Raw genomic sequence first — 72,089 nt, 5'->3', positions numbered from 1 at the left:
TTTAACCAAGCTTTAGACCAGAAAGGATTCATAGGAGGGGAGGGGGAGAGGATACAATACATCGAAGATATAGTAAAGGTACCTTTGGGGTTATATCTCCAGATCAGGGAATCCTCTTCCTTATTCAGCCAGATAGCAGACAGTTGGGTTTTGAGCTTGGAGAGACTGGGATGAATACTATCAATGTTCTGCCAATTGTTCCCATCCCAGTAATCTGCCACTAAGGTACCAAAAGAGTCAATACAAGAGGGGGCATGGGAAGCCCACTCATAGAAATCCATTAGGGGTTTTTCAAAAAGCCAGGGATCCTCCCAGAATCTCACTTTTCTACCATTTCAAGGTTTCCATGTCACACCTTTAGCAAACACCTCTTTACATTTAGAAACATGGTTCTAGATATGAGATCCATTTATACTAAGATCCGAATTAAGAAAAGAAGATAGAGAAGAGGACAAAAGAGAATACTTACTTCTCCAAATTTTGCACCATTCAGAATTAGAGTTAAACCATCTCCAAACTTGTTTTGACAAGAGAGCTTCATTTAAAGTGTGAATCCTCCTAAGCCCCAGACCACCTTTGCTTTTTGGCTTGCAGACCTGATCCCATGCCACCAAGGACATTCTTTGCTTTTCCTCCACCCCAGACCATAGGAATCTTCTTTGAATTTTCTCAATAGCTTCAGCATACTTGACTGGAATTTTGAATAAGCTAAGAGCATAAATGGGGATACTTTGAAGAGTAGCCTTAAGAAGGAGCTTGCCATCTTGACTTAAGAGAGCCCCTTTCCAACCTGCAAGTTTTTTATGAAATTTATCAACCAGCGAACTCCAATAGGAGTCAAGAGGGGAAATCCCCATGGGGAGACCAAGGTAGGTAGCAGGAAGGTCAGCAATCTTACACTCTAGAATTATGTTGATCCTTTGTTGTCTTCTCTCCGGAGTGTTAATGAAAAAGACATCACTTTTGGCCTAGTTAATAAGCTGCCCCGTTGTAGAAGCATATTTACACAAGGTATTCTTCATAACTTTAGCTTCTGAGATACTTGAATCCCCCATAATTATTGTATCATCAACAAACTACTGGTGTGAACAAATAAGGTCAGCAAAAGAAGGTTGGAGACCCTTAAAGGATCCTATCTGCACTTGCGAATATTTTGTTATTTATGGAAAAATATATATTTTATTGGAGATTTCATGAACTCATTGTCATTAATACACAAGGCACATCACATCACATCAGTATATCACATTGAGTCCAAACTCTGTACAACGTATCAATAAGTGTGGCCTCTTTGACACATGAAGGGTGACACATACCTAAAATCCATCAATGATTTTAAACCGTTTGATGATCATAGATCAATGGCTGAAGTTTTATTTTGGCCCAATTTTTTGAAGAGAGCATAGTTCATTAGAAAATGCCTAGAATGGAATTGGATTCAATAGACACGTATCAAATGTCACGAATCACGATCAATAATTTCAGTCATTTAATATATATCTATTCACTTACTGCAATCCACTATGTCCCCAAGACTTCCAATGTGGTACTTGCCAACTTGGTACTGGTTTATAGTTGTTTCCAATTTCGTACACTTGTGCATTTATGGGAAAGGTTTGCAGAGATATGAAAGATTTAAAAAAATTTAAAGTAATTAATACGGTTAGAGAAATAATTATTACAATCAAGAGCTTCAATTATTTATATACGATCTCTGCTTCTTTTATCTTCAATTAGCCTTTGCCATTTGGTAGATAAATCATCGGAGCTCACGGTATTTAAATTCTTCCTCTGGTTTAGGTTTATAGGCTCGGGTTGTTTAATTTGCTAATCTATTTTCTCAAGATGGACACTCCCATCCACTTGAGAAGCATTTTTACATAGAACCAGAGGGCCTTTCTGGGCTCCATTAGAGACCCAACCCTCCAATCAGTCTACAAGGAGGTTGGTTTGTTCACCAATGAGGTTGTGCGGATGGTCCTGGGTAGAGAGTTTCTACGAAACAAAAATAGATACTATGTTAACACAGACATTACATCTTAGTTCTTAGCGTCTCTTCTAGACCTCGGAGGAGACAAGGTGGATATGTTGATGTTGTTGAGGAAGGTTTTTAAGAAAGACTTCCTTGGAGATGACATTACTATTGTCATCCTTGTAGAAGTAGGGGTGGGGATCCCTTGGGTGAGTGAATTATCCAAGCTTCTCCTCCCTGACCAAATAGTGCTAGTGGCCAGGCAACCGTTTCTCTTGAACCTGAATGTAGAGCACTTGACGTGTCATAGGAAATGGGCGTGGATTGGCAGGTACTTCCTTCAAAAATGTCTGCTCCTGGATGACTTTCCAAACTACATGTGGCTTGAAGAATTCTCTCACCTTATGTTGTCTGAAGAATTCTACATGGAAGGAGGGCCAGATTCTTAGGGAAAAGTTGTTAACCATCCACTACTTGTGCCCTAGCCCCTCCCCCCTAGGCCCCTAGTAGTTTTTTTTTCCTATGTCCTTCAAACCTAACAAGCTCAGTGGCTCACTCATTTTGCCTTTTAAGTTTTTGAGCGACTCAAGTCTCAAACGTAAAAATTGTAAATTTCCAAAGCATAAATATTAATGATAATTTTTCAAATTCCAGTTTGTTTCAGTTTGCCTCTTAGAGTCTTATGGATATAAAAATGCTTTCTATAATTCTATTTCATTTTTATTAATTAAATTTTTTCAAATGCTTTTTGTATATGAGCTACATTATTTCAATAATTTGTTAAACAATGGAAATAAATTTAATATTGTGATCTTTTTTATGTAATGCTTCTTCCTCTATATTTAATATATATAAAAAAAAAATTAGTTCGTTCCATTAATTATTTGTACATTGATTATGGTTGATTATAATTTTATAAATATATAGTTAAGATTTGAACTAAAACTCCAACTTACTTGTTGTTGAACTTGAAGTTTTGAACTAGTGCATGCGTGGGTTGGTATTGGGTACATGCTATGATTTATAGTTAAGATTTTGTCAGATTTTGTCATAATGAAGAAATTTGAGACATTTATGAAGGGTACCCAGTAGATGGGATCTCTTTCATGGAAGAGAACAAAGGACAAGGATGTCCCAACTTCACACAAAATTGATCTGAAGTAGGATTTAGGAATGATAGCAAAAATGACATCTAAGCACTTAGTACCAACCTTAACGGGAACTGGAAGAGTAATAGAACCTATAGTAGGACAAGAGAAACCATATAAGATCTTAACCACTAAATAAAATTTATCATATCAATATGTTACTTCATGCAATTGTATAGTATAAAGATATTCTTAACTTATTACATTCACCATACATGTTGGATCAATCATCAATGAGAACCCCTCGTGAGAGTATGTCTTTGATCTTTGCAGGTGATATATAGACTTATACTGGGCCATTAGGTGTTTCAAATTTCAATTTCCAATAGTCTCACTAGGATCAAAGGTAATGCATATTGCATAGGTCCTTAGGAGGTGTAGGTTTATCAATAAGATTCACCACATTATTTATCAATAAAATTATATTAATTAAAATTTGTATTAAACTAAATTTATGTTGAACTTTTATATATATATTTAGTCAATAAATTAAAATTTATATTACACTAAATTTATGTTGAACTTTTATATATATTTTTAAACTATTTTTTAAAATTAAATATCGTAAACATATTTTTAAAGAATTTTGTTAAACTTTAAATTAAAATTTTAGATTTAATATTGAATGTTTTCTTTTTTATATTAAACTTTTACCTTTCAAATTGTATATCAACATTTATATTTTTATTTAGTTATTTGTTTTATTCTAGAAACTAAGTTTCATGTTTTATACTATTTTTGAATTTCATATTTTTACAAATAATATTAACATTATATTTAATAGTTATCTCAAACTATTGCACATCTTTAAATCTTTCTTATTATGGGACCGACGACATCTGACAACAGGTATCATCATTCGTTGGATGAACAAAGATCAACGACTTAGGGTGGATTTCGGCCCAAATGTGGGAAGTGAACACATTTGTGAGAACTTCACTCGGAATTGAACATTTTAAATTTAATTAAATATAATTAAGTCTATAAAGCTCTTTTTCGAGTGGAAGTTTAAAATGATTAAACAGACCCAAAAAGTGACATGAGTATGGTGGCATGCCCGAAAAATGGCAGAAGTCATGGGACCCACGACATCTGACAACAGGTACCATCATCTGTTGGATGAGCAAAGATCAATGGCTCAGGGTGGATTTCGATTTGAATGTGTGAAGTGAACACATTTGTGAGAAATTCACCCAAAATTGAACGTTTTAAATTTAACTAAATATAATTAAGTCTATAAAGCTCTTTTTCGAGTGAAAGTTTAAAATGATTAAACAGACCTGAAAAGTGACACGAGTATGGTGACATGCCCAAAAAATGGCATAAGTCATGGGATCCATGACATCTGACAATAGGTACCATCGTCCATTGGATGAGAAAAGATCAACGACTTAGGGTGGATTTCGGCCCAAATGTGGGAAGTGAACACATTTGTGAGAACTTTGCCCAGAATTGAACATTTTAAATTTAATTAAATATAATTAAGTCTATAAAGCTCTTTTTCGAGTGAAAGTTTAAAATGATTAAATAGACTTAAAAAATAGACTCGAAAAGTCACACGAGTATGGTGATGTGCCCAAAAAATGACAGAAATCATGGGACCCACGACATCTAACAACAGGTACCATCATCAGTTGGATGAGCAAAGATCAACAGCTTAGGGATTTCGGCCTGAATGTGGGAAGTGAACACATTTGTGAGAACTTCACCCAGAATTGAATGTTTTAAATTTAATTAAATATAATTAAGTCTATAAAGCTCTTTTTCGGGCAGAAGTTTAAAATGATTAAACAAACTTAAAAAATAGACCCGTAAAGTCACATGAGTATGGTGACATGCCCAAAAAATGGTAGAAGTCATGAGACCCATGACATCTGACAATAGGTACCATCATCCGTTGGATGAGAAAAGATCAATGGCTTAGGGTGGATTTCGGCCTGAATGTGGGAAGTGAACACATTTGTGAGAACTTCACCCGGAATTGAACGTTTTACATTTAATGTCCTCAAAATTTATATTGAAGTAATGAATGTTTTGTCCCTCGACATCGAATAGTTATTAATAATAATTAATAAAATTACAACATGATTCTAGATATTTTCCCTTTAGGTATTACTTTTGTACTTTTCAGAGTTTCAAAATAAGAGACTCAAAAATCATAATCCTATTTCATTTCATGGACAAACCAGTAAATTGAGGGAGATTCAGAAACAACTACTAGATTGAGGAATGCAAGTTGCAACAGAGATTGTCTGCACCAATCTACTGAAATAGAAATTCCGGGTAAAATCTAGAATACCTACATCCTGCCTTTTTTACTTTTTTTAATCTCGTGGTTCAATTTGAGGGTTAGCATTTTTAGGTTTTTATCAAACATTATTTTGAATTATTAACAATAAAAGTGATGGGGAAAACAAGAAGCAGTAGTTCAACAGGAAGCCAAGTGAAAAAAAAATGTACCTAATCGAATTGGTTAAAACACCAAGTTTCACTGATGAATACCATGATATTTATGACCCTTCTATCCATGGTGAAAAGAATATCATAGATATTAGATATGCATTGTCTAGTAAGGTGGCAGATGCATCCAAGGCAAAATTTACTATTTTCAACCCAATGTTAAAACAAAGAACAAATAAAATCACATCTTGGTATGCTGGATTGGACAGCATGGTGTTACCTAAAGTATTCCCTTGCCCTAATTTTGTCATGGTCTGTGCCGAAAATTATGATGAAGATAAAAAAGTAATTATCAATAAAAATACAAAAGAGGAAATTATATCAATAAACGAAAGAGAATTTGCTCGTTTGTTGAACCTAGGATTTGAAGCTCAAAACTCAAACATCCAAATTGACCTTGGAAAGATGGCATGGAATTATGAGAGTCTCGATCCAAGTCACATAGATTCATTTATCAAAGCTCTAATAAAGAGTGGTATTAGTATTCAGTTGGATCAGAATCATAAGCCTCCTTATGATTCTAACATTTTTGTTCCATGGGTTGGGGATACTATTTCCTTGTTGTCATTTTACCTGCGATTGGAAAATGATAGGGAAGTGGGTGCAAGCCTTCTTGAAATGATTTATAATATCCATTATGTAGGTCAGCCCGTAAGATATAATTTTATTGAACACATTGTTCAATCCATGCAAAAACAATTACTAATGATAAAAAAAGGTTCCTGTAAGACATTTAGGTTCTCATCCTACTTGTGTTATATCCTTCTATCCAAGTATCGGGCAATATTCAAGACCAGCAAGCTTCAAATTGTGAACTATAAGATTGACGAGAACACTCAGAATAGAACAGAGTGTCCAATATATGAATGGACACCAAAGATAAGGATGCATGATAACAGAAAGAACTACAACCATTTTGTAGACTTTTTTTTGGCACCAATGTATAATGAAATTACAAGCGCTCCAATGCCTAGGCTGCCTGTATCTTGTAGAGATTGCATTCAACTCGGAAGTCAAATAGAATTGGCTGACTGGTTCTTCATGGAAGAATTCAATGTGTTAAGGTTTTACGGATCGACAGTAAAACCATATAGACTTCCAATACATGTGACAGAGAGGGTATTTGCATTGGAGTATGTACGACAATTAGAGATCACAGATAGGCACTTCCATGGTCAGCAAAAGAAGAGCATATTTCCTTCCTTGTCTTTCTCAAGTGGAGGGTTCAAATTTGAGAGAAAAGATTTCAATGTGGCACATAATTTTTTGATAGTTTTTAACTTTGGTGATGAGGGTCTCGAGCAATATGATCCAATCGGTGCAGTTCAAGCAAGGCTTAAGAAAAATGGGAACTCTTCAGCATTATGTCAATATGAAAGTAAACCATTGCTAGAAAATCTTAGAAACATGGACTCTTGGGATGAGGTTAAAATAGAGATGGATAAAATTGCAGCTGACAATAACATTTCAATAGAAGAAATTTCATCACATATTATGGCATTGCACACACAGAGGACAACAGAGGAGGGCCAGGGCATCCAAAATAGGAGGTCCTACAATTTCTACCAAAAATTTGCTAATCCATCTAACAAATCTATTCCCAAATCAATTCTGCAAGAATGTAAAGAGATTTTTTCGACTCAAACTACAATAAATGATTTTTGGACTATGAGGAAGAATCTCGGTGAACCAAAGACCAGTGCAGAATTTGAGACCATTGACGAGGATGGAGAGTTTAGAAAAATGTGGAATATGGAGTATCCCACAACAACATATGATAAGAGTGAAGATGATGATGAGTATGAGGTTGAGCCCACTCCAACATCTACTATATTCCCTAAAATATTAGGTGGAGTCAATGAGTCCATGAAAGAAAAATATAGCAAAGGGGCAAGCATTGTGGAAAAAATGGGTTTTGAAGGTGGTGGTCTAGGTCCCAGAGGAGAGGGCATTTGATTTCCACTTCAGGTACAACTTCCATCAAAGTCAAAATCAAAAGCTCCTATTAAACTAATCATTGGACTTGATTCTTCAGATTCATCATGGATAGGTACTACTCATTACCCTCAGGGTCCACCTACATTTGTTTTAGGTTCAAATCCACAACCACCACCACATCATGGTATTCCCATTGGTGGTGAATCAAGTGCCACTGCCATAGGTGGGTAATCTATGGATAGTATTCCCATTATTGTGCAGTCAAGTGTTAGTGTGATTGGTGGGGTTGGCATGGGTACTACTACTGATACTAGTTGTCTTGGTGTTGGACCAAGGCTATAACAAAATATCTCTCGCAAGAGGCCACTAGTGGTAGATACTCATACTATTCAAAATCCTATATCAAGTGCCACTGACACTACAAAACAATCATTTGCAGCTTCAGATCACACACCTAAAAATATTATGAAAACTACACATGAAAGTGTCAATGTGAGTGGGACGAGATCAGGAATTGTTGTTGGTAATCCTAGTCAAGTATTAGTTAAAACCACAGGAATAAGTGGAACTGGAGCCTTTGTTATTCCTATGTCACCTTTCAAACATTCAATTGCTTCAGCAAGCCCAAATTTTCAATTTCGTGATTACTATAAAAAATATGAACACACAACAAAACAAATAAAGAAAAAAAGAAAGCATTTCATAGGGTTGCCTTGGCTGAAGTTTTAGACGAATAGCCTGCAAGGAACAGGGTATTTCCAACATATGACCCATAGAAAGATATGATGGGGTTCATGGTTGTTATGCCCCTGACCCCGACTAAAGATAAAAATCCACTACACAGTCAGATAGATCCCTCTGAATTTCAAGTTTGCACCCTCGACATGGATTTTTCCAAAGTACATAATGTGGACAAAATTAGTGTGTCAAAAAGGACTAACGAAGTGGTCTACACTTCACTACTAAAGGTGGAGAGAGGAAAAAATAAATTGGAGAAACAAATAGAACAGTTATAGGAAGACCTAGCAAATGAAAAATCAAGGAGGAAAGCAATAGATAACAAGTGCAATGATTTACAAAAAAGGATAAAAAAATATATAGTAGAAATTGTAGAGTAGGAGAAGATGGATGCAGAATTGAAGGACCTGAGAGAAAAATTGGCTAAAAGCAGTAAAAAAATTGATGAGGAAAGAACTAGTTTTCAAAAATTATACAAAAGTTATGAGTCTGTTGCTGCTGAAATAAGAAAAATACAGGACCTATTGGATCGTGGGAAGGAAAAAGAAAAAAATTTGCAAGAGGAATTAGAGGAAGAAAGAAAAAAAAGTGCACAAATGAAAGAATACCTACACAATGCAAATGATAAAATAAAAACTTTGGAGGATAGATTGAAAGATAATATGAAAAATACAACGAAGTATATACAAGAAAACGTTTCGCAGAAAATAATGTAGAGAAGTGACAAGTTGTGTGAATGGTTTGAATTGAATGAAAATCTGAGAGTAATTTATATGAAAATCAAAGGGCACTTTGAGAAGAGCATACATGTTTATTCAAAAGAGGATATGGCAAAAAAGATTCTACAAGTAGTCTACAGTACCTATGACAACTACATGGCATCCAAGGGAATTAAGAGCCGCATTGATGCCACAGTTAAGACATCACGTATCATTCAAAAATGCCAGAAACTAAGGGAAACATTAGAAGTTATGGAAAAATATGGAAAAAAGATATTGAAGCTGCAAGAAAAGAAAAATAATTTGATTAAACTTGGTTTGCCTAAGACCGTTGACCCATCAAATAAATTCATTGGAAAATAAGCTTACAAAAAAAAGCATGGAGATAAAAATGAAGTTGTATTTAGACTTGCTTCCTAATGACACAACTCCCCAAAGCTTTTTGGATTCAGTATTGGATGAAACAATGATGTCAAGTCAATCTTCTAAATATGGAATGTTGACAAAGTTGCAATTGACTTTTCATAGTTTACAGAATATTGAGCTTCCATTAGATGAAGAGTGGAGAACCCTACAAAAAATGGCACATAAATCTTAAGAATCATAGTATGTATTGCACAATTTTCTTCTTTTACTCTTAATTTCAAGGTTTTATGTTTTTTCTGTTTGGAATTTGGCATCGCTTGAAATAACTCTATTTTGTGAATAGGAAAAAACCAGCACTCGCTATTGTTAATTTGCTAATCCATCCTATGAATCTATGATGCACAGTGTAAAACTTCAGCCAATAAATTTGTATTCTCAAATTCTCCCTTGCTTTAACATTTATGCATTTCTTTATTTTTGATTACTAGGTTTTAGGCACTGCTATTATCTATATTTAATTTGTCATGGCATGAATTAATATTTAATTTTGAACTCTGTTTTTTGAACATGAGACATTAGACATGTAGCAGATGTTTAATTGCTAATACGGTCTATGATGGCCATATAAATCTATGTTGAGTTTGTGATTTTGATGTTGAGTCTTCACATGTTGCAATCTTGCAATTCGACCTGAAGCTATTGTTGCTCCCTTGTTTCTATAAAAGGGAATTTAGGGTCATTTGCAAAGGGTTCTGAAACTTTGTATTCACTTTTGCATGGACATTGGAAAATCACACAAGAGCTATTGCTGCTCTCTTGTTTCTATAAAATGGAATTCAGGGTCATTTGCAAAGGGTTCTGAAACTTTGTATTCACTTTTGCAATTTGCATGGAGAATCACACAGATTGGTGTATTACTATTGAATGAATTGTATCATATGGCTATATTTTGAAAGAATTAATGAAAATCTAAGTCCTTGACATGTGTATTACTATTGAATGAATTGTATCATATGGTTCTGAAATGTATCACACATATTTGAGACTCAAACATGTCTAAATAAACAATAAACATCTCTGTATCAATAAACACACTATGGTCTTTTATTATGCTATTTTAATTCTAGAAATAGAAAGTTGAAAAATACAATTACAAATCAATATTAAATTCTAATTGCAAAAAGTAATATGCTTTTGTAATATGAATGATGAGATATAGTAATAAGATTAATAAATACCAATCTCTTACAGTTGGCATTCGTCCTCATCAAATTCAGAGCTTTCTTGATTCTTGTCTGTGGTTTCTTCACTCTGAGTCTACATACCTTCATTGAACTGCATCTCAATGCTACCAATAGGTTCAGTACATGAGTCAATAGTCCCACTGGCACTTTGGTTTGAAGTGTTGCCCAAACCTCTTCTTTCACATTTGGACCTCTAGATTTGCAGTGCCCTATCGTAAGGAAAAGTGTGGACATCATACCTAGATATATAGAGCCTCAAGCAATTTTCCAAATTTTTGTTTAGTTTGTTTCTTAGATTTGATTTTAGGAACCCCAAAGCACTGAAAACTCTCTCATCTTCCACCGAACCTAATATCATGGTAAGATATAAATTAGCAAGCTTCAAATATTCTAGCAATGAATCACGCAACGCTGCATTATCAACTATAATTTTCCAAAGCCTTGTTAGTGATCCCTCTTCGTGGGGGTTCTCCATTTTTCCATATTGTTCTCTCATAGTGTATGCAAAATGAGATGATTTCTCTTGAAGATGAGTTTCATCTAATATTCCATTTATAGTTACTCCATTCAATTCTCTGGATATGCAAAATTGTTTTATCAAAATCAGTAGCTTACTTTGAAAATCAGATGCAATGTTGAGGCTCCAATGATGAGGAAACACAGTAGAAATGGCTTCAAGTAGGTTGTCAGGAGGGAATCTACTTCTAATTTGTGAGGAAAGATCATATGCAATTTTATTCACAGAAGTAGTTACAGTTTCAACAATCTTGTCAAAATATTCCCTTGTAACTCTTGCTAGTTGCTTCCTGGGGTGCTTTCCTGGTTCCTTGGGGTCTACTGTGGCATAGAAGTGCATTGGTATCTCAAATCCCCATACATTGACACATACCTCCCCATCTGCACTGATTTGTAAAAAGTTATTCGGATTGTTCAAATCTATGAGTGTCCGCCACTTAACAAATTTTTCATCAGATAGCGTTGGTTGATTTCGATATAGATTGTCAAAGGTCATGCATGTCATCTTGTTGGCATATGGACACTCCAAAGAGACATTGTGTGTGATTGAAGGTTTTGTCATTGATGGCAACCTTGCAATCTTATGGCACTGGCAAGACATTATACCGGCAAAGCATTACACAGGCAACCTTGAAATCCTATGGCACCAGCAAGACATTATACCGGCAAAGCATTATTCAAACAAGACAGTGCACCGACATCAGCAAGATCACTCTACATCAGCACCAACACAGATGATGTATACCAGCACAAAAAAGAACATGTATACTGGCACAGAGGCCGATGGGATTTTTGATATGTAATATTTTGTTTATTATTGTAAACCGACTTGGCAAATTGTAAAATGACTCTTGTATATAAAAGATATCATTGTAGACATTTGTAGGATATGGATAGGAAGCATAAATAAATTATAAGGCAGACCTAATGTGCGAATTGTAGGTCAAGGGTATATGTAAAGAACAGAGCAAGAACCGGTACTGAATCTGGCATCAAAGATGCTATTGTAAAGCAGTACAGAACATTGGATTTGCATAATCCTCATTGTAAGTCAGTGTGACTTCTTATTGAGCAGTGCGCTCTAGGCAATTGGCCTTCCTGCATGTGCAGACCCCTATTGTAAGTAATATTCTCTTATTGGCCAGTAAGTGAATATTGTGGGTCACAAATCCCACTAAGGTTTTTCCCACACTGGGTTTCCTCGTTAAACATCTTGTGTTATGGTGTTCTTTTCATGTGGATGTTTTTGATTCAGTTATTTACATTAATTCTTGCATACCGGTATAATGTTACTTTATGTATTGCATATTCAGTTTTAAGAAAATTACATTACTGGTCAGATATTGATTCACCCCCCCCCTTTTAGTATCTGTGAGAACCCTAACAATTGGTATCAGAGCCTGGTCCTCTATTTTCAGAAGCCTAACAGCTTGAGGAAGATCTTGACACCGATAAAGATGGAAAATCTGATGAAGCAACTTGAAGGAGCTCTTACTGAATATGATGCAGAAAAGTTGAAAAATATCAAATTAGAAGATGATTTAAAAGCAACTCAGGACATTATTCAAGCACTTCAAGAAAATCTTACTATTACAAGAAATAAGAGAAGAGAACTTTGTGAAAAATTGCAAAATGAGAATGATGAAAAGGAATCACTAAATGATATGATAAGCAAATTGAAACAAGAGATCATGAAAACAAAAAATGAAATGCAGGATATGACTATGAGATTTTGCAAAGAGATTGAGGACAAAAAGAGGAATAAAGAAGAGTTGACCAGAAGACTAAGTGATGCAGCAAATGAAAACACAAGACTTAGCTATGAAAATGACATGTTGAAAATAGATCTGATGCATACTCAGAATGACACAAATGAACTAATGAGACAAAAAGAAATCTTGGAAAGGGAATTGGAAACTGCAAATCAACACAAAGAAAAATTCAAGAAAAGCTCAAAAGAACTTGGTACCTTATTGAAGAATCAAAAACCCAAAGGTGACACTTCTAGAATTGGATTTGAAGTTGGAGAAAGCTCCAGTACTGCAAATACCCAGGATCACAGCAAACCGGTAAGACCTTCTAATACTTACAAATTCAATGGAAAATGCTTTAACTACAATAAATTTGGTTATAGGGCAAATGAATGTAGATCTAGGAATTATCAGAACATCAATCCTCCCACCGACCAATGCACCAAATGCAACAAAATTGGTCATAACTCTGAAAATTGCAGAATGAATGTAAGATGTTATGTTTGTGGAAAATTTGGTCATTTATCAAATAAATATAGAACACAAACCGGCATAGGTTATGGGAAAGCTATTTAGAAAAATAATGTAACTTGTTATGCATGTAACAAGATTGGTCATATTGCTAAATTTTGTAGAAGTAAAGGTACACCGGTAGATAACAAAAGCACTAGTTTGAAAGGTAAAGAAAAGGTTGAAGAAGTTAAGCAAGAATTCTCAAAGAAATGGATTAGAAAAGGTGATCTAAATATTGGGGATACTCCTCCACTGGTAGAACCAACAAATGCTCCACCGGCAGGACAATATGACGCTCCACCGGCAGGACAGAGCAATGCTCCACCGGTAGGATGTTCTTCATCAAATTGAAGAAAATTATCTTGAGGGTTTGGCAATATAATGACACATGTACTATTATTCCCTCGGTTAGAGAAAAGAAGTTGAAAATCATTCACTACTGGCAAATAAAGTTAAGCTAATACATCACCGACAAGCTAATACATCACCGACAAGCAATTAATAAGCAAAGAGGCAAAGCACTTCAGCAATCAATCCATCCAAAGGCAGAAAAAGGTAAATATCATCATGGCATCCTCCTCTACACCTGAATTCATAGCAAACCCTACAGTAGTTGAGGTTATAAAACAACCTAGGCCCATGTTTCAGCTAGTTCCTGAGGTAGCTAAGAAAGATGACAACACAGGTGCTTTTTCAAAAATTCCAAAAGGTGTTGTTTATGCAGAAGACCCTAGAATGTATATTCATTGCAACATAGAGGAATTAGGTGATGAAGAAATCAAAAACATGTATAAGTCTATTATATGTGACAACTCCGGGAATGTGTAACCTGAACATAAAATTGTTGAAACCCTAGGATTCACTGAAATCCTCTACATTCCTAAATTTCCCAAGGAAGTGGTTAGGATAGTTTTAAGCAGGGTACATGGTTCATTCTTTTGGCTTGACTCAGTGCATAAAATTACAAAGGAAGCTGTGAAAGCAGTAACAGGGTTACCTTCCACCGGTAGCAGACCCGACAAAACCAAGAAGGTTTCCAATGACTTAGTAACAAACTTAACTGGTGCAACATCTGACAAGAGATCATTGAGGGTTAATGATGTGACCGATACAAATGTTAGATTTGTTAGCATGATTTTAGGTTACAAAGTAACTCATGCTAATAGGCTTAACTTAGATTACAGTTTATGCATAAAGAGTGCTTATGACATGGTTAAGGACAATGTGAAAATTGATATCTGTGAATGGTTAAAGGACGAGTTAATTGACAATTTAGCAAAAATCAAGAAGGATAAGAAAGGAACCTTTAGATTTGGAAATTTACTTGTATGCTTAATGCTACATATAACCAAACAGGCTCCTGGTATAGGCAACAAGGATTTTGGATTTGACCTACCGGTAGGAAAATAATTGTCTGACTTATTCAACAACATGGGTGAAAACAAAGAAAAGAATATCAATGAGTATTTTCAAGCACTAAAGGTCAGAATGAATAAAAGAATCAGACTATCACAAGAAATTGTCAACAAATACAAGGATGATATATGTTTTGTAATAAAAAAGGATGAGATCTAGATGGAAGCAGACATCCCAAGAACAATCTGGGTTACAGAGATGGGGTATGAAACAGATGACCACATAGTGGAAACTTATGGCAAAGCACTTCTGGAAGCCCCCAATGAACCAAAGGAAGAATTATTTGGTAGTGTTGAGACTATTGAAAGTCAAATTCAATCTAAAAAGAGAGTGAAAAAGGTTGAGGCATTTGTGAGAAAAGGAACCAGACAAGCAAAAGCCATAAAGGAAGATGTATTAAAGAAAACCGGCATAACTGAAGATGAGTTGGCAGCCCAACAACCTAAAACTCATCTATCACCAGTAGATACTTACTCAAAAGGAGATATGCCAGCAACTTTCAAAAGAGTTGTCAGGAAAAGAGAGCCCTCACCGGTAACCACTCCTTCACCTAGAAGGACAAGACAGAAGCAACAAGCCATGAGATCTTCAGTCAAGAAAGCCACACCTAAGAAGAAGCCGACCCCCAAAAAGAAGAAGAAGACAAACATTGACTTGGCCCCTCTTGACATATTACTGAATGAGATCACAGAGGAAGGTAAATTGAAAAACATAGGGAAAATCTATGACACCCTATCAGATGATGAGAAAGGACAAGTTGAAGAGAGTGTCATATTACACATGGACATGTATAAAAAGTTTTTGTTGCAAGTCTTAAATGAAATTCCTGATGAACTATATAAAAGACTTGAGGCTAGAAGGCAAGGAATAATTGAGTTGGATAAGAAAATTAAAATAGAAAAATTACCTGTAGTATACCCGGTCAACTCACCTAAGAAAATTGATGATCTGATAGCTCAGGCCAACCGAATAGTTTTTTCCACTGCACACCGACAAATTTCACTAATGGCAGGTAGAGTTACTGAAGTTTCAAAGGAAACAAAAAATGGTTGGGATACATTCTTGGTTGAAAAAGAAAAACAAGAAGAATATAGGAATCCCAAGCCCATTCTGGTATATCAGAAGGACAAGGATAAAGGGAAAGGTAAAGTTGGTGGACCACCAAGTATCAAGATTAGAGACAACTTACCCCCACCTCCTTTAAATACTCCACCGGTAAAAACAACAACTGCAGAAGATCAACCGTCAGTTAAGAGTATGGACACGAAGGATAATAATCCTAATCCTTAAGTCCTATATACTGTGAATGTTGATACTCAGAAAATCAACATAGTGGTAGATAAGGATACAATAGATAAATCAGGAAACAAAGAGCAACTGACAACAGATTCAGAGAAAAAGATGGAATCTAGAACACAAACAGACAAACCAATAGAGCTAAAGGCTCCAGAATAGATGCCATCGGTAAGAAATGATGCAGGAAAACCAATGCTTAAAGAGATGGAGACACAAACAGACCTACCAGAGGTCAATACTAGCATGGTCACTTCCACTGACACTCAGTTTGTTGGATCACCATCAAATGTAACAGAGGTATTGCTTGAATCTATCAAGAAAATAACTGATTATAGCTCACAAGCTTATAAAGCAATAGATGATTAAATTCCAGTTTTGAAATCAATAGCTCCCAATTGTAATATAGAGAACAAAGATTCTTAAGGCCAGTTGGATACACTTTGTAAATATATTTCTGGAAATTTTGAGCAAACAAAGGTAGAATCTGTAAAGGAAAGTGTAGAAAAAGAGAAACAAAAATTCCTTGAGGAAGGAATAAAGAAGTGTAACAGGGAATTTGACACACTTCTACCGGAACTGTGCAATTTATTGAAAGAGCACAAAACTCTGTACAAAGACACCTGTAAGATAAACTTTTTGACCATAGATGTAGACAAAAAGATGAGCAAGGTATAGGAAGAGATAAATAAACTTGCAGATAATTTTGTTAACTCACCTGATGCATTATCAGTTTTTGAGGAAAAGATAACAAATTTTGAGGAAGAATTGCTCAAATTAGAAAGAGAAAAAGAGAAAATAATAAATAAGGCAAAATTCTTGAGATCTAAACTAAGTCCAAGATTGGACTATTGAGCATCTTTGCGGAAGGAAATCTCAGAGGCACTAACTCAGGGAAGTGAAACACTAGCAGAGCACTTGCAGCATCTCACCTGTACAATATACAGAACTGAGACAGCAATAAAAGATAGCAAGAAGTTTATGGATGGTATAAACTTAATTTTGGGAGATATTCTTCAGATAATAACCACCCAACTACAAGGTTGAGGTTATGGATTGGTACAACTACAAAATATACTAACCTTTGTCATTGATGCCAAAGGGGGAGTAGTAGGATGAGAAAATTCAAAGCACAGGGATCACATGCTCAGGGGGAGCTCTCACATTTTTTTTGGGTAACATTTTTTGGTCTACACTTTTTGGATATCTTTTGAAATTTCTCATGAGTGTTGCCATCAATGCCAAAGGGGGAGATTGTTGGCATATGGACACTCCAATGAGACATTGTGTGTGATTGAAGGTTTTATCATTGATGGCAACCTTGCAATCTTATGGCACTGGCAAGACATTATACCGGCAAAGCATTACACAGGCAACCTTGAAATCCTATGGCAGCAGCAAGACATTATATCGACAAAGCATTATTCAAACAAGATAGTGCACCGGCATCAGCAAGATCACTCTACACCAGCACCAACACAAATGATGTATACCGACACAGAAGCCGACATGATTTTTGATATGTAATATTTTGTTTATTATTGTAAGCTGACTTGGCAAATTGTAAAATGACTCTTGTATATAAAAGAGATCATTGTAGACATTTGTAGGATATGGATAGGAAGCACAAATAAATTATAAGGTAGACCTAATGTGTGAATTGTAGGTCAAGGGTATATGTAAAGAACAAAGCAAGAACTGGTACTGAATCTGGCATTAAAGATGCTATTGTAAAGCAGTACAAATCATTGGATTTGCATAATCCTCATTGTAAGTTAGTGTGACTTCTTATTGAGCAGTGTGCTCTAGGCAGTTGGCCTTCCTGCATGTGCAGGCCCCTATTGTAAGTAATATTCTCTTATTGGCCAGTAAGTGAATATTGTGGGTCACAAATCCCACCGAGGTTTTTCCCACACCGGGTTTCCTCGTTAAACATCTTGTGTTATGGTGTTCTTTTCATGTGGATGTTTTTGATTCTATTATTTACATTAATTCTTGCATACCAGTATACTATTACTTTATGTTCTGCATATTCAGTTTTAAGAAAATTACATTACCGGTGAGATACTGATTCAGCCCCCCCCCTCTCAGTATCTATGAGAACCCTAACACATCTTACGCAGCATAGCATATTCTGCAATATACAGAGCTCTTTTTTGGGCAGCCTTCATAATATTCCTCATTTCCTCTAGCATGGGTAGAAGAGCTGCTAAAGTTGAGTGTCTCTAAATTACTTAACGTGCGAAGAAGGTCAGGAAATTCAGTTGATTTGATTCATTGCAAGTTGTGTGAAATAGTCCAATCAAGGATGGATAATCTGAAAACACTTGATGCGTTGGACCATCCAAAGAGATCCATCTGGTATCATTATCCTTGAGAAGCTTGTTCCCATCAATTATTCCATCAGTAAAGTGTTGACACTCCATAAATCGCTTGGGACTTTGATAGAAGTGTGAGTAGAGCTCTTTGATTAAAATTTCAATTTTTTTAACCGAAGCAAACTTGCTCACAATTCCAAAAGCTAGATTCATTCTGTGAGCCATGCAGTGAATTACAGTAATATACGGTGCAAATGAAGTTTCAATCTTTATACAAAGACCGTTCTTGTGACCTTGCATTACTGAAGCTCCATCTTCTCCAACACAAATCAATTTTTTGGCTATAGTCATGTCATCCATACCTCCATATTCATTAAACTTCTCTTTACTAGTTGAAATAAACTTTCCGCTGTCACACACTCCTTCATTTTAGCAATAGATAGTAGATGAGGTTGGCGGGTATGATTCTCTACAATATAAACATGCATGCATACCCATGAAGTATTGTCTACTGCCATAACTTCATCTAAAGAAAATGCAATAAAGTTTGACTCTCTTATTTTTTCCTTTAAATCTTCTTTTTCAACCTCAACAAGACAACTTGCCCATTCCCATCCACTGTTTACTGACCAGTGTCTATTAGGATAGTTAGGAACTTTCAAAAAGTGTAATAAACCACTAATTGATGGGAAATCTATCATAGCACGCCCTCTGCTAAAAACATAAAAAAACAACGCTTAACTAGACAGTTTTTCCCAGTTGTTCTATTTGCATTGCTTTTCCAAAACTAGCTTCAATAGAACCTTTAACTTTAGAAGGCTTTGTCTGTATTTTCTCATAAAAATAATACTCTTCGGCATTCCTCACATGCTTCCATTCCTTCTTTGTTTTCCATCTTATCACTGATTTTTTAACCCCATCTATCATTTGTTTTTCATAAACTTTACCCATATGCTTTTTTATGGTGTCAAATTTTAGCTGCAACCTAATTTCCTTGTTATGTTTCCAAGTGCAAAACTTACACCTGCATTCTATTGGAGGCTCACCTTCAATTGGATTCTCCACTAGTTCAATGAATGGATATTTTGATGCCCAGTTAATTTGAAAATTCCTCACCGACATATCCCACTCTCGATCCTTTTTTGATTGTGGTTCACCCTTTTTGATATGGCTTTTCTTTTCCCCTTCCATGCATTATCATCAATGGCATTATCACCCAAGTCAATTATATCATTTCGGCTAACTTGGGCATCTACCAGATAATATTCTTCAAGATCATCATGATCTGAGATATTAGGTTCGTCGTCATCTTCAACATGCGATGTAGGTGGCAAATATTGTACTTGTACTTGTGATGATGTACCTTCCTGATTTTCACCATAATATTTTCCAATGCCAATGTATGAAGACAACGTTCTTCTTTTTGTTGGCCTCTCATGGCCTTCCCCACATTTAGGTTTCCTACCCCTCTTCCTGTTTGACATCTCCAATGAAATAAAGGCTGCCAAAAAAATATCAATTTGTTGAAGAAGCAATAATAGACTATAATGTATAATATATGTTTCATTGGCCCTACGACCTACAATCTAGATGTTTGAGGTCTGAATGTCCCCCTGAGTCCTGACTACTTGGCACTGATGGGTCGCCACTGAATAAAAATGGACTCAACAATGCAAACAAATATAGATAAATTTAGAAAAATATTATAGCACTTCAAAAATATGATCGCTCACCTTTAGGTCACTAGCAGTCGCCAATGCAGTAAACAACAATGATTTTCCTTGGTTTGAAACTTTGCTATTGATTAGAATTCAGAGCCTAGAACCCACTTGATTGTGTTGATATAGATTTGATCTTTGCAGGTATTTATACCAATCATTATATGGCGAATTCTGTGAGAATTTTATATGGTATAAAAATATTTGGCGAATCCTGCGTAACTATAACATGACTTATGTAATTTTTGAGGTGATTATAGGTCGTCCAAATATGACTTATGTAATTTTTGAGGCAATTATAGGTCATCCAAATAATTGGCAAATAAAATATAGCTGGTGAAAGTTGGGGTGAATGGAGACAAGCGTCGGCAAAATATCGAGCGAATTGGGTCCTCCTAGCTGACAAATCTTCACATGCCTATACGCAAATTATGGTCTTCTATTAAGGCAACTTCAGAGAGTGTAGGAGAAAAAATTAAATTTACTGTGTATCCACCGTATATTGTATTGGCGAAATCATCGCATAGAAACATTTAATTGCATAAAACATATGGCGATCGGGCCATGACTTTGATAGAAATTGATAATGTTCTGGTGACATGGCCACCCCCAGTTGGTACAAAATATTTGCCATTTCTGACATGGACGACATGAAAAATTCACCATTGGCAAATATTGGCCACTAAAGTAATCTCTAATTGTTGTAGATTGGGTGGGAAGTATTGATGATAAAAAAAGTAAAAGTGGTGGAGTATTTTTCCTTGGCTCCTAGTTAGTGGCATGCCTAAGTAAGAAGTGAGATTTTGTATCTTTATCAACTGCAAAAGCTGAGTACATTATAATTGCTTCATGCTACACTCAGATACTTTGGATGAAACAAATATTGAAGGATATTGGTGTGTTATTTAATGAACCTATCTCAATCATATGTGATAATACAAGTGCAATCAATATCTCTAAGAACCCAGTTTTGCATTCTAGAATTAAGATTATTTCTATTTGTTATCATTTCTTGAGAGAGAAAAGTAGTGGATAATGAAGTAAAAATTGAATATGATCCTACCAAAGAGCAAGTTGCAGATATTTTCACAAATACATTGTGCAAGTATACTTTTGAGTATCTTCGACTATTGTTAGGGGTTATTCCCCTTCCTAGTTTAAACTAAGTGCATTTGGAAATGCATTAATCGAGGATAATTCATGAATATTTCTATCTAGGCTCATGTTTGGGGCTTCCTCTTAAGGGGAGAAGAGTGGTTTCTAAGTTGTGTTTCTCCCTACATTTGTCCTTGATGTCAAAGGGAGAGAATTTTGAGAAGTTTGTTCTTGAGAAGTTTGGAAGTATACAGTTTTTCTTTCAAAGGGAGAGAAATATTTGTTAGAGAAATTGTTTGTCATTGATGAATGTTGCCATCAATGATAAAGGGGGAGATTGTTAGAATTACTTGTCTATGTTGTCATTGATGTCAATCTGGTGGTCCAGATTGATCTAGGTTGATATGGAAGATAGGTATTTAATTTGTGTTGTAGGCTATGGAAGATAGATATGTATGATGCAAAAGTTACATATTTTTGTTCTTTTGATATGCCTATTGCTCCAAAATTATGTATTGGCAGTATAATAGTTTTGGTGCTTAGGAAGTCTCTGCAATAATCAAAATATTCAAGATTTTCAAAGGTCCGGATTGCTCCACATTTCATGTTCACTTATTGTGAATTTGGGATTATAACATTCATGCATGTATCTATGTTATTTTGTCTTGGCACATGTTGTTGTGCTCTGGAAATGTATTTTTGGTTATGATGTTTCTTGATCCAAATTGTCCCAAGATGTTCTATCTTTTGGTCTAATGATTGTGAAATTTGATAGCATGTTGTTGCATTGTGGTGTGGTCTAGTTTTCATTCCTTTCCACTGTGGGAATTCTTAGTAGAGACCTATTTTTAATTATGTTTCTTCATCTCCTTGGCCAACTAGAATAATATATTTTGGAGATCAATATAAATAAAGATCACTTGTAATGAAAAATTATCAAGAAGGTTTAGTAGAAGGAAGTTGATTGTAAAATGAAGATCTATCTCTAGAAATGTGAAGTGGTTGATCAGTGTGGTTGTTTGTTAATGTTGTTTGGTATTGGTGGTAGTGAGCCTAAGTTTTTTTCCAACATTCCAGCAAAGTGGCAGTTGTGTCTCTTGTGTTGGATTCTTTCTTTCTACCACTAGGAAGTGAGCCCTCCTTTTATTCTAGTGGTTTTAGATGGGTAGTGAGCCCACCTACAGTGAGCAATTCTGGTAGTGAGCCATCTTGTAAAAATCACCTTAATCAGTGTCAACCTAACAAGTGTTTTTATTTTGAGAACTAATATTTTTTTTGGTTTTTCCCTTCTTTGGTTTTCCACATCATATCTAGTGTCTCATGTGTGTGCTCTTTTCATGATATCATTTGTTCATTGTTATGCAATCTAAAATCTATATTTACCGGATTTGTTTCTATGAAAAATTTAGTAAGTTTTAATGGATAACTAATTCACCCCTCTCTCAATTATCCAAAACATTCAACACTTTTTAGGAAACAATTGTTCATAAGTCCAGTCTAAAGAGGCAATACTCTTATAAGCACTAGATAACATAGATGAAAAAGGGATACCTTGCAACAAGTTTAAAAGGAATCCTTGGAGGAGAAGAGATCTTTTCTCAAAAGACATCAACCTCTAGGAGGAGTTCTTGAACAAACATAACATCTTCTACAAAAATAAAGGAAGGAGAATGAGAATACCTACCTTCCTCCTATTGCTAGGTAAAAGGATTCTTGATGAAGGATGATATACTTTTGACCCAAAGCGAAGGGACTATTTATAATAGATATAAATTACCAAGTGAAGAAGAGGTTGTAATCAAGGATACATACCTCTTGCATAAGAGATAATCCTTTAGAAAATAACATCTTCAGACAAGGAATGACATCAATTCCCCTTAATAAAAGGGACAAAGAGAAGGATTACACAACTTCCAAAGAGAGATTATTCATAGAAGATGTATTGTTTCAAGAAAAGAATAGGTCCTAAGCAAAAAACACACATGTACTCACATGAAAGATAATTCTATGCAAGAAAGGACATTATGTTATGAAAAATACAACACAAAAGAAAAGGATAGAGGAGGAAAATGTCATCTTTTCCCCCCAAGAAAGAGGACAAGGAAAAAAATAGGATGAAGGATCACACATTCCCTAAGAAGAGATTGTTCATAGGAGACATACCATTTCAAGAAAGGAATAGGTCCTAACCAAGGTACACACATGTACTCGCATGAAGGATAATTCCATGCAAGAAAAGAAATCAAGTTTTGAAAAATGCAATCCATAAAGGAAATAGTGAAACCTTAAAAAGAGAAAAGATAAAATTCTTTCCCCCCAAGCATAGAGACAATAATAAATAGACTATTATGTTGCTCACTAAGTAAGATTTCACCTAAAATTATACCACCATGAGTGGCAATGAGCCCCCAATAGGTAAGTTAACAATACATCACATATTGAGGAGAAATATAATAGGATCTTGAATGTTATTTGAAATGATTATAAGAAATATGTAATTCATTGTCACCTATTACTTTTATGAGACCTAAATCAATATATTGTTGTATTTTAATTTGTAAGGCTTGATACTCATTAATAGAATGTCCATGAATTTTATGATACTTTCAAGATGATTTCTATGTTTGTTTGTTCATTTAGGCCAAAGAGAGAAAGAAGAGAAACTAAGTTGGCATGAAGAAGATTAGACAAAACATTATCTTGTTGTGATATCATATTGAAATGAGAAGACATGGACTTACTAAATAATGGAGGAGGGGATGTTGTCAAAGGAAGAGGTTGAAAACCTAGCTTTTCATTAGAGAAGTGTTATTTCTCATGAATTTCAAGACTTTGTTGCAAACATCGTAAAACTTGTCCATTGTATCCATGTGTAAGATCAAGAGACGGTTTCTCCTAGGTGGAATTGGATTCAAGTTTAAAGAGGCCCAATAAATTTCTAGACATGTGTTAGGATAAATATTTTTAGGCATCTTAAATTTTCTACAAAAATAAGGTGTGAAATCTAATGACCCCGAATCATCCTCTGATAGTTCTTCTTTATGAACATCTTTAGTAGAATATTGTGTATTTGTCCAAATTGGAGAGAGTATTGTTGGAAATAAGAAATTATATTATGTTTCAATTTGTATGTTCTTGTCAGCTTCTAAAGTAAACACTTCATTATCATATGTGTAAGGAACTACATGATAATCAGGTTGATAGTTCACTCCATCTGGAACAATAAGTTTTGGTTTTTGGTGAGGCTGAGAGACATCTTGATGAAGGTGGACAACAACCTTAGACTTCTCAACAATATGAATGGTATTGATTTGATCTTGGTTAGGTTCTTCATCTTGAGGAGAAAGAGTATTGGAAATGGTATTATCCTCTTTCCCTAAAGTATCTTCATGACAAACCTTAGAAAAGGGACAATTATATTGTTAGCAGCAACCAAGAAGGAAAACCGAGAGGGGGGTGAATCAATTTTCACCGGATTAAAACAATTAAAGTACAATCTTAGATTCAAGAAATAGTAGCAGGCATAAAGATAAGAATAATGAAACCACAACACATAACACCAATATTTTGACATGTAAAACCCGGTTAAGGGAAAAACCATGGTGGGAACCTACCCACAATAAGATGATACTCTGCAATAGTATGTGAAAATATTACAATGGGGAATGCACATGCATTAAGGCACACTGCCTAAAGCTCACTAATCAAAATAAGATGACCTAGAAGGCTCCAACCCTTAGGGAAGGTTCACTACCTTACAATAAGATTTGGACTACAATCTGGATTACATGAACTGCAAAATTAGCATCTCCTTATGCCTAATGACAGTTCTGGTTAAGTACATTTGTCTACCCTGCAACAATATCTTATCAATACACCTCACCAAAGGATAAATTTTCTTAAGCACCACATACACCACTCTCTGCTAATGTAGACATAAAACTGATATCCAATTTACATGACTATACCACCTATTTATACAAATCATCAACCTTCAGTACAAGGTTGGCAAAACCCTCAGCTTACAATTACAAAATTACATCACACGATACATAAATAAACCACTGGACCAATATAATGATATAAATGACATAACATGGACCTAAATCAAATCTCCAAACATGCATCACCACCGAAAATCTCACCAAGATCAACCGCAACACGCTACACCACCAAGAATACCGCATAACATGAAGAATATCGTCGGATCAGCAAAGTCACCAAGAACACGCACAAGAATCAATGCAGACCATCAAGACAAATAGGACATGACTAGGAAACACCAACAAGAACATTATAACCATCTGCAATAGCTTCACCAACACCACTTATTCAAATCTTCATCGATCAAGACACTGACTCACAGGAACAGTCAACAACATCAATTCGGACTAGAAAGATAGCTTGCGAAGAAGAAAATCACCAACAATATAAACTAAAGATATATGTGAGCATCCAAAACATTCTCCCAAAACCACAGCCAAAAATATGATCATACAAGAGCTCACCGAAGCAAATACCAAACTCTACCAGCCACTGCATAGAAAGAATGAACTACAAACCGGACCAAATAATATGATTAAGAAAACTTCTAGATCACTGAAATAAATAAGGAATAAAGTATTTCATCATCCTAAATAGATAAACCATCCCTATCAACTCAATGCAATCATCGGAACACCAAACAACTCTCAATAACATTGAAATATGTTGACATTAATGACAACAACATATCCTAGAAGTTTGCAAACCCACCACATTAGTCATCTCTGAATTAGTCAAGGCACTCAACAATTCTTCCTTAGCTCTTATGTTATGTTCAACATAATTGATCTCAGTAGCAGTAACCGGTCCATTCTAAGGAACATTATAAACATTCTTTGTGATCTTCCAATACTCCTCTCCAAGGCATTTAAAGTAAACTTTCATCTGGTCCTTCCAAACAATATAATTGCTTCCATCAAATCTAGGACTCTCCTTCTTGAACACATAAGTTTCTATCTCACATCTCCTTAAGCGGTCAAGCTTCTTTCAGATGATCTAGCTTTGATACCAATTGTTAGTAGAAACCAAGAAGGAAAACTGAGAGGGGGGGGGTGAATCAATTTTCACCAAATTAAAACAATTAAAGCATAATCTTAGATCCAAGCAAGAACAACAAGAATAAAGATAAGAACAATTAAACCACAACACATAACACCAAGATTTTGACATGGAAAACCTGGTTAAGGGAAAACCATGGTGGGAACCTACCCATAATAAGATGATACTTTGCAGTAGTATGCACAAAAATATTATAATGGGGAATGCACATGCATTTAGGCACACTACATAGAACTAATTCCACAAAATAAGAGGACCTAGAAGGCTCCAACTCTCAGGGAAGGTTCACTACCTTGCAATAAGATTCAGACTACAATTTGGATTACATGAACTGCAAAATTAGCATCTCTTTATGCTTGATGACACTTCTGGTTAAGCACATTTGTCTGTCCTGCAACAATCTATGATCAATACACCTCATAGAAGGATAAATTCTCTTAAGAACCACATACACCACTCTCTAATAATGCAAACATAACACCAATGTCCAATTTATATGACTATACCACCTATTTATACAAATCATCAACCTTGACTACAAGTTTGGCCAAACCCTCAACTCACAATTACAAAATTACATCACACAGTACATAAATAAACCACTGGACCAATATAATGATATACATGACATAAAATGGACCTAAATCAAATCTCCAAACACGCATCACCACCAAAAATCTCACCAAGATCAACCGCAGCATGCTACACCACCAAGAATACTACATAACACAAAGAATATCATCAGATCAGCAAAGTCAACAAGAACACACACAAGAATCAATGTAAATCATCAAGAAAAATAGGATACGACCAGGAAACACCAACAAGCACATTAGAACCATTTGCAATAGCTACACCAACACCACTTATTTAAATCTTCATCGATCAACACGCTGACTCACGAGAACAGTCAACAAAAACAATTTGGACTAGAAAGATAGCATGTGAAGCACCAAATCACGAACCATCTAAACCAAATATACACATGAATATCCAAAACATTCTCCCAAAACCAAATCCAAAAATATGATCATACCGGAGTTCACAAGAGAAAATACCAAACTCTATCAACCACTGCACAGAAAGACTGAACTACAAATCAGACCAAATAATATGATCAAGAAAATTTTTGGATCACTGAAACAAATAAGGAATAAAGTATTGCAACATCACAAATAGATAAACCATCCATATAAGCTCAATGCAATCACCGGAACACCAAATAGCTCTCAACAACACCGAAATATGTTGACATGAATGACAACAATGTATCCTAGCAGCAGCAATATCCAACACGTCTCATTAATACTTCATCTCTAGGGGAAAGGTTATTGAAATGAATAGAAGGTGACATGTTATTAAGAGAACTATCAATCATATCACCCTCTTTTACCATAATATCATCTTCTTTCACCAAGGTATTGTCATTGGGGAGGGATATATTAAGAGTATAATCTACATCATTCTCCAATGGTTCATCCCAAAGAGGGAGATCATTGAGAGAAGTGTTAATAGTATTTTCTTGTATCAATATGTCCTCTTTAGGGAGAGAAACTATGGGAGATGAATCATCAAAAGGCTCATAAAGGGTATTTTCATATATCTTAAATCCTTGCAACTTAAGACCATCCTCTTGCACCAAAGTGTATTTATATGAGAGATTAGTGATAGTATTCTCTTGTATTAGCATATCAAGTTCATAAGTACTAAATGGCCCATCAAAGTAGTAAATTATTGCAAAAAGAAATTTGGCTTTTTTCTAATTTAATAAAAAGGGAACTTGCAATGAAAGAAGAAAATGTAATGAAATAAAGCATAAAGGGACTAATCTAAACACACAAAAATGCATAAAAAAACTCTTTATTTTTGTATTTTTACTATTTTAAAACATGCAAATTAGAACATGCAATAAAATAATGAACTAGATTTAAAAATACAATTGAACAATTATGTGACCCACAAGTTAATTTTAGGAAAATAAATTAGGGTTTTATATGAATTTAAGCTCTAAATTCATGTTTTTAATTGAAAATATGATATCTCAGTGCAAATTTGAAATCCAAAATACATACAAATCATATTTGAGAACATAAATCATAAATTAGCATGAAAGAAGCCGAGTTCACCAAAATGTAGCTCGGTGTAATTTGGAACTAGGGTTTCACCAAGTAGGATAAGACCACTAATTAACCAAATTAGCCAATACATTGAAAGAGGGGAAGACCTAATAGATATAGCTTCAATCCAATTAAGGAAAGGGTTGAGATTTCTTATTAGATTCACTGGTTTAGGGTTTGACTCACTCTTTATAAGTTGAATTGGAAAAATTGTGAAATTAGGGCAAAATAGGTGATTATGGAGGTATTTTAACAAAAACAGTAAGTTACAAATGTCCCATAGAGCCACCAACCTATATTTGAGAAAAAAAAATATGTTTTGGATCTATTCCCAAAAATTCGAGATGATTTTTTAAGACTAGGTAGTATCAATTCGCCATGGTCCTCCAAATTTATCATCGTCAAAACCTAAACCTATTGGTCTCTGCAAATCCAATTGATCCTCTTGAATGCATCTTTGTACATGTTCATGTACACAGTGAAAAGGGGAAAGATGTCATGAATAGGGGTTTTCCTTAGGTCAAACCTCGGTTTTAGAATTAATAATGAAATTAAATTGAAAATATAAATGAAAGACTGGAGTAAAATACTTTCCTTTTGAGGGAAAGGTTGAGAATTAATGAAACATTAATGATATAAATTTTATGAAGTTTTTTTTTGTCTCCATAAAGGAATTAGGGTTTCATGTAGGTTGTCTTCATAAAACGTAGAACATGAATGTCATCTTCAATGCTTGAATCTTGACTTCACTTTTACTCCAATGCTTGATAGAAGACTGGCTACTTACTCACTTGAATTCGCTAGTATAATTGAGCTATTGAATTTTTGGATTAGGTCTTTAATTTTATAGGGTTCAAATGAGAGGGATAGACCTCCTTTTACACTTTCTTGTTGAAAATCTGATTAAATTTCCACGACAGGCTGACACGTGGCTATATTTCCCACTAGTCAACATTGACCATTAGAGGGGGGAAATTTGGGCAAGATTAGGAGGCCCAAGGCATATACGCCTTAGCCTTGATTTAGGTCCAAGGCATGGTATGTCTTGGTCTGATTTGGGACCAAGGTGTGGTACATTCTGGTCCTGTAAATTAGGACTCCAAACTAGTGAACAAGCTGGCAATTTGGTGAAAATGTGAGGTAGATGACTGGTGTGAGTAGAACCAGTGTTGCAATCAAGCCTTGGAGGACAAAATGCCAAAGTGAGGCTAAGTGAGGACAAAATTGTAGGCAAGTACAATTTGGGACACTACACTCTCTCCCCTCTCTCTACCTCTCTCTATCTAACTCTCTCCTCTCCACCCCAAGATCCATATCTCTCTCTCTCTAGGCCTTGTTGGAATGCACTGATACTGACAGTAAACTGAGAGGGGGGCTAAATCGGTTTACTAACAATAATAGTGCTTAATTCAATTATAAACCTTATACCAGAGAACAACACAACGAAAGATATATCATGAAAGCACAATACACATAAAACCAATATTTTGATGTGGAAAACCTAGAAAGGGAAAAACCACGGTGGGAAACCCTACCCACAATCAGATGAATACTCTGCAGTAGTATTATGAATAATTACAATGGGGTCTACACATGCAGAAAGGCCAATAGCCTAGAGCTTACTGCTCATCACAAAGGGAAGTCTCACTGACTTACAAAATCATCAAAGTACAATCCGGTAAACAATGAACTGTGAAAGTAGCATCTACTAATGCCTGATATAGTTTCGATTAAGCAGTGATATGAATTTATTCACACATAATCCTTTCTCTGATAATGCATACTTAACCAACCATAACCATCGATCTATCCATATCTGAATTACATGAATAAGTCACCTATAAATACAGATCATCAACCTTATTGACAAGGTCGGCTAAACCCTAAACCCATAAACCCATAATTACAAAAATTACATCACATGATACCACTAGACCAATATTATGATTTACATTACATAGCATGGACCTAAATCAAGTAACCAAACAATTATATCCATCGGCGATTCCGCTAAGACCAAAATCCAACATGCTTCACTTGACGGTAGAAACCCTTAGTGAAAGTTTAACTGGATCCAAATAGGACCACCATAATAGCACACCATCTAATGCAAAGTCACCAAATTCTCTAGATATGATCAAGAAACACCAATAGTATGAAAGAAACTGATTCCATAAGCCGGACCCAAAATCCACTAACCAAGTCACCAAAACAGCATACCGGTACAGCTAACCAGGAACGCGAGAAGCCGGTAAAGCCAAAAGCTATCTAGTAAAGGCATAAACCAACTGGTAACTGGAAATACCAAAAGTGATAACCAAATCATGAAACCACCAACAAGCATATAACCATCCGAATAAGAATCCAAAACCAATTCCAAAGGTTTGATCATACCAGATCAGAATCATAGCCAAAACCAAAATGATCACCAAGACTAACTGGGATAGATCCAACTGGGATAGTCTCGAATCAGGATATAGTGTTAACATCAATGACAACACTTAATCAAATCTAGCATATTTCCAACAATCTCCCCCTTTAGCATTGATGACAAAACTGAATGTGAAAAATATCAAAGTGACAAGGAATGCCAGCAAACACCATCAAAAGATCTCATAGTTTTCACATGAATACCTTCTCCCCCTTTGACATCAATTATAAAGGACAGATACTAAACCAAGAGTACTGAACCAAAAAGCTGACTATTCCCCTTGAGTAGTAGCACCATCTTCATCAACCCGGATCAAAAAAGCATGTATGATAAGCTCACTAGATTGATGCATCTCTGCATCTCTAAGTCTCTTCTGGAGGGTTGGTAACCCATAACTGATCTCTGAGATATTCAAAAGTGTCTTTAGGCAATGGTTTCATTAGAATATATGTAATCTATTCCTTAGTAGGCACATAAACCAATCTGACTTCCTTTGCTTCAACCTTTCCTTCAAGAAATTATACCTTATAGAAATGTGTTTTGATTTGGAATGAAATACCGAATTCTTTGACATATCAATAGCAGCAGTATTATCATAGTGAATAACAATAAGCTCATCATAACTTACCCTTATATCTTTTAACATTTGTTTCATCCAGAAAATCTGAGTATAGTTGGTAGCACCTGCAACATATTCTGCTTTAGCTGTAGACAATGAAGTGCATGATTATTTCTTACTAAGCCATGAAACAAACTTCTTCCCAAGAAAGAATGCATACCATATCACAAAACCAAGCACTGTGGTGCACAACACAAGGAAACCAAGGGCACAAACCCCAAAGATCTGATCTAATTCATCTTCCATTGCTTTTATCTAATTTTCATCCTTACTTTCTTCAATAAAATATTTCAGTTCAATTTGAGAAATTAAACATACCTCTTCAAAAGCTAACCTTCTCCTAGTCATCACACCTTTCCTTTTATCTCCAATAATTTGATCTTCAAAATGATTTATCTTAACATACCTAGGAGTCTTTGAATTTTCTTGATTCGCTGACTCATTTTGTTGTTCCACTATAACTATTGAATTTTTGGATGTTGTCGGTGTCACTAGTTCACTGTTCTGAACTGATTCTTGCATTACCAGTTTAGGTTTGATAAATTCATCTTCTAGTCCATAATCATATGCTCTGATCTGATTACTACCATGCTCATCCACCTTGACATTTATGCTTTCCGTTATCCTATTCAATCTTTTATTATAACATCTATATGCTTTTCTCTTAGTAGAATAACCCAAAAATATTCCTTCATCACTTCTAGGATCAAACTTTCCTAATGCATCATCTCTTCTAATGTAATATTTTCTTCCAAAAAGTATGAAATATCTAACAGTAGGAGTGTAACCAAACCATAATTCATAAGGAGTCTTACCGGTATCACCTTTTATGTGTACTATGTTGAAAGTGTATGCATCAGTATTGACAACCTCTCTCCAGTAGATATTAGGTAATTTAGCTTCAGTCATCATAGTCCTTGCAGCATCCAAAATTGTTTTGTTCTTTCTTTCCACCAATCTGTTTTGTTGTGGGGTACTAGGTGCAGAAATTCATCTCTTGATACCATTCCTTTCACAAAAGTTGTTGAACTCACTGGATGTAAACTCACCTCCATGATCTAATCTTAAGCACTTTATCTTCAGTCATGTCTCAGTCTCAACCATAGCCTTAAAGATTTTGAATTTCTCAAAAGCTTCAAATTTCTCTTTCAAAAATGCTACCCACAACATTCTAGAATAGTCATCAATAAGTAACATAAAATATCTATCACCTTGAAAGATTTTAGTCCTTTCCAGTCCACACAAATCAGTATGAATAAGATCAAGAATTTCATTAGATTTATCATGTATACTTCTGAAAGAAGATCTAACTTGCTTACCCATTTGACATTCTCTACATACCGTATTATGAGGTTTAACAATCTTAGGCAAATCTCTAACAACCGGTATTGACCTGATCTTTACTATGCAATCAAAATTTACATGACACATCATCTTATACCATAACCAAATTTCATCAATATGAGAAATCAAGCAAGCTTTCTCATCGGAGTTCAAATGAAAAATATCTCCATTAGTCTGAGTTTCGAAAGCAATCTCCAATCCAGATTTAGTAATGATCTTACATTTTCCATCCTTGAATTGCAAATGAAATCCTCGATCCACCATCTAACCTACACTTAAAAGATTATGCTTTAAGCCTTCAACATAATAAACATTATCAGTGTTAGTCTTACCATCCAATGATATTGTTCCTTTGCCTTTGATCCTACATGCCTTGTTGTCTCCAAATCTGACCAATCCACCATCAAATTCTTGCAATGATAAGAACTTTCTTTTGTCACCAGTCATGTGATGCGAGCATCCACTGTCTATAACTCATTCATCCTTTTCTTTAGTATGTGTTGGTTCAATGACAGATTCTGGAGAATCATCCTTGATAGCAATAAAGACCCAATCTTTGCTGGATGAGGCACCATTACCGGATCCACTCATAGGTTCATCATCATCATCATTAGAAATACCATCATTGTCACCAACATAATAACATGATTTATCCTTATTCCTTATGAATCTAGGTTTTCTTTGATATTCAGGATTAGGCTTATAATTCCTCACAAATCTTTCATGATTCCTAGCAGCTCTTTCAGGACATCTAGATGCAAAATGACCAATCTTATTGCATGAAAAACATTTAAAAAGGAATTTTCCTTCATACTTACTTCCAGCTAGTCCTTTAGGAATTCTTCTAGCAATCAGTGTTAGGATTAATGATAGTCCCAAAGATACTAAGAGGGGGGGGGGGTGTGAATCAGTATCTAACGGTTAAGAGAATATTTGATCTTATTAAGTATTTTACATTTCAAAACAGTGTACCGATAAACAAGAATTAATGCAGTAAATAGGAACAGTAAAGACACAATATATTTAATGAGGAAACTCAGTGTGGGAAAAACCTCGGTGGGATTTGTGACCCACAATATTCACTCACTGGCCAATGAATAAATATTACTTACAATGAGGGGCCTGCACATGCAAGAAGGCCAACTGCTTAGAGCTCACTGCTCAATCTACAAAATGGAAGTCTCACTTACTTACAAAATGGATTGTGAGAATCCAATATAATGTACTGCTACAATTCAGCATCTGCTATGCTAGGTTCAGTATTGGTTTAAGCTCATACTATAACCATAAACTTTATACAAAATCTACCTTAATATTCTCTCATCACTTCTACCATATCCATCATATGTTCATTATTGTAGAATGATTTACAAGATCTTATACATATATGAGTCTATTACAATATGCCATGTCGGCTTTACACAAAGATATTTACAATTAAGTACAATAAATAAAAGTTTATTCCTATTGGTTGGGGTGCCGGTATACATTGTTGTCGCTACCGGTGAAGTGTCTATCGGTGTCAATTCCTACCAGTGCTGGTGCCTGAAGGTATCCACAAGGTTTCCAGTAGGTTTCCATCAATGACAACACAATCATTTCTTACTAGAGTGTAGAATGCCAACAATCTCCCCCTTTTGCATTGATGGCAACACTCATGAGAAAAATCCAAAAGTTGTTTCCAAAAATGAAGTCCAAAAAGTTACCAAAAAAAATGTGCTCCCCCTGAGCAGATGATCTCCTCTGATTAGCCATTTTTCTCTATCCACTACTCCCCCTTTGACATCAATGACAAAGGTTGTCAAAAATTGTCAAATGAGTGCAAAATTTCACCTTGAAGTTTGTAACCGGTTTTTACAATTTGAAATATGTCGGCCAAAACCAAGTTTAAACTATGTATGAATCTATTGTTGTCCTTGATGGTTGCCTCAATTCTTTGGATTCTACCAATGAGATTATGCATATGCTCCTCCGGTGACTTTTCCCTTGAATTAATGCCTTAGAGATCTCTTTCCTTAGAGAGATAAGGTTGTCTAATTTAGAACTTAGTTTGTGCTTAAGCTTTCTAGCATTCGCCTTGATCCTTTCTTTCTCTTTCTCTAATTTCTCCATCTCCTCCTCAAATCCTTCTATCTCTTGCTCAATAAATGATATAGGTTCACATGAACCAATGATATTATCAGCTATATCATCTATCTCTTTTTGTACTGTGCTTATTTTCTTTTTAATATCATGTGTTAACAAATGTGGCTTGCATGTGTCCTTGTACAGTTCCTTGTACTCCAAAGTTGTTTTATTTAGTGCCGGTAAAAGTGTGTTAATATGTTCTGTGCACTTCTTTATTGTTTCCTCAAAGAATTTTTCTTTTTCCTTTTCCATTTTCTCTTTGGATGTTTCCTCATTTATTTGATCAACTGTTAAAATATTTTTAGCAATGAATTTAGACAATGTGTCTAACTGACTTAAAGAATCTCTTACTTGATCTAAGTTGCATTTTGGTGAAATCATCTTAAGAATAGGAATAGTTTCATCAATTGCCTTATAGGTCAATGCATTACAATATGTTATCTTCTTTATTGAGTCCATAAGTACCTCTGTCACATTTGTAGGTTTGAATTCGCTCAGTGAAGTACTAGATGTCTGACCAACTACCTTTACTATCTCAGTGTTTGCAGTACTAGTAACCAATTTTCTTGAATCAACCTCCATTGGATCAGTTTGAGTTTGCATTTCAACTAGCAATGGTTTGGGTTTCTCAGTGATTACCATTTGTACTGTCTCAATGTGTACCTATGTATTTGTCAGTTTCTCTATTGGTTTCTTTGTATTATCTACTTTTGGTATCTCTATGTTATCCACTGCCAGTATCTCTGTCTCTGTCGATTTTACTATGCCAGCATCTACACTACTAGTATTTATTCCATTGTCCAAAGGTTTCTTTGTATGCACTATTTGCTCTATTTTCTCTGCTTGTATTCCAACCTCGATATTTTTTGCTAGTTTCTCTGCAATGTTTTTAGTGTTAGCAATATTATTTTTCACCTTAGTGCTATCCTTGTCCACTATAATGTTCACTTCCCAGGTATCAATGTTCATGGTAAATAAAATTTCTGACTCAGGGTTAGTGTCCTCATGTGGTGTGTCAACATTTTCAATAGCCGGTATGTCCTTAGTATTTGTCGGTGTAGTAACCAAAGGTGGTGGTAGGTTGTCAGTTAATTTTATGTTTGGTAATCCACCAAATTTACCTTTTCCTTTGTCTCTATCCTTTTGATAAACCTTGATATTTTACTTAGGTCTGTTCAACTCTTCTTGTTTTTCCTTCTCTACAATAAAGATGTCCCACTTGTCTATTGTTTCCTCTACAATTTCATTGACTCTACCAGCCATTAGGTTCACATGTTAGTGTCCACTTGCAAAAAATGATCTGTTAGCTTCACTAATAAGTTCATCAATCTCCTCTACAGAGTTAACCGGATGTACCGCTAAAAGTTTTTCAATCTTGAGTTTCTTATCTAGCTCCATAACTGCAATCCTCTTAGCATCCAACATTCTGTATAATTCATTAGGTAAATCATCTACAACTTCTATTAACACTTTCTTTTAAATGTCAAGATGTAGAATAATGTTATTCTCACTACTTTCCTTTTCTCCATCAGTGAATGTATTATACAGTTTTCTCACATTTGCCAAGTTGCCTTCGTCAGTGATTTCACTCAATAAGTTATCCAGAGGTGGTATAACTTCTTGTTGTTTCTTCTTAGGTGTCAACTTCCTTGTCGGTGGTCTTACTTCCTATTGCTTCTGCCTTGTTGTCCTTGTTTTCTTCGGTGGAGGAGAGGGTACCGATGAAGGTTTTCTCTTCCTATCAACTCTCTTAAACTCAACAGGTATCTCACTACCAGATGATGTACCAACTAGTGAGATGTGTGCCTTCAAGTGTAATCCTTCTAGGTCACTTTCTTTTATTCCAGTTGTGTTCATGATGTTTTCTTTTATTTCCTTGCTTTGTTGCACTCCTTATGTACTTTTCTCTTATCTTTCTTTGTTTCAATGTTTGTACACCACTTTCAATTGATTTTGCATTACCAAAAACCTTTTATGTGGGTTCTCTAGGTGCTTCTAATAGGGCTTTAGCATAAGTTTTAATAATGTTTACATCTGCCTCATACCCCATTTCGGTTACCCATATACTTCTAGGAAGAACTGCTTCCATCCATATTTCATCCTTTTTAATCACAAAACATATTTCTTTGTTGTACTTGTCTACTACACTCTATGGTAGTCTCACCCTGGTTTTCTTTTTTCCTTGGAAGGTTTTAAAATACTAAGTTATTTTGTTTTCTTTATCAGTGCCCATGCTGGTGAAGATTTCTAGCAATTGTTTGCCAACCAGTATATCATATCCAAAATCTTTCTTTCCAATAACGGTAACTTCTTTTGTGAAATATAACATAAGACATACCAAAAGATTGCCAAAATGAAATGTTCCTTTCTTATCTCCTTTTATCTTTTTCAGGTTGTCTATTAATTCATCCTTTAGCCACTCACATACATCTATTTTTGCATCATTATTCACCATGTCATAAGCACTTTTAATGCAAAGACTAGAAACTGAGTTGAGTCAGTTTGCATGTGTGGTCTTGTAGCCTAAGATCATGCTTATGAATCTGACATTTACATATGCTGCTCCTGTTAAGGTCATGACTATGTTATTAGGTACCTTCTTAGTCTTATCTGGCCTGCTACTGATGGAGGGTAAACCTGTCACTGCCCTAATTGCTTCCTTAGTTATTTTGCAAACTGAATCTAGCCAAAGAAATTATCCATGAACTCTACTAAGGCAATTCTCACTACCTCCTTAGGAAATTCAGGGATGTCCAAGATTTCCACAAAACCTAAAGTTTCAATTACCTTGTGTTTGGGTTTGACATTTCCATTTTCATCATAGATAACAGTTTTAAACATCTTCAACACTTCCTCAAAACCTAATTCCTCAACATTGAAGTGAATATAAATTCTAGGGTCTTTAGCATAAGAAACACCTTTAGGAATTTTTGAAAATGCGCCAATAGAATCATCTTGCTTGGCTATTTTGGGGATAATCTTAAAAACGGGCCTAGGGCATTTCACAACTTCCACAATAGTAGGGTTTGCAATAAATTTTGGAGCAGAGGAGGAAACCATTAAAAAATACCTTAAGCTGCCTGATAATGGTTGAGTGCTTGAGAGAAATTGTTTCATTTCTTTGCCTTGGATGCCTTCCCTTGGATTTCACTCTCTCTAATAGTTTGAATGCTTGGTGAATTGAAAAAGAGGGAAAACCGATGATTTATAATGTCTTTTCTTCCAACAACTGCATTAAATGCTCGTCGGTTAAGTGAAACTTAACACATCTGCTGGTAGAGAAGAAATTCATCTTCACACCATTAACCGAGGGTAAACTACACGATATTCAACTTGTTGCAATACCCCCAAAGGTTTACTTCTCAGTTGGATGAAGAATCTCCTACTGGTGGAGTAATACTCTATTCTGCTGGTGAAGGAATAGTCTCATCAACATTCTAATATGTCTTTCTAATCCATTGTCGTGAAAATTCTTGCTTTACTTCATCAACCTTTTCTTTGCCTTTCAAACTGGGCCCTTTATTATTTACCGGTGAAGTCTTGCTTCTACAAAATTTTGCAATATGTCCAATCTTGTTACAAGCATAACAAGTGACATTATTCTTTTGAATAGCCTTTCCATATCCTATGTCAGTTTGTGTTATGCATTGATTAGATAAGTGCCCAAATCTTCCACAAACATAACATCTTACATTCATTCTGTAGTTTTCTGAATTGTGGCCAATTTTGTTGCATTTGGAACATTAATCGGTGGGTGCATTAATGTTCTGATTGTTTCTAGATCTACACTAATTTTCTCTATGACCATACTAGTTATAGATAAAGCATTTCCCATTAAATTTGTAAGCATTAAGTTGTCTTACTGGTTTACTATGATCATGACTGTTTGCAGTACCGAAACTTTCTCCAACTTCAAATCCAAGTCAATTAGTATCTCCATTAGGTTTCTGACTTTTTAGCATATCATCAAGTTCTTCTAAACTTTTCTTGAATTTCTCTTTATGTTGATTTGCAGTAGCCAACTCATTTTCCAGAATTCTCTTTTGTCTCATAAGTTCAGTTTTATCATGTTGCATGTGAATCAAATTTGTCTTCAACATATAATTTTTCATGACCGAGTCTTAGATTTTCATTTCTAGCATCATTGAGTCTCCTAGTCAAGTCATCTTCATTCTTCTTTCTATCTTCAATGTCTTTACAAAATCTCATAGTCATATCTTGAATTTCATTCCTCATAGTCATGTTTTCTTGCCTCATCTTGTTTACAAGCTCATTAAGAGTTTCCTTTTCATCATCATCACTTTGAATCTTCTCATGAAGTTCTTTTATTTTATTTCTAGAAATAGTAAGATTCTCCTGAAGTCCTTGAATGAATTCCTATGCAGTCTTCAGATCATCTTCAAGTTTGATATTCTTCAACTTCTCTGAATCATAGTCCACAAGAGCTCCTTCTAATTGCTTTCTTAAGTTCTCCATTTGTACCAGTGTCAGAATATTCCTTAGGTTGTTATACTTTTGAAAATAGAGGACCAAGCTCTAATACCAATTGTTATGATTAATGGTAGTCCCAAAGATACTGAGAGGAGGGGGTGAATCAGTATCTAACCGGTTAAGAGAATATTTGATCTTATTAAGTATTTTGCATTCCAAAACAGTGTACTGGTAAACAAGAATTAATGCAGTAAATAGGAACACTAAAGACAACATATAAAACACACCATAACACAAGATGTTTAACGATGAAACCCGGTGTGGGAAAAAACTCGGTGGGATTTGTGACCCACAATATTCAATCACTGGCCAATGGATAAATATTACTTACAATGAGTAAATATTACTTACAATGAGGGGCCTGCACATGCAGGAAGGCCAACTTCCTAGAACTCATTATTCAATCTAAAAAATGGAAGTCTCACTGATTTACAAAATGGATTGTGAGAATCCAATATAATGTACTACTACAACAACATTTGTTATGCAAGGTTCAATACTGGTTTAAGCTCATACTATAACCATAAACCTTATACAAAATCTGCCTTAATAGTCACTCATCACTTCTACCATATCCATCATATATTCATTATTGCAAGATGATTTACAAGATCTCATACATATATAAGTCTATTACAATATGCCATTTCATCTTTACAAAAAATTATTTACAATTAAGTACAATAAACAAAATTTTATTCCTGTCGGTTGGGGTGCTGGTATACATTGTTGTTGTTGTCAGTGAAGTGTCTGTCGGTGCCAATGCCTATCAGTGTCGGTGCCTGATGGTATCCACAAGGTTGCTGGTAGGTTGCCATCAACAACAACACCATCATTTCTCACTAGAGTGTAGAATGCCAACAATCAAGCTTTCAGCTCTTCAAGCTCTCTTTCTTCTTTCTCAATTTCTTCTGTATCCTTAGCATACATATCTTTCCAATCTATCTTCTATTTAGCGGATGCAGATGCTCTAAATGCATTCTTAGTTCTAGTAGCACTCTGTTCTCGAAGTTCTACAAGTTCAAAAATAGACAATTTCCCAAGTAGTGTATCTCTAGTCATAGGGGTACTTGACATTGTCCGGAGTTCATTGATAGCAATAGCATTCATTTTGTAAGCCAAAGGTAGAACTCTTATAACTTTTGACACTATCTCATCCTCACTAACAGATCCACCACAACATTTGATACCCATGACAATCTCATTGACTCTATCCATGAAAGAACTTATCTCCTCATCTTCTTCCATCTTTAAAGTTTCATATCTTACCCGAAAACCTTCGAGTTTAGCAATCTTCACAGCCTGGTCACCTTCATAAAGAGTTTCAAGCTTTGTCCAGATCAACTTAGCATTCTCCAACTCTATGAAATTTAATAGCTTTTCATCAGATAGGGTGCTCAACAATGCTTCTTTTGCTCTTACATTATTTTCAACTCTCTTTTGTTCATTAGTAGGTGTCGGTGTTCCAGAATTAGGATCATGAGGTATATAACCTTTCTCCACTATCTCCCAAACTTCAGCTCCAAGACATCTAAGATGAATCTTCATTCACTCCTTTCATATCTTGTAATTTGTACCATCAAATATGGGACTCTCCTTCTAGTAAGGATTGAATGTGGAACTAGATGTAGTTGCCATCAGATCTCCTCAAACAGATAAGCTTCTACGGAGAGGGCCTTTCTCTGATGGAAATTGTTGGAATGCACTAATACCGGCAGTAACTGAGAAGTTGGGGGGGGGGGGGGGTGAATCAGTTTACTAATAATAACAATGATTAATTTAATTATAAACCTTATACCAGAGCACAACACAATGAAAGATATATCATGAAATCACAACACACATAACACCAATATTTTGATGTGAAAAACCTGAAAAGGGAAAAACCACGATGGGATGCCCTATCCATAATCAGATGAATACTCTACAGTAGTATTATGAATAATTACAATGGGGTCTGCACATGGAGAAAGGCCAACAACCTAGAGTGCACAGCTCATCATAAAGACAAGACTCACTAACTTACAAAATCATCAGACTACAATCCAGAAAACAATGAACTATGAAAGTAGCATCTACTAATTCTTGATACAATTCTGGTTAAGCATTGATGTCTGCTCTGTAATACAAAACCTTTCCAACCTTCACCTGGATAATATGACTTTATTCACACATAATCCTTTCTCTGATAATGTAGACTTAACCAACCATAACCATCGAGTTATCCATATCCAAATTACATGAATAAGTCACCTATAAATACACATCATCAACCTTATTGACAAGGTCGGCTAAACCCTAAACCCATAAACCCATAATTACAAAAATTACATCACATGATACCACCGAACCAATATTATGATTTACATTACATAGCATGGACCTAAATCAAGTAACCAAACAATTATATCCATCAGGGATTCCGCTAAGACCAAAATCCAACATGCTTCACTTGCCGGTAGAAACCCTCAGTGAAAGTTTAACCAGATCCAAATAGGACCACCATAATAGCACACCATCCAATGGAAAGTCACCAAATGATTGGGATATGATCAAGAAGCACCAACAGTATGAAAGAAACTGATTCCATAAGCTAGACCCAAAATCCACTGACCAAGTCACCAAAACAGCATATTGGTAAAGCTAACGAGGAACGCGAGAAGCCGGTAAAGCCAAAAGATAGATGGTAAAGGCATAAACCAACTGATAACCAAAAATACCAAAAGTGATAACCAAATCATGAAACCACTAGAATATAGCAAGCATATAACCATCAAAATAAGCATCCAAAACTGATTCCAAAGGTTTGATCATACCAGATCAAAATCATGGGCAAAACCAAAATGATCACCAAGACTAACCAGGATAGATCCATTCAGGATAGTCTCCAACCGGGATACAATGTTGACATCAATGACAACACTTAGCCAAATCCAGTATATTGCCAACAACCCTCTCATCACTCTATCCTCTTCTAGGTCTCTCACCTCTCTACCTCTCTCCCTCCATACCTATCTATCGATGTTCCCATTTCCCCTTCCTCTCTTCTCTCTCTCACATCTTTATCTATCCCCTCTCCATTTCTCTCACTCCCTCTCTCTTTACCTCTCTTCTCCCCCTATCTTAATACACACATTTCTCACTCCCCTCTAAAGAAATCACATTACTCTCTCTACCATTGGGTCTCTCAACTCTCTACCTCTCTCCCTCTCTCCCTCTTTATCGGTAAAAGGAGAGTGAAGGGGAGAGAGAGGTAATGTAGAAAGAGAGAAATAGAGACTTGAATAAATATGGAAGCATGGAAGGAGAGGTATGTGGATAAATAAAGTATAGGGGGGGTGCAAGAGAGGTGGATACATATACATAAGTAGAGAGAAAAGGAAAGAGAGATAGGTAGAGAGGGAGAGATATGTAGGTTGAGAAAGAAGTAATAGTGAGAGAGAGTGGTGAGAGAGGTGAGATTAGTATAACTAGCAAGGGAAGGTTTAAAAGGTAGAGGGAGATATATATAAATAGAGGAGAGGGGAGATAGTGATAAGTTGAGAGGGGGTAATAAAATAGAGATAGGTGGGGAGGGTGAGAGAGAGATAGAGAGAGGTGAGATAAATAGAAGTGGAGGGGAGAGCCAAAGTGAGGGAGGGAAGGAGAGGTACTTGTTGATCCCCAAAAGGCTTGCGCATTTTAAGGGTAGTCTAGAAGTTTCATAATGTGAGACTTTAGTTTTGTGATCTATTAAACAACCTCCAAGATTTTAAAAGTTATCTCTTTGTTCTAAGGGGGAATAGAAAAGGACGAGGAAAAGCTTATAATAGCTAAACCAAGGCGAAATATCAAAAGAAATGCTTTAGCAACACTTTGATTTCCCTTTTTTAAGAATCAGCAAGAAACACTGATTTTTTGGGTATAAGCACATCTCACCACAACCCTTCATTGCTAAGAGGAGAATTAAATGCACAAAGTGACACATACATAGGGAATAGCTTTCAAATCCTCTCATGGGAAGCATTCTTAAAATATTGTTTCTTCAGAGCAGAATCTGATTCCTAATTTGAGAAAAATGGGAGTGAAAGATTCTACATGATCCATCTTTTAGAAATTTAATAGGAAATAGAGAAGCTAGGATGAGAATATAGCAACTACTTCAAAATCAAAGTGGCATAGAGCATGCAAACTTAAGAAAAACAAGTGAAAGGAAAACAAAGGCATAGTCCAATGCCCAACCTAAGAACAAACATGCTAAGGTCATATCATAGATGCAAATCACTAAATTCTAAAATAATCTTTGAATTTTCATAATAAATGGAATTACAAAATTTTCTTTTTTAAAAGTGTTGAACCCTATTACAGTAATACCCATGGGTTTTTTATAGAATCCATTCGTTCAAGAGGAAATGATTTTTACAATTAAATATTCTTCTACATATTCTTCACATGTTCACAAAATCATGAAGACCATTACAATTATTCTTGCATGAAGCATTTTTTGTATTATTTCATCTCCCTGATTCTGTTGGAATCAATGAACACTGAGAGGGGGGTGAATAAGTGTTTTGTAATTTGCAAACTTGTTAACTTGATTCTTAAACCACTCAATGCATGAGAAAGAAAATAAAGTGCAGAAACATAAACCAATTAACCACACAACCATAACACAAAGAGTTTTTACGTGGAAACCTGGAAAGGGAAAAACCATGGTGGGATTTGAACCCACAATATTATTATACTATGGCCAGAAGTATGATAATATTACATAAGGGGAATGCACATGCATTCAGGCATATTGCCTAGAGCTCACTACTCAATTACATAAGAGGAAAACAACCCCAGAGGACTCACTATCCTACAAATGAGATACAAGAGGTATTACAATGTCTAAAATGGAATATAGCATCTACGAATGCCAAAGATCAGTTCTGGTTAAGCACAATTTGACTGTCTAAAGCTGCTCTACCTTTCTGCCATGTTTTGTTGCACACTCATCTACTAGAGCACCAATTCTACATTTTGATGCTTGTTCGCATACCACACATCCATATTCAGATAAAACATTACCTAAAATGATCATCTGAATCAACGTTATATATCTGCACCATAAAAATAGATCTCAACCAAATTGGATTCACCAAGACGGCATAACACACAACATGAAATGTGTACCACCAAGTTGACTCAATCCTTCCACAAATCCATATGCAGACCTAAACTAAATGATAACAAGATTCATATGAGTTGGTCCAAACACCTCGAACACAAAACCAATCACCAAAATCAACCCAACAATTTTGCACCACACATTACACCATCAAACCAATGATAACTATGTTCTTCCAGAATCACCAGATACTGGACCTTTAATCTCGCTCATGATTCAACACCAGAAGGTAAAAATGTGAAGTAATCTTCCTTGAATCATGAATCAACTACCCCTATCACCGCAACCAAAATTGCATCACCAATATCAAGATATGCACAATCATCTCATATTCCACCGGTTACTGTGTTTCACCTTCCAGACTTATGCCTAATGAACAATATGACTTCTGGTAACTCAAATCTACATACACCAGATAGGATTTATTGACTGAGTTTCTATCAATGACAACCCCTAGGAAATATCTATGCATGAATCTTCACCGATACAGTGTCTCTTGGCAACAATCCCCCCCTTTGGCATTGATGGTAACACTGTGAAAAAAGAACTATACACTCAAGACTGCAAAATGTCAAAATTTCAAACTCTCCAAGAATCTACAAGCTCCCCCTATGAATATACATCATTTTTCACTGCTCTCTCTCCTCCTTTGGCAGCAATGTCAAAGATAGGAATCCACCAAAATTAATGAAGGATATGTACAATGACTTACAAAAATTTGAAAATGTCTGCATAAGTTACCTTGATGGACTTCAGATACTCATTTCATCCTCTTATAAAACAATTCAAAACATTTATCAAAGATTTGAACATGTAGGCATGAATTTCTATGCTGTTAAGATCTGAAGGTACAACCTTACCCAGAGCACTTACTACATCCTGTTGGTTGTCGAGTAAAGTGTCTAGCTGGGGAGTGATAAGAATCCTCAAATCACCTACTTTTTTTATAATCATGTCCCTTTTCTTAAGAAATATCTTAATTTTGTCTATTAAGTCCATAACCTGAGCTTCAAGACTACTGGCAAAAACTGAACAAGGGGCAAAAGACTATGAAATTGCAACTAACTACCCTTCATATTCCTTAATCTTCTTGTCAATGTCTAGAGTAAATTTTGGCAAAACAACACATGACTTATATATCTTACCACCTTCGTCTAAAGAATCCTCAATACTATTCACCATAGATTGCAAAACTACCCTATCATCCCCAACTATATTCAAAAAGGTTTGCAATCTCATTTCTTTAAATTTATTCAAAAATTTTATATATGTCACTTTCTCCAAGAATAAAAAATGAGAATCAACTACATGTAGCATATTCCTAAGCTTACCAGAGGATGTATCAGTTGTATCCTACTTGAATGAAGGCAAAATCTTCTCCAAAAAATCAAAAGCAATAGTTATCAACTCCTTGTCTTCTGAGTAGGACTTGATAGAGTCCTCACTTTCCTTACCTTGAGCAAGGATGGCTAACTTAAGTGCTTAGATGGGAGATAAATAAATACTAAAGAGTTTAAATCGATCAGCCCATGAGAGAAGTCATCATCTGCAGCAATTTGCTTCCCCTTATCGGGTACAGTGGCTCTTTCCATTGTTACTGGTGCCTCAACAACCTTCTCCTCTCCTTTCTCCTTCTCTACACTAGCATCTCCAAATTCCTCAACTGCATTCTTAGAATGAACTTCCATGATCGGAGCGTCTTGCATAGCTTCACTGGAATCTCCAACTGCCTGGTCATTAGTGGTATCATCTGCAATTTCTTGCTCATGCATTCCTACCAGGTCATCCTGCTTAGTTGTTTGATCTTTCCGCTCTTGAGGAGCCTCTGTCTAAACTTGAGTTGTCAAAACACAAGTGTCTTTTCTTGATTTCTCTTCTGGTTGGGAATCATCCTTCTCTAGATGGATCTAAAAATGATTTTCCTTCAAAATTTTCTTCAGTATACCCTTTGTCTCCTTAACAACTTCATCAAATTTTCTAAACATTATTTTATTCACTCTGTGTTTTCTTCAGAACATCTCCTTTGCAAGTCCCAAAATTCTTTTTATTTCATCCTTTGATGCAACATGACACAGGTTTACTAAAGTAATATTATTTTAATCTTTCATCCTCTAGACTGGTTGTATGTCTTCGAGAATCCAAAATTTCATCTCTTTTGGAATCATAGATGACAGCTCTATTAATGCTTTGCTAATAATGTTCATATACTATACAATAGCTTCCTCAATAGCCCTTTTCTCTTTATCATTACAATTCTCATAATATATAGGTAGATTTTTCAAGTTCCCTTGTTTTATCACTTCATCAATTATTTCATTTACTGTCTTAGGAGGGACATCTACATAATTACCTTCCAGTTGCCTGACTTCACACCCTTATCCAATTCTGATTTTTGCTTCTTCCTTGCTCTAGCCTTACTAGATGGCTCACTTTGTGTTTTAGGCTTTCTAGCAAGTTGAGCTTCAGTGGATGGGGGCTTTCTTACTACCCTAGCATAGGTAGTAGTCTTCTTCGCCTCGCAGACTGCCTCATCAGATTTAGTTTCCTCCTCTATAGTGGCTGCAACATATTCCCTTTGGGGCTTCTACTTCGTAATCTTGTGAGGATTATACAGCCATACAAACTCATGACGAATCAATGAACACTAAGAGGGAGGGTGAATCAATGTTTTGTAATTTGCAAACTTATTAACCTGATTCTTAAACCACCTGATGCATGAGAAAGAAAATAAAGTGCAAAAACATAAAGCAATTAACCACACAACCATAGCACCAAGATTTTTATGTGGAAACCCAAAAAGGGAAAAACCACGGTGGGATTTGAACCCACAATATTATTATACTATGGCCAGAACTATGATAAAATTACATGAGGGGAATGCACTTGCATCCAGGCACATTGCCTAGAGATACTACTCAATTACATAAGAGGGCAATAATTTCGGGGACTCATTGTCCTACAAATGAGATACAAGAGGGATTACAATGTCTTAACTAGAATATAGCATCTACAAATGCCAAAGATCAGTTCCAGTTAAGTATAATTTGACTATCTAAAGTTGTTCTACCTTTCTGCCCTGTTTTGCTATACATTCATCTACCAGAGCACCAATTATGCATTCTGATGCTCATTCACATACCATACATCCACGTTCTCATAAAATATTATTTAAAATAATCATCTGAATCAACATCATATATCCACAACAACAAAATAGATCTCAACCAGGTCAGCTTCACTAAGACTACATAACACACAACGTGAAACTTGTAACACCAAGTCGGCTCAATCCGTACAAAAATCCATATGTAGACCTAAACCTAATAATAACAAGCTTCATATGAGTCGACCGAAACACCTCGAACACAAAAACAATCACTGAAATCAACCCAACAATTTCGCACCACACGTTACACCATCAAACCAAGGATAATTCTATTCTTCCAGAATCACCAGATACTGAACCTTTAATCTCGCTCATGAATCAACACTGGAGATAAAAAATGTGAAGTAAGCTTCCTTGAATCATGAATCAACTGCCTCTATCACTGAAACCAAAATTACATCACCAATATCAAGATATGCACAATCATATCATATTCCACTAGTTACTATGTTCCACCTTCCAGACTTATGCCTAATGAACAATATGACTTCTGGTAACTCAAATCTACATACACTAGATATGATTTATTAACTAAGTTTCCATCAATGACAACCCCTAGGCAATCTCCATGTATGAATCTTCACTGGTACAGTGTCTCTTGCCAACAGATTCTAGGCATGAGCACCACCTACATCTCCAATCATTTGAAGTAAAAAGTTTGAGCATGCAATTTATTTAAAATTTGGTAACTGATTCTGTTTTAGACACACAAGGTGTTTAGGTTCATTCTTGCTTCCATTGGCCCATGGAATTTTTTTTTACCCTTTTGAATCAAAGAATTTTGAATTATTTACTTGGGTGACAAGTGACATTTTCTATTGACATTTCTAAAAATATTGCATAGATATAAAGGGCTCTTATGTGTTTGGGAGATGTGGCACCTTGGCAAAGTTTTTTGGGTAATATCTCTTAGTTTGAACTTAGAATTCCATGAAGATTTCATGTGTCTTATTTCTAATGGAAACTATGTCTCTTAATTGTCCTACACAAAATTTGTTCAATTATCTTGTTAGATGCTTTAACTTGGCCATTAGACTAATGATAGTAAGGTGTTGAGAACTGATGATGAATATAAAAAAATTCCAAGAATTTTCTTACCTCCTTGTTCTTAAATGACATAACATTATCAAAGAGAAGGCTAGAAGGCAATCCAAAACAAGAAATTATATTGTTTAGAAGAAATTTGTAGAGTGCTTCAGCATTAGTAGATCAAAGTGAAATAGCTTCTACCCACTTCGTAAAGTAATTGATAGCTATTATGATGAAGGTATTTCCTTTAGAATAAGGGGGAGATATCTTTCTAATGATATCCAAACTACAAGTTTGGAAAGGCCAAGGAGAAATTTGAGTACAGAGTTCTTGTGTAGGAACTCAAATAATATTTATGTTGTTGACATTGAGGACACTTCCTGAGAGAGGAAAAGGAATTTTTCTCCACTGTTTACCACTAGTATCACATGTGTATCAATTTATGCACTAAGTATTTACACCAAAGTGTTCACCCCTAGAGCCTAAATGAGCTTCTTGAAGGGAAAGGGGTATTTCAAATTTAGAATTGTTAGAAAAATGGTTTCTCAACATTGCATTTACATAAGTTTACATTTTAGCATGGATTGGTCCAAAAACCAATCACCAAAATCATTCCACTTAATCTGCATAAGGATTATCCATACAATTCGGTTGTTTTGTACTGTCAAACCAAAAATCGGTAATCAAAAGCTTCTATCTTTCACACCAATCATCACTGGAGACTAAAACTCTGGAATAGGGTAGTCCATACATCCATCAACCTTCCCTTAGATGTGCAACACAAAATGTTAACCTGAAAAGAAGTACCAACCAAAATACTAAACATTGTTAGATGCTCTATTCTTAGCTTTCCAAACTTGAAGAAATCTTCAATCTGACTTTCGGTATGATCAAATCATGCAATGTGGATGGGTACACTAACTTGGGTTGCCATCAATGACATAACCTGATAACTTGTGCAGTGTCTCTTGCCAACAATCTCCCCCTTTGGCATTGATGGAAACACAAGTGAAAAATTACTAAGTGTCAGAATCAAGACCACATATGTACACACACTTCAAGACTCAAAAACTCATCACTCCAAAACTCCCCCTGAGATGGATATTACATTTTTCACTTCCCTATACTCCCCCTTTGACATCAATGGAAAAGGCAAGGATATGCATACCAAAATTCATACATAAAAACACTTATAAACATGTTGCAAATGTACAAACAAACTTTCCTATCTTACATGAACTTAAATACATCTGCAAAAATGTTCTTCAATAAATTCAAATGACTATCCCAACCTTTCTTGAGACACTCCAAAACTGAGATGAGACCTCTAAAGATAAATGCTTGCATCTCTACAGACTGAAGATCTATCGGATCATTGGTGATCATGGCATATTGAGATTCTGTTAAGGCATTGAACATTGTGTCTAACTTAGGAGCAATTAAACTCTGAAGCTCACCAACTCTACCAAAATCTTATCCTTGTCATGCATCAGGCTCTTAATCTTGTCAAGTAAAGATATAACTTGACCTTCTTGACTAGCCGCAAAAATAGTAAAGGGATCAAAGGACTGAGAAATACCTACTAACTGCTTCTCATTCCCCTTTATCTACTTCTCAATATCTTCAACAAATTTAGAAGATGCTAAACAAGATTTATAGATAGTACCTCCTTCAGATAAGGCATTTTGAATACTCTTTGCACATGTTTCTAGCAAAATCCTATCATTAGCAATCATCTTCTTCAACTCACTAAACCTTTTATCATTAAACTCATTCCGGACCCTAACTTATGCTGATTTTTCTAAAGACTCAAAATGAGTACTTACAGAGTTGATTAAGCTCTTCAATTGACTGGAGGGAGAATTAGGAGTGTCCTTCCAGAATCTAGGCATTATCTTTTCTAGGACACCAAATGCAATACCTAGCAGGTCACTGTCCTCCATGTGAGATTTCAGTATCTCCTCTCTTGCTTTGGTCTGAGCAAGTGATGCTAACTTCAACTTCTATATGGGAGAGAGAGTGGTCAAATTGGTAGGCCCTTGGGACAATGTCAGATCATCAATAACCTATTTGTCCTTTCAAGGAAGTCCTTGAGATCTTCTACAGTGTCTCTTGCTTTAAAGACAACATCAATTATCTCAATCTTTTTGCCTTTCGTGTCAAGTTTTGTTTTGACCACTTTTGGACCTTCATTTCTAGCTGGAGCTTGAATCTCCATAGATGGAATTGTATCCATTTTATTTGACTGATCCAGAGTATTCTGAGCATCCTCAACTTTATCTTCTTTCCTTGTCTCCTCTCCACCTTGGTTCAACACATTTTCCTTCTCTTTATCCACACCTTCCTCTTCCAAAATAGAGGAAACATTTACTTCAACCTATTTGAATTTTGAGTGTAATTCATGTACATCTAGAACATATGAATCATAACCACCATGGGCTTCTTCTGGGATAACATAGGATTTATTCTCATACGGAACTGACTTTAAGATTTTATTTGTTTCTTTAACAACTTCATCATATCTCCCAATCATTAGCTTATTTATCTTGGTTTTTCTTCTGAACTCCTTTTTATCTACTTTGAAAAATTTGTTCATTTCCTCTACAGATATCTCAGGGCATAGACTGATCAACACATGCTCTTTTAGTCTTTCTTCCTTAGCCTTAGCATTAACTCTTCTCATTTCTAAAAGGTTATACAGACTTTTAGGTATCTCAAACATGATTTCAACAAGAGCCCTATTGAATGTATTAAAATATTTAATAGTGGCTTCCTCAAGAATTATTTTGTTAGCCTCATCAAATTTGTCATAGCATTCAAACAGAGGCTTTAGATTGCCACACTCAATAACAACATTTACAAATTTATCAACTAACATAATGGGCTTATCTAAATCAAATTTCATCTTTTTTCTTACCTTTTCTCCATTGGAGGGTTTGTCTTTAGAGACTTTAGAGGCTTTTGCACCCTTGGACTAGATTTCTTTCACTGCCTCATCAGACTTGGTCTCTTCATCATCTTCTACAGTGACATGCACCCTTGTGCTCCTAACTTTATTTCTCTTTCTGTCTTTGCTGGATGATTTAGCTTGTGATTTCTCAATGTTGGAAAATGCACACTTAAATGAGAAATTGTAGGTGATTGAAGGTATTGTCATTGATGGCAACCTTACAATCCTATGGCACCGACAGACACCGGCATAGGCATAGACACTGGCCTCGGCACTGGCAAAGATGTTTACCGGCACACTAGCTGACAAGATTTTTGTTTATTGTATTTTGTATTTAATTGTTAAATCTTTTTGTAAGCCGAAAAGGCGAATTGTATTAGGACTCATATAAGTATGAGATCTTGTAGAACATTTGTAATACATAATATGCGAGATGGATAATATGTGCGAATATTAAGGCAGATTGTGGAATAAGGTCTATGATTATTGCATGAGCTTAAACTGGTACTGAACTTGGCATAGCAGATGCTGAATTGAAGCAGTACATGACATTGGATTTACATAATCCACTTTTGTAAGTCAGTGAGACTTCCTTTTTGTATTTAAGTAGTGAGCTTTAGGTAGTTGGCCTTCCTGCATGTGCAGGCCCCTATTGTATCAGTAATATTCACTTATTGGCAAGTAAGCGAATATTGTGGGTTACAAATCCCACTGAGGTTTTTCCCACACCAGGTTTCCTTGTTAAAAATATTGTGTTATGGTGTACTTTCTATGTTGTGTTTACTGATCTTATTTACTGCATTAATTTTGGTTTACCAGTACACTATTTTGGCATACAATTCATTTAATAAGTTTAGAAAATCCATATATTGGTTAGATACTGATTCAGCCCCCCCTCTTAGTATCTCTGGGAATCCTAACAATTGGTATCAGAGCCTGGTCCTCTATTTTCAAAATCCTAACAACTTGAGGAAGATTCTGACACCGATAGAGATGGAAAATTTGAGAAAGCAATTGGAAATAGCTCTTTCAGACTATGATGCAGAAAAGTTGAAAAATATGAAACTTGAAGATGATCTGAAGGCTACACAGGAAATCATTCAAGGACTTTAGGGAAATATCACTATTGCAAGGAACAAAAGAAGAGAACTTTCTGAGAAGATGCAGAGTGATGATGATGAAAAAGAAACTCTTAATGACCTTGTGAACAAACTGAGACAAGAAAATAGTACAATGAAGAATGAGATGCAAGATATGACTATGAGGTTTTGGAAAGACATTGAAGACCAAAAGAAGAATGAAGATGACTTGGCTAGGAGAATCAATGATGCTGGAAATGAAAATCTAAGACTCAGTCATGAAAATGATATGTTGAAGACAGATATAATTCACTTGGAGCATGATAAAATTGAACTCATGAGATAGAAAGATTTCTTAGAAAATGAGTTGGCTACTGCAAATCAACACAAGGATAAATTCAAGAAAAGTTCAGAGGAACTTGATGACATGTTGAATAATTAAAAAACCTAATGGAGATACAAATGGCCTTGGCTTTGAAGTTGGTGAAAGCTCCAGTACTGCAACCAATAATGATCACAGTAAACCGGTAAGACAACCTAATGCCTACAAATTTAATGGAAAATTCTTTAATTGTAACAAGTATGGTCATAGAGGAAATCAGTGTAGATCTAGAAACTATCAAAACACCAATGCACCCACCGGTCAAAGTTCTAAATGCAATAAAGTTGGTCATAACTTAGAAAATTGCAGAATGAATGTAAGATGTTATGTCTGTGGAATATTTGGACACCTATCTAATCAATGCAGAACACATACCAGCATAGGATATGGAAAGGCTATTCAGAAAAAAAAAAAAAAAAAAAAGTGACTTGTTATGCTTGTAACAAGATTGGACATATTGTAAAATTTTATAGAAGTAAGGCATCACCGGCAAATAACAAAGGACCCAGTTTGAGAGGTAAAGAAAAGCTTGAAGAAGTAAAGAAAGAATTTTCAAAACAATGGATTAGAAAGTCAGATATGAATGTTAATGAAGCTATTCCTTCATTGGTAGAATAGAGTATCACTCCACCAGTGGGAGATTCTTCATCTAATTGAAAAGAAACCTTTTGGGGGTATGGCAACAAATTGAAAAAAATGCTAATTTACCCTCGATTGATGGTGAGAAGTTGAAATACTTCTTTACCAGGAGATGTGTTAATTTTGACTTAACTGACAGGCATTAAATGTGGTAGTTGAAGGAAATGACATTATAAAGCAAGTATTTTTGGCTCTTTTTCATTCACCGAGCATTCAAATTTCCTAAGAGCGTGAAAATCTCGAGTGAAGGCATCCATAGCGAGAAGTGAAGAAAATCATTCAAGCACTCTTACCTAAAGGCAAATTAAGGTCTTCCTCCTTTGCACCTGAATTCATTGCAAACCCTACTATAATCGAAGTTGTTAAGAGCACTAGACCCATATTTAAGATTATTCCTGAAATTGTGAAGAAAGATGATACCCTAGGAGCATTCTCAAAAATACCTAAAGGGGTTGTATATTCTAAGGATCCTAGAATTTACATACATTGTCATATAGAAGAACTAGGAGATAATGAAATTAAGAACATGTTTAGGACTGTTATATGTGATGTAAATGGAAATGTTAAACTGGAACATAAGATAGTTGAAACCCTAGGTTTTATGGAAATTCTTAGTATTCCTGATTTTCCAAAGGATTTTATAAGGATTGTGTTAAGCAGAGTTCATGGGGAGTTCTTTTGGTTGGATTCAATTCATCAGATAACCAAAGAGGCAGCTAGGGCAATGACGGGCTTACCTTCCACCAGTAGCAGGCCTGACAAGACTAAAAAGGTTCCAAATGACACTGTAATGACCCTAACCGGTGCAACCTTTGACAAGAGATCCCAAAGAGTAAATGATGTAAAGGACATCAATGTAAGGTTCATCAACATGATTCTTGAATACAAAGTTACACATGCCAATAGACTAAACTCTATTTCTAGCTTATGTATCAAGAGTGCCTATGACATGGTAAACAACAATGCAAAGATTGACATATGCGAATGGTTGAAGGATGAACTGATAGACAATTTGAAGAAGATCAAAGGGGATAAGAAAGGGACATTCATATTTGGCAACTTACTTGTGTGTTTAATGTTGTATATTACCAAGGAAGTACCTGGTATTGGTAGAAAGGATTTTGGTTTTGACATCTCGATAGGAAAACAACTACTGGAAATTCTAAATAACATGGGAGATGACAAGGAAAAGAACATAAATGAACATTTTCAGGCATTAAAGGCTAAAATGAAAACTAGGATAAGGCCATCTCAAGCTATTGTTGACAAATATCAAAAGGAGATATGCTTTGTGATAAAGAAGGATGAGATTTGGATGGAGGCAATAGTCCCAAGGACTATTTGGGTTACGGAAATAGGATATGAGGTAGATGAGAACATAATTGAAACCTATGCAAAAGCCCTCCTAGAAGCTCCTAAAGAACCAATAGAAAATGTATTTGGAAATGCAGAAACAATTGAAAGCAGTATTCACTCTCAGAAAAGAATAAAGAAAACTGAACAGATAGTTAGAAAAGGAACAAGGTAGGCTAAAGCAATCAAGGAAGATGTATTGAATAAAATTGGTATTAAGGAGAGTGACTTGGAAGGATTACAACCAGAAACATCTTTCACCGGTTGCTACCTCCTCTGACAGTGAAATTCCAGTAGAATTTAAAAGGGTAGTAAGGAAAAGAAAACCCTCACCAGTACCCTCTCCTGCACCAAAGAGAACAAGATAGAAACAACAGGCAGTTAGGCCTCCAACAAGGAACTTGACACCAAAGAAAAGGAAAGTAAAACAAGTTGTCCCTCTTTTGGACAAACTTTTGAATGAGATAACTGAAGATGGCAAATTGTCAAATATCAGCAAGTTGTATAACACACTTTCAAATGATGAAAAAGAAAGCATAGAAAATAGTGTTATCTTACACCTTGATATCTATAAGAATTTTTGATGGAAGTTGTAGATGATATACCAAATGACTTGTATAGAAGGTTAGAAGCAAGAAGGGTAGAAATTGTTGAATTGGATAAAAAGATCAAGATAGAAAAACTACTTGCAGTTCACCCAATGAACTCAATGCAAGAGATAGATGAATTAATTAGTGAGGCTAACTGGACAGTATTTTCAACTGGTCACCGACATGTAGCACTAATGGCTAGCAGAGTTAATGAGATATGAGAAGAAACTGCAGACAAGTGGGAGATATTCTTTGTTGAGAAAGAGAAACAAGAGGAGCTTAAGAAACCAAAGACCTTTAAAGTCTACCAAAAGGATAAGGATAAGGGGAAAGGCAAAGTAGGTGGTCCTTCAAGCATAAAGATAAAAAATAACTTGCCCCCACCTCCTTCTGATACTCTATCGGCACAGACTGTTGACACACCACTAGTAACAAAGAGTATGGAAATACCACATGAGGACACAAATCCTGAATCAGAGGTGTTGTACACAATGAATATTGACACACAGGAAGTCAACATTGTGGTTGATAAGAAAACAAGTGAGAAGAGAGATGCGGCAACTGAGCGACTAGTAGAAGACATTATAGTTGAGACAAATATTGAGGATACAATTGGAAACGTTGAAATTGGGAATGAGCAACAAACTAAAAAATCAGTTGATCCCTTGGTTACTAGAATGGTGACTGATAACATTGAAAAACCAACAGATGGGATACCGGCTACAAAAAATCCTACTGAGTCACCGGTAGTGGACAGTACTGAGATGCAAATAGAAAAACTAGCAGTAGATACCATTGTAAAATCATCAGAGGCACCATCAAAGAAATAGGTAGAGAAACAAGTTCATTCATAGGTACATACAGAGACAGTGCCACTGACTACAACTAAAAAACCTAAACCTTTGGTAGTTGAAATGCAAACACAAACTGACCCTCCAGAGAAAGAGGAAAGCAAAGTTGTTACTACCACCAGCGGATTATAAATTGTGAAGGTAGTTGGACAGTCATCCAGAACCTCCATGATTGAATTAGATTCAATTAAGAAAATAACAGATTGTAATGCACTAGCATATAAGGCTATTGATGACACCATACCAATTTTGAAGATGATTGCACCCAAGTGTAACATAGAGAATAAAGATTTTTTAGGCCAATTAGACACATTGTCTAAGTACATAACCGACAATCTTCTAACAATTGATCAAATCAATGAGGAGACTTTCAGAGAGAAAATAAATAAAGAGAAGGAAAAATTATTTGAAGAGACAATCAAGAAGAATAAGGAACATATGGATACATTATTACCGGTACTAGGAAAGACAATTTTGGACTTCAAGAAATTGTACAAAGACACATGTAAGACAAATATTTTGACAGAGGATATAGATAAAGAGATTAGCAGAGCTCAAAAGGAAATCAATGGCATTGCTAATAATTTAATAGGTTCATGAGATTCAATATCGGTAGTAGAATAGGAAATTACCAGCTTTGAAGAGAAAATTGAAAAATTTGAAAAAGATAAAGAGAGATTAAGGTTTAAGGCAAAGGAACTGAAGTGCAGACTAGGTCCTAAAATAGATATCCTCATCTCTTTGAGAAAAGATATTTCTGAGGCTTTTGTTCCAAGACTAAAGACACCGAGAGAGAAAATGCACTTACTCACCGGTACAATCCAGAGGACTAAAGCAGCACTAAAGGACAGTGAAAGATTCTACAATAGTCTGAATGTTGCTTTTGTAACCCACCGGTTATAGGGATCATAACAAGAACTACACTCAATTGACATTGAATGATAGCCTTTGTCATTGATGCCAAAGGGGGAGTAGTAGAGGATGAGAAGAAGGAATAAGGATGAGAAAAATGAGATCATCTGCTCAAGGGGAGCACACATTGACAGTATTGGTAAGACAGTTTTGGACAACAGTTTTGGATATACATTTTGGCTTTTTCTCGTGAGTGTTGCCATCAATGCCAAATGGGGAGATTGTTGGAAAATGCACACTCCAATGAGAAATTGTAGGTGATTGAAGTAATTTTCATTGATGGCAACCTTACAATCCTATGGCATCGGCAGACACCGATAGCAGCAGCGGCAAAGATGTTTACCGGCACCCTGGCTGACAGGATTTTTGTTTATTGTATTTTGTATTTAATTGTTAAATCTTTTTGTAAACTGACAAGGCGAATTGTATTAGGACTCATATAAGTATGAGATCTTGTAGAACATTTGTAATAGGTAATATGCAAGATGGATAATATGTGCTAATATTAAGGCAGATTGTGGAATAAGGTTTATGATTATTGCATGAGCTTAAACTGGTACTGAACCTGGCATAGCAGAAGCTGAACTGAAGCAATACATGACATTGGATTTACATAATCCACTTTTGTAAGTCAGTGAGACTTCCTTTTTGTATTTAAGTAGTGAGCTTTAGGCAGTTGGCCTTCCTGCATGTGCAGGCCCCTATTGTATTAGTAATATTCACTTATTCGCCAGTAAGTGAATATTATGGGTCACAAATCCCACCAAGGTTTTTCCCACACCGGGTTTCCTCATTAAAAATATTGTGTTATGGTGTGCTTTCTATGTTGTGTTTATTGATCTTATTTACTGCATTATTTCTTGTTTACCCGGTTTTGGCATACAATTATTTTAATAAGTTTAGAAAATCCATATATCGGTTTGATACTGATTCAGTCCCCCACCCTCTCAATATCTTTGGGAATCCTAACACTCAATTTTGGCTGGCTTAGGAGAACCAGAGGAAGGTGCAGAGCTTCTAGTTTGTCTTGATTTGGTGGAGACTTCTATACTAACTCTCTCAACTTTGATTGGTTTCTCCTTTGTGGCTTGCTTTGATTTCTTCCTGGCTTCCCTAACTACTTCTACTGGAATGCCAATGCTCTCTACAAGTTCCTCTACATGTTTTCTTACCTTCCTTACTATTTCTAGTCTCTTGAATTGAGAATGCAATTGCAAGTCTTTCTCACCAAAGGTACCAAATTTCTCCTCTGAAGTGTCAATAGGCTTACTTAACAGATGTTGAGCATACATCTCTAGTATATATGTATCAAATTCATACCCCATAGGCATGATCCAAACTATCCTTGGTTCCACTACTTCCATCAACCACTGGTCAATGTCAACCATAAAACATATTGTGTCTTTACACTTTTCAACAATTGATTTGGGAATCCTTTCCCTATCCTACATCAAATTTTGAAAGTTCTTGAAGTAACCCCAAAGAGCAGTTCTTTGGGCCTTACTATCACCAATGCTATATAAGTGTTCCCTGATCTAAACAACTACTAGCTTTTCATTTGTCCATTGAAAATTTCCAATTCTCAGAACCTCATTCATGAAGTAAAAGAATAGACATAAGATTAGAGAGCCATACTTGAATGCATTCATTTTATCCTTCTTTATCTTAGTCAGGTACTCCATTAGCTGGCTTTGCAGTAGCTCACACTGGTTATACTCTTTACTCTCCTTAATTATCTGATAAGCTGCATAGATTGTAGTACCGGATAGAAAATTATCCTGACTGGAGTTATGGATCTTGTAACCAATAACCATTGAAGCAAACTTTACATTAGGCTCAATTATGTCATTAATTGTCTGTGTAGGGGAAAAAAGCGAGACTAGGTTAATCATGCCCTAATCCTACCTTTTGACACACATTACGGAATACAAAAGAGCCTAGAGATATCGCACAATTGGCTACTTCTTTTGGTGAAAGAGAGAGCCACAGGATATCTATTAGGATTTCTATTCCCTTGTTGAAATTGTAAGATCAAGTAATGCAAGTTCAAACCCTAATCTCAAAATGCAAGTATGAACTAATAACAAGATTGCAGAATTGAGATTAAACAATGAACAGCTGTAAGTGTAAGGATAAAACAAGAATGCAGATATGTACCCGGAGTCGAAATCGGACTGAAAATGTTCAGGACGGGGGCGCGGGTGCCACTGTCCTGAAAACTGCACCGGAAACCACTGTTCTGCACCCTGAAACACTGTCGGAAAGTAGTCAGAAAGCTGTCTGTCCGGAGGACCAGGGCGCCCAGCGCCTCTGTCCCAGGGACTAGTGCGCCCAGCGCCCCTGTCTCGGTCTTCTGAGCTGCAATTTCACATAGGGTTCTGCCTCAGCCTTCTCTCTCCGGATCTGTGTCCCGCGACGTCGTTCGAATCCCGAAACCTGCAATAATATCTGAAAAGGGGGAGGGGCAGCTATATAGGGTTTTGCCTTAGTCAAACCCCCACTTCGGTGATTTCCACCTCCACGAATAGCCAAGTTGTTTTGTAAAATGTATTGTGTGTGCAGACCTAGTGTGTGTGCAAGGTCCAAAATGCAAGAAAACAAACTAGAGCAACCTAGAAAGTAAACCCTAATTGCTTGTAAATGATAATGTAAATGCTCTAAATCAAGATGCAATGTGATCTAAAGCATGAATAAATGATGTATCAAAGCTTATGCAAAGACATGAAAACAATACGAAATCATACCCAACCCTCAAGGGAGGAGTACAAGCCAATCTTCAGTCGGTAATCTCCTATTGTTCTTCAATGTCCTCCAAGCCCTAAGTGGATGAATGAATTTGATAGATGCTTGATAGAAAGATGTTATAAGATGTTGAAGTCCTCAAAGATCTGCTCTTTCACTGCATATGAAGTTCCTGGAAACAAAAATCCGATCCTTCCAAATGAAGAAAGAGAGCTCTTATGTATGAAACCCTAGGTCGTAAATTCGTATTTTGGCCGACCTAGAGATTGAGTATCCCACCAATTTCTTGGGGTTAAGCTTTATTTTATGATTGGATCGTGCTCCCAAAATTTCAGGAAAAATGTCTGGGACCATGTTGCACGGGCGCCATGGTCCCGACAACTTTTCACCAAATTTTCAGGGCCGTCGGATATGATGATTTTAGAGAGAATCCCGAAGTTACAGGTGATTTCGAGATGTTTAGACCCCGAAACCAAGCCCCCAAGTTTGAAATAGGACTTAATTAGGGTTTTTTATTAAGTGGTGTATTGGAAGAATAAAATGCGAAGGGCACGCTTTAGTGAAAGGGCCCAACTTTATGATGTAGAAAATGATGAAATAGGGCCTTAGACCTAATTAATTTGATTAATTAAGTGCTTAAGGAGAAATGCAATGCAGAATGCAAAATGCACTAAGGCGGGTGCTAAACTAGGTGCAAAATTGTACCACCCTAGAAAGTGCGTACAATTTACGACGCTACATTTAGCCCCCACTTTAGCGGTCATATGAGTACTACGTGCATATGCAAGCTAAAGTACAGAAAAGTAAACATTATTTGAAAAAGGATATATCCATAAGTCGTCGGACGAAGCCCCCAGCGGTATCTGCAGTACACAGTTAGGAACCGCACCCTACAAAACAAACGTTAGATCACAAAATCACCTAATGCTTACTAGGGAAAGTGATGAAATCTATGAGTAGCTATATGCCCCCCCCTGTTTCGACTTGCTTATTTAGGGAGGTGAAACGGGGGTAGCATGTTTACTTGCGACAAATTGTGTAAGAGAGTGTTGATGAGGAGTGTTCACTAAATAGGCTTCATCAGAGCACTTTTTGGAACATCCCGAGAGTAGGAGAAGGAAAGTACGATTCCAACACAACAAACGGCTTGAAAATCGCATCTCCCAAACTCAAGTTATGATAAAATGAATGATAGAAGAAAAATTAGGGTTTCAAGAAGTAAGAATAAACAAATGAGAGTATATACTTCGAAAGTGACACTTGTATTCGTCACTTTGTCGATTTCAGGATACTATTCAGTGCAGCGGAGAGCACCTAGCTATCACCATGCCTTCACGACGACCGGAGCATCCCGCGAGGATCGAGATCTTGCGCCAGGCCGTGATCGATGATGAGCCACTGGACGAGGTGAGTTGACTGAACGTTTGACTTTTGATTTTTCACATGTTTGACTTTTTCGTGATCGAATGCGGACCTTGAATGCCAACCGGGGCCCACCTAGGGCGCCATGGTCCCTGAGGGGCGCCCTGGTCCCCCCAGGGCGCCATGGTCCCTGACAGGGGCGCCATGGTCCCTGCAGGGCGCCATGGTCCCTGACAGGGCGCCATGGTCCCCTCAGGGCACCATGGTCCCTGACAAGGCACCATGGTCCCCATCAGGGCGCCATGGTCCCCAATCAGGGCCTGGTGAGGGGTTACAAGGCGAGCATACAATGTACGACAGTTTGCATTTGCGATTTCGATGATTGAGTACTGATTATGGTCATGTTTTCGTTTTGCAGGGTCTCCCGTACATGAGAGAGCATACAGCGGGACACATTCTTCGCACTTTGCAAGATCACATTCCACGGCTGACTCAGTCAGAGAGAGATACCCTATCGATAGTAGGATTGTGGTACGTGATTCTTATGTCGGCCATTCGATTTCATCCTGCGATGCTGATGGCACTGATGGAGAGATGGGATCCTGACACCTCTACCTTTCACCTTCCAGTAGGAGAGCTGATGGTCACACTCGAGGATGTGTACCGTATACTGCGTCTTCCTATTAGAGGAGCGACAGTTACATACACAACTAATCGGGTAGCGGAGGATCATCAGAGGGAGCAGATGTATTGCATAGGGAGAGTCATGCCGAGCGAGACGAGAGGCCGTATCATGGTCAGCTGGCTCTTACATCCTACAGGGGAGATACCACTTCTGAGATGCCTCATGATAGCCATCATAGCACTAGCTATCTGCCCTAATGGGCGAGGGACACACATGCACGGGGGCCTCACATGGTGTATCAGAGCGATGGAGAGACATAGGAGAGTGTATGCATGGGTTCGGAGTATGCTTGCACATCTCTATCACGACCTGGAGGAGTATGTATTCGGATAGGGTTGTAGTTTGATGACATGCACACTTCTGCAGGTGTGGATCTTAGAGCACTTCACATGCACCAGGCCCGTCGGCTTTCCACTGAGTATAGCGAGCGAGCGACCTAGGGTGTTCGCTTATCCACTGACCAGCAAGTGGAGGTTTGGAGATTTATTATATTGGAGAGTGATTATTGACAGACTAACATCTGAGGTGATAGTGTGGAGACCTTACCTATTGATGCACAGATGGGATGGTATGGAGAGACAGTTAGCATGTCTACAGAGGAACCGCCTACTGCGAGGACGATATGCACACATCATAGTCCCTTTCTACATTGACCGAGTACAGAGGCAGTTCGGACTAGAGCAGTGTGTTCCAGCCGATGTGCCCATCTATACTTGACACTCACGGGTCCTTCCCAGACCTAGAGCAGTAGCAAGACCGACGGTAGATGATATTGAGACGACAGATTTAGAGGGATCTGATCAGGACGCAGTCACTGACTATTCTGTAGAGCCTGGAGCACAGCGTAGATATGTTTCATGGTTCATGAGATCATATCCAGGTCCTATCTTTCCACCAGATCATCCGATAGGCTATCCAGGCCCATGGAGACATGGAGACCGAGACGAGGACAAGGGATCCAGGTCAGAGGAGCTAGAGGAGGGAGAGGGTCATGAGGAGGCGGGAGACCCTGATCCACCTACAGGCGATCAGCCCAGTGACGAGGAGGAGGAGGAGGATGCAGATAGAGAGGAGGATGAGGAGGATGCAGGTGATGACACGGATGAGGACGAGGATGATGAGGACGATGAGGAGGAGGATAGAGATGATGAGGAGGAGTCAGATGCAGCTCCCCACCATTCAGAAGACAATACCATAGCTCTGGATCCATCTCTTATTCCCCAACAGGGGGAACAGGAGACGATACGGAGACCTGTCACCAGTACCATCCAGCCTACACCCATCGTGGATAGAGTATACGAGTGAGGGGAGCCTAGTGGTTCTCAGTCACAGATACTACCATATCATGATCCCTACTGGCGCGAGGGAGATCCAGGTATAGTAGGTTTATATTGATTGATTAATGTTTTGATGATAAAGAATGGTACTAACAAAGATCTGTTCTACTGCCACAGCTAATGTGCAGGAATGGCGTTCCTTGATTCAGCAGGCAATGACAAACATCTCCATGATAGCACAGATCCCTAGTTCCTCCCAGATTACCTACAGGCCTCAGGGGAACGCGGGTCGGCATGAGGATTTGTTTTTCCCATTCTGATTACAGGTAGATATATGGAGGGAGAGAGAGAGAGTCCTATCAGAGGACCTCCAGCAGGCACGACAGAGGGAGAGAGTCCAATCAGAGGATCTCCATCAGGTGCGGCAGAGAGAGAGAGTCCTATCAGAGGACCTCCAGCAGGTACGGCGAGATCTAGTAGCAGCCCAAACCGAGGCTACCACCTATCATGCGATCCTTATGGATAGGGATCGTAGGAGTTCTTCGCGGAGTCACTCACGATCTGTATCGCGCTACACACCCATGGGTCCACCTCCGCGGCCAGATCAGGAGGGAGCATCCAGTCGACACTCTCCAGCCACTAGCCCTAGGGATAGGAGATGATTGTATGATGTAGGAGAGGTCACATTTTGGATATACAGTGACCTATGTTTGTATATGATTCACACATATATATATGTATATATACATGCTTCTCTTTTGTCTCAAATGTGTTATCTCTAATGCTTAAAACAATGTATGTTTTGTTTTGATTAAATCTAATACATTTGGTAAATGTACATGTATGTTCAGAATTTAATTTCTATGTGATTGATTTCTCAATGCTCCATGATTAAATTGATACATGTGTGACTTAATTAAAATATTTAATCAAGTACAACATTGATGATAAGGCAGAAATATGCATTAAGTCTAAGAATCATATAACTAAAGTGATTTAATTTTGAACTTAAACACAACATGATACGATCCTACTTAACACACATAAAGACACTGTATAATATGCTAGCATAATGGAAATGTAAATCTTTCACAATTTACATAAATGAATTCAAGACAAACTATAAAGTAAGAAGGCACGCTTGTCAGGAACGAAGCAATATAGATTAAACAATATAACATTTAATTCTATTTTGCTTTAATTAAGAAACACTAACATATTATCCAATGTTGAAGATAGATAAGAAATGAAGAATTTAAGCATAATATCTACGCAAGTGCATAGCATTGATAGGTTCTTTAAGAGGTGTACCGTCTACATCTACTATTTTGTAAGCACCTGATCCATAATCCTCAATAACGATATATGGTCCAAGCCAATTAGGACTAAATTTTCCCTTTTCGGCCGGCAAGGCATTCACATTGCGTTGATTCTCATAAAGGACTAAATCACCTACTGAGAAGGAACGTTGAATAACCTTATCATTATAGCTTCGCTGTAGAGTTTTGTGATACGCTTGGATATGCTCAAGAGCGTTTATACGCTGTTCATCAAGTCATTGTTCTCTATAAGAGTCATCATCTATTATACCTTTAAGAGAAACCCTAAGTGATGGAATTTCTAACTCTAAGGGCATAATAGCGTCAGCACCATAAACAAGATTATAAGGAGTAGTTCCCGTAGCAATTCGTACACTCGTTCGGTAGGCCCAAAGAGCGTAGATTAGCCGGTTACTCCAATCCTTACCATGCTTATTTACAGTTTTACGAAGAATTTGCTCAATTATCTTATTGGATGATTCGGCTTGACCATTTGACTGAGGGTAATACGGTGTAGAAAATCGATGTTTGATATGATACTTCTCGAGGAATTTCTTCACGTCCTTGTTCTTAAATGAAGTTCCATTATCTGAGATAATAGTGGAAGGTATCCCAAATCGAGAAATAATGTTTTCTAGAAGAAATTGACAAATCACTTCAGCAGTAGTAGAGCGAAGAGGAATAGCTTCTACCCACTTCGTAAAGTAATCCGTTGCAGTTATAATGAAGGTGTGTCCTTGAGATGAAGGAGGAGAGATTTTTCCAATAAGATCCAAACCCCATGCGGAGAAGGGCCAAGAAGCTACTTGAGAGCGGAGTTCTTGGGCAGGAGCATGAATCAGGTTATTGTGTTGTTGACATTGATGACATTTTTTAACAAATGAAAAGGAATCCTTCTGCATAGTTTGCCAATAGTATCCCATACGAAGCAGCCTATGAACTAGGGATTTGCCCCCAAAGTGCCCCCCACAGGCACCCGAATGTGCCTCTTCAAGGGCAATAGGGATTTTTGACTTGTTAGGACAACGAAGGAGAAGACCATCATAACCTCTTCGATAAAGGACATTAGAAAGGATGATATATCTAGCAGACAGCTTGCGGATTCTAGCCCTAGTGTTCCTATTAGCAGAATCAGGGAAGGTACCATCGGTCAAATATCTTACAATATGCGAGAACGATTCATCTGAGTCTACAAAGTCACAACATGTTACCAAGCTAGAATCATCTTCAATAGCTGGAGAAATAAGATTGTGAATAACGAAGTTAAGATCGACCATAGGGTCCTCTAAAGATACTAACGAAGCTACACATGCCATCGCATCTGCATGTCGATTATCTTTTCGAGGAACAGGTTCCATGGTATAAGAATCGAAATTTTGTAATAAAGAGATGGCTAGGTCTTTATATTGTGATAATTTGTCCTGTTTTGCTTGATATATTCCTGTTACTTGTCTTATAATCAATTGCAAATCTCCATAGATATGTATGTGTTTTATACTAAGAGCTAAGGCTTCTTTTATTCCTGCTATAAGAGCCTCATACTCAGCAATGTTATTGGTACACAGGAAATTTAGACGATATGACAAGGGAATAGGTTTCTTTGTAGGAGAAACTAGAACAACACCTGCCCCCGATCCCGTACGACACTTAGAGCCATCAAAGTATAACTCCCAAGTTTCATCTTTCTCTATAGAAAGAATGAAGTCGTCAGGAAAGGATTCAGGGTTAGGGAATGAAAAAGGTGAAGGGGCCTCAACTAAGTGATCGGTCAACGCTTGTCCTTTAATTGCTCTTTGTGAAACAAATTTAAGGTCAAATTCAGTTAACATCATAACCCACTTAGCGAGACGTCCTGATAAATCAGTTTTAGAGAAAAGATGCTTCAACGGATCAAACTTAACCATGACGTGGACTTCTGAATTTAAAAGATAATGTCTCAATTTCTGAGTCGCAAACACCACGGCCAAGCATTGTCTTTCTATCGCAGAATACCGGGTCTCGTAATCGAGTAAAGTACGACTTATGTAATACACCGGACACTCCTTACCATCTTTATCATGTTGTGCTAACAATGCTGTGAGAGCATGAGAAGAAGCAGCTGTATACAGGATAAAGGGTTTAGAAGGTTCAGCAGGTTGAAGAATAGGAGGACTAGCCAAATACACTTTTAAATCTTCAAATGCTTGCTGACAATCCTCATTCCACTGAAAAGTGATATCCTTTTTAAGAAGTTGAGTAAAAGGAAAGGTACGATCCGCAAGTTGAGACACAAACCTACGAATAGCTTGAATCTTTCCTTGTAAGCTTTTAAGTTGAGATACATTTCGAGGAGGTGGCATGTTAACAATAGCATCTATTTTCTTAGTATCCACCTCAATCCCACGATGTGAAACTATAAATCTTAATAGTTTTCCACTATCCACACCAAAAACACATTTTTGGGGATTCAAGCGCATGTGATATTTACGAATTCTTTCAAAAATTTGTCGAAGGATTTTAACATGATCCATGCGAAGAAAAGATTTGGCCAGAATATCATCAACATAATCCTCTAAAATCTTATGCATATAATCATGAAAGATAAGGGTCATTGCTCGTTGATAAGTTGCACCGGCATTTTTAAGTCCAAAAGGCATCATTATCCAATAAAATGTACCCCAAGGAGTGGTAAAAGCGGTTTTGAATTGATCTTGAGGGTTAATGAAAATTTGATTGTAGCCTGAAAAACCATCCATGAAAGATAAGAGGGCATGTCCTGCCGTAGAATCAATTATCATGTCAATGTTTGGAAGAGGGAAATCATCTTTTAAAGAAGCCTTATTTAGATCCTGAAAGTCGGTACACATTCTTATTTTGTTATCCGGTTTAGCCACAGCGACAATGTTTGAAATCCATAGGGAATAGTCAATAGGGCGGATAAATCCAGCCTCCAATAATTTTTCAATCTCAGCTTTAACAAGCAGAGCCACCTTAGGATTCATTTTTCGAATCTTTTGTTTCACGGGCTTAACATCAGGAACTAAGATAATATTATGAGTAACGATCTTAGGATCTATACCAGGCATGTCAGAATATGCCCAAGCAAAGATCTCAGGGAATTCATGCAATAGCTCTTCATATTGTTTCTGTTCCTCTTCATCCAAACATTTCCCAATTTTAATGACTTTCTCTTTATTGCAAGGATCCATCTTAACATCAGTGGTGTCACTTATGAGAAGATTACTTTGTTGAGGAGTATCCTTTAACTGAGGGAATTCTTTCACAATCTTATCGTTATCAATCTCTTTTCCAAAATAGGCTTCAGTGTTCAAACAATAAGGGAGTCCCCTATTGTGATGATAACGAGGAAGAGTGTCATAGGCTCCCAAGAACTTAGCTAAAGCATCGTCGGTAGGGAAGATATCTAGAGCACAATCACCCGAGGAAGCCTCATCAATATACTCAGGGTGTTGTATTGATAGAGATGTAGAAATAGCAGATGTAGAAATAGCATTAACACTAATGCATGGTCTTTTAGCAGGTTTAGTACGTCTGCAGGGATTAAAGCCAAGTCCAAAGGCATAATGTTGAAAATTAGTCTCTAGAGGAACTCTTATCCCTTGTTCATTAGCACCACAACCTTTCCCATGATACCCATGCTTAGCGAAAATGTGAAAACCACGACCATAACGATCAGCCATTTCAGGAAGAGAAGGTGGTTTTTCATAAGACAAAGAATCAAACTCTTCATAATTATAGATGTGAGGAGAAGAAGTTTGAGAAGCGGCCACAAAATTATTACTCATAGCTTCAGGTAAGGTTGATTGACTTTTAGCTTCTTCTTTCTTTTCAACTTTGTGATTTTTAGCTTCTTCCTTCTTTTCAACTTTAAGTTCTCTAGAAGGAATCTTATATTCACCCACAAAGGTAGGATTAAAATCAAGAGATCCCCAATCATCTTCTGCGAGAACCTTCTCAGGATCAAAATCCTTTTTATGTGTAGTTTCAAGTCGAGAAGGATTTTCTTCAAGAGATCCGAATTCATCCAAAGGATTTTGATCATCGGAAAGCGAAGACTCATCGATAAGTTTCTTGTTTAAAGAGTCATCACTAGACGAGGATGGCTTAGAAGAATCTCCTTTGGAATTAGATGTTTGTAGACAAGCTTGAAAATTAGTATCACCCATCAAGGTATATGTCTTATTGTTATAAATGAATTTAACTTGTCTATGCAATGTAGAGGGGATAGCTTGCATGTTGTGAATCCAAGGCCTCCCTAATAACAAGTTGTATGTTAAATTTCCCGGCATAACATGGATAGGAGTAGGCAAAGTAACAGGTCCCACTATGAGAGGTAAGGTAATGATACCCAATGAAGTCTTAGCCACATTATCAAAACCACGAATGGAACGAGAGTCAGGCTCCATAAGAGAAGTATCCACATTCATCTTATGCAATAGATTGATGCTACACACATTAAGGCCAGAGCCATTATCTACTAGTGTTCGTCTTATAGCAGTGTCTTTCATGACAACCACAATCATCAAGGGATCATATTGTTGTTGGACTTCACCAGTAGGCAACTCATCTTGCGTAAACACAATTTGAGGTTTAGGATTCATCACGGAGTTAACAAAAGATGCTATATTACTAGATGTATTCGGTGGAGGAACATTCAAATCTTTCAAGGCATCTTGTAACATTCCATGATAAGCGGAAGAAGTTTGAATCAAATCCCAAAGGGATATCTTAGCAGGGGTAGCTTTGAGTTGTTCTATGAGATCATATTCCTTACCCATAACTTGCGAAATACAGGGAGCTTGAGGGAGAATTGGTTGAGGATTAGGAAGAGAGATTGGAATAACAGGAGGAGGATTAGGTTGCCTATTATTTTTGGTATGATAGGTATGGGCAACCGCATGACAACTCTCTCTAGTTATTTGTTTAGCATAATTGTAAGGACTTATAGGTTTTCTTCCTTGTACGGTGATGATTGGTTTATTTGGAGTACAAAAGGAATCATGATCATACCTCCCTTAGACAGTAAGGAGAGGAGTCTTAGGAATTTGAAAGGTGGGAGAAGGATAAGCACCTTGGACTTCAAAGAGAGGTTTGTTATATTCATTCAAATTTATCATGTTAACCAATTTAGAGGTCTTGTTTTTGTTTAAAAGTTTCGACAAAGCCACAAAGTCATCAAGAGCATCATCCAACAAAGCATGATCATATCGATTAAAAGGTTTGTCTTTTGATTCAAAAGGAGACATCTCCTCATAGAGGGGATTATTGAAAACAACCATGTTACTAGATTCAGGGGAAGAGTGGATAGGAATGTATTCTTGAGAGGAATCATTCGACTTATCTTTCTCATCACACCTAAATGGCATAGTAACAAGGTTTATGAGTTTTTGGTAAAATGAAGGTTTAGCATCCTTAGGGTTTAAAAACTCATCTAAAGCTTCATCTAATTCATCTTGGCTATACTCATAATAATCATCAAATGCATGAACATTTTGCAAATAAAAATCTGACATTTTGAAAAGATTGCATAAAATTTAAACACACAATGCAAAGAAACACAAGTTTTCTCTTTTTTTTTTTTTTCTCTTTTAATGAAATGAAATGAAAACACACTAAATCTAGATCTAGATCTAACACATGCAATGCAAGAGGAAGCAATGATAGGTTCACGTCGGGTTCACCAAAATGTGTAGGGGAAAAAAGCGAGACTAGGTTAATCATGCCCTAATCCTACCTTTTGACACACATTACGGAATACGAAAGAGCCTAGAGATATCGCACAATTGGCTACTTCTTTTGGTGAAAGAGAGAGCCATGGGATATCTATTAGGATTTCTATTCCCTTGTTGAAATTGTAAGATCAAGTAATGCAAGTTCAAACCCTAATCTCAAAATGCAAGTATGAACTAATAACAAGATTGCAGAATTGAGATTAAACAATGAATAGCTGTAAGTGTAAGGATAAAACAAGAATGCAGATATGTACCCAGAGTCGAAATCGGACTGAAAATGTTCAGGACGGGGGCGCGGGTGCCAATGTCCTGAAAACTGCACCGGAAACCACTGTTCTACACCCTGAAACACTGTCGGAAAGTCGTCGGAAAGCTGTCTGTCCGGAGGACCAGGGCGCCCAGCGCCTCTGTCCCAGGGACCAGGGCGCCCAGCGCCCCTATCCTGGTAGGACCAGGGCGCCCAGCGCCCCTGTCCCGGTCTTCTGAGCTGCAATTTCACACAGGGTTCTGCCTCAGCCTTCTCTCTCCGGATCTGTGTCCCGCGGCGTCGTCTGAATCCCGAAACCTGCAATAATATCTGAAAAGGGGGAGGGGCGGCTATATAGGGTTTTGCCTTAGTCAAACCCCCACTTCGGTGATTTCCACCTCCACGAATAGCCAAGTTGTTTTGTAAAATGTATTGTGTGTGCAGACCTAGTGTGTGTGCAAGGTCCAAAATGCAAGAAAGCAAACTAGAGCAACCTAGAAAGTAAACCCTAATTGCTTGTAAATGATAATGTAAATGCTCTAAATCAAGATGCAATGTGATCTAAAGCATGAATAAATGATGTATCAAAGCTTATGCAAAGACATGAAAACAATACGAAATCATACCCAACCCTCAAGGGAGGAGTACAAGCCAATCTTCAGTCGGTAATCTCCTATTGTTCTTCAATGTCCTCCAAGCCCTAAGTGGATGAATGAATTTGATAGATGCTTGATAGAAAGATGTTATAAGATGTTGAAGTCCTCAAAGATCTTCTCTTTCGCTGCATATGAAGTTCCTGGAAACAAAAATCCGATCCTTCCAAATGAAGAAAGAGAGCTCTTATGTATGAAACCCTAGGTCGTAAATTCGTATTTTGGCCAACCTAGAGATTGAATATCCTACCAATTTCTTGGGGTTAAGCTTTATTTTATGATTGGATCGTGCTCCCAAAATTTCGGGAAAAATGTCCGGGACCATGTTGCACGGGCGCCATGGTCCCGACAACTTTTCACCAAATTTTCAGGGCCGTCAGATATGATGATTTTAGAGAGAATCCCGAAGTTACAGGTGATTTCGAGATGTTTAGACCCCGAAACCAAGCCCCCAAGTTCGAAATAGGACTTAATTAGGGTTTTTGATTAAGTGGTGTATTGGAAGAATAAAATGCGAAGGGCACGCTTTAGT

The sequence above is a fragment of the Cryptomeria japonica genome, chromosome 7 (genome assembly GCF_030272615.1).
Source record: "Cryptomeria japonica chromosome 7, Sugi_1.0, whole genome shotgun sequence".
In the NCBI taxonomy this organism is placed as follows: Eukaryota; Viridiplantae; Streptophyta; class Pinopsida; order Cupressales; family Cupressaceae; genus Cryptomeria; species Cryptomeria japonica.
Note: the sequence above shows the minus strand (reverse complement) of the source record.